The sequence below is a fragment of the Castanea sativa genome, chromosome 3, assembly GCF_040712315.1.
Source record: "Castanea sativa cultivar Marrone di Chiusa Pesio chromosome 3, ASM4071231v1".
Taxonomy (NCBI): Eukaryota; Viridiplantae; Streptophyta; class Magnoliopsida; order Fagales; family Fagaceae; genus Castanea; species Castanea sativa.
The window spans coordinates 52,297,164-52,369,252 of NC_134015.1; the positions used below are offsets into that span (position 1 = coordinate 52,297,164).

At 37.5% G+C, this 72,089-nt stretch overlaps 3 protein-coding genes across 3 annotated transcripts; 1 reads left to right on the plus strand and 2 right to left on the minus strand.

Annotated features, from left to right (window-relative positions):
* Positions 1-9,536: 9,536 nt before the first annotated feature.
* LOC142628331 (uncharacterized) lies at positions 9,537-17,438 on the minus strand. The gene is made up of 13 exons (XM_075802430.1): positions 17,058-17,438; positions 16,901-16,962; positions 16,479-16,550; positions 16,256-16,337; positions 15,998-16,068; positions 15,720-15,821; positions 14,798-14,887; positions 14,328-14,402; positions 13,972-14,004; positions 12,813-12,890; positions 12,283-12,348; positions 11,373-11,482; positions 9,537-9,801 (listed from the first exon to the last, which is right to left on the minus strand). The coding sequence occupies exons 1-13, from the start codon at positions 17,110-17,112 to the stop codon at positions 9,780-9,782; spliced, it is 918 nt and encodes a 305-aa protein (XP_075658545.1). The 5' UTR covers positions 17,113-17,438; the 3' UTR covers positions 9,537-9,779.
* Positions 17,439-18,286: 848 nt separating this feature from the next.
* Positions 18,287-25,392, minus strand: LOC142628329 (uncharacterized). Its single transcript, XM_075802429.1, has 8 exons — positions 25,094-25,392; positions 24,939-24,994; positions 23,914-24,076; positions 22,888-22,976; positions 21,089-21,221; positions 20,392-20,484; positions 19,669-19,771; positions 18,287-19,020 (listed from the first exon to the last, which is right to left on the minus strand). The coding sequence occupies exons 1-8, from the start codon at positions 25,241-25,243 to the stop codon at positions 18,611-18,613; spliced, it is 1,197 nt and encodes a 398-aa protein (XP_075658544.1). The 5' UTR covers positions 25,244-25,392; the 3' UTR covers positions 18,287-18,610.
* Positions 25,393-32,374: 6,982 nt separating this feature from the next.
* LOC142627274 (single-stranded DNA-binding protein WHY1, chloroplastic-like) lies at positions 32,375-37,378 on the plus strand. Its single transcript, XM_075801099.1, has 7 exons — positions 32,375-32,722; positions 33,414-33,514; positions 33,647-33,739; positions 35,374-35,468; positions 35,915-35,988; positions 36,342-36,430; positions 37,040-37,378. Exons 1-7 carry the CDS (start codon positions 32,506-32,508, stop codon positions 37,157-37,159), a joined length of 789 nt encoding a protein of 262 aa, XP_075657214.1. The 5' UTR covers positions 32,375-32,505; the 3' UTR covers positions 37,160-37,378.
* Positions 37,379-72,089: the final 34,711 nt, after the last annotated feature.

The window sequence follows — 72,089 nt, forward strand, 5'->3', positions numbered from 1 at the left end:
TCAAGTTGAGAATGATAAGTTAGAGAGAGAACGGAGAAGTCAAATTCTCTTACCCCCACCTCCCCTAGGCCGTGGGCCTATACCTATTTCCCAATTTCGGAGACATGAAAGGAGTGATAGTACAAATCCGATTGATGGTAAGAGGAGGAAGGTGGCTGTGAATAATACTTTGGAGAAAGCATACCAGAATAATGCTAGACATGTGTTGGATAGTACAATTGCTAGGATGTTCTACACCGCTGGGCTTCTGTTTAATTTTGCAAGGAACCCATATTATCGTAATTCCTATGCATATGCTGCTACTCATAGTATTCCGGGTTATGTTCCTCCTAGATACAATGCTTTGAGAACAACACTTTTGCAAAAAGAAAGAACTCATGTTGAAGGACTTTTGAAACCAATTAAGGACTTTTGGCTTGAAAATGGTGTAAGTATAGTTTCTGATGGATGGTCTGATCCACAAAGGAGGCCTCTTATTAATATTATGGCTGTATCAGATGGGGGTCCAGTGTTTATAAAAGCAATTGATGGGTCAGGTGAGTTCAAAGACAAACATTATATTGCTGGGGTGTTGAAGGATGCTATAAAAGAGATTGGACATGAAAAAGTTGTCCAAGTCATCACTGATAATACTAGTGTGATGAAGGCTGTTAGATCTCTTATTGAAAGTGAGTATCCTAAAATATTTTGGACACCCTGTGTTGTCTACACTCTCAATTTAGCTTTGAAGAATATTTGTGCAACAAAACACTCTGAAAAGAATGAAGTTACATATGAGGAATGTAGTTGGATTACACGTATTGGTGATGATGCATCCTTCATACGTGTTTTTATCATGAACCATTCAATGAGGTTGGCAATGTTTAATGAATTTTATCCATTAAAACTGCTCCAAGTTGCTGATACTAGATTTGCTTCGGTTGTTGTAGTGCTAAAATGGTTGAAGTTAATAAAAAGATGCCTTTAAGCCATGGCTATTAGTGACCAATGGGCTTCTTATAGGGAGGATGATGTTGGAAAAGCTCAAAAAGTGAAAGATCTTATTCTAAGTGCTCTTTGGTAGGATAATGTTGATTATATCCTTGAATTCACAGCACCTATTTATGATATGCTACGAATAGCCAACACAGATAAGCCTTGTCTTCATCTTATGTATGAGATGTGGGATTCAATGATAGAGAAGGTGAAAGGAGTAATATATCGGCACGAAGGCTTGGAAGATGATCAGCATTGCTCATTTTGGAGTGTGGTGTATGATATACTCATTGATCGATAGACTAAAAACTGTACACCACTACATTGCTTGGCTCATTCCTTAAATCCTAAGTAAGTACATTTATTTTCTATTTTCTATTTTCTTTAGTTCCCCCTTCTAGTAAAACACACCTTTCATTTATATTTGTTTTTTAATCTTTAACTCTAGGTATTACTCCATGGAATGGCTTTCGGAGAATCCAAAACGCATTGCTCCATATCGAGATTATGAAATTTCTATGGAAAGGAGCAAGTGTTTAGATCGATACTTTGAAGATGGGAATGAATTAAGTGTGGTGAAGTTTGAGTTTGCAGCATTTTCAGGAGGGAGGTTTCCTTCACCAGCTGCCTTGACAGATAGGTGGGTCTTACAACCTTTGGTTTGGTGGCAATACCATGGCACCGCATTTCTAACTCTTCAAACCCTTGCCCTTAAACTTCTTGGACAACCTTGTTCATCCTCATGTGCTGAGAGGAATTGGAGCACATACAAATTCATTCATTCCTTAAAAAGAAACAAAATGGCTCCTGCACGTGCTGATGATTTGGTATATGTGCATTCTAATCTTCGACTCTTGTCAAGGCGCAATGAGGAGTACATACATACAACAACAAAGATGTGGGATATTGGAGGAGACTCTTGGAATGAGAGCGACATACATGGAGGGAGCTAAATTCTTGAGAGTGCAACCCTTACTCTTGATGAGCCAGAGTTGGAGGCCATAGTTATTGGGAATGCTAGCATTAGTGCTACTACTAGTGAAAGTGAAGTTCGAAGTGAATCTATTGATCTTGATGATGAAGATGTTGGTGTTTGATTGTCTTGTTGATTGTCTTTTATTTAGTTTTAGTTTCAAACTTATGAGTTGTATTCTAATTTCTGAACATCATGGAATGTTTTAGTTTCAATCTTGTGGGTTGTATTTAATTTATGAACATTATGTTTTAGTTATTATCTACTGTTGCTCTTAAATTTGGTATATGTTTATATAATGTGAAAAAGTATGCTTAGTAATATATTAAAAATATAAATAAAAATATTTTTAATAATTTTTTAATCGCCGAGTCCCGCCGCACCCGCACCCGCACCCGCACCCGCATTCGTGCTTCATAGTGCGTAACGCACCATTTAACTTGGCCAAAAAAAAAAAAAAAAAGGTGCAAACGCACCATTTGGAAAAAAACCAAGACCCAGCCCTCTCCCTCTTCATTTTTCTTGCGCCTCTCTCCCACTCTCTGCCTTCACTCTTTAGCTAGGCTCTCTCCAATTCTCTGTATTCTAGTTATTATTTACTATTGCTCTTAAATTTGGTATATGTTTATATAATGTGAAAAAAGTATATTTAGTAATATATTAAAAATATAAATAAAAATATTTTTAATAATTTTTTAATCGCCGCACCCCGCCACACCCACACCCTACTTTTTCAAAAATTGCCGAGTCCCGCACCTGAATCCCGAAACGCACCCGTGCTTCATAGATTTTAAGAGAAAAACCTAAGTAACAATACTTAAGTTCTGTACCTAAGTCTTGCTCATTCGAAATTTCATCTTTGCGAGTGTTGACTTAAGTATTGGATTAACTTTAACCAGCACCACATCCATACCAACTCCGAGGTCCTTTTTATATTTAGTCATAACCACACATTTCACCAAAATAGGTATATAAATATATATAAAAAAAAATATTATTAAATTACTTAAGCGTAAAAAGTCCCAAGGCTAATGTCAAATGGCATTATAAGACCCTGCAAATCTGCAGAACTTCATCACAACTGAAAGTATGTGAGGACTCAAAAGCAAGCATTTGAGAAGAGAAATGGAGGGAGAGAATTTGCCACCAAAGCAACAGGATGAGAAGGACCATCAATACGTAAACATGGGTCAAGTGTGAACTCTAATTGATGAAGAATCGTAGGGATAAGAGTATATATAGTTCGAGAACGGCATATATTTTGTCGCATAACTGCATACGACAGACTTGTGTTTGTCTCTAATCCCAGAAATAATTATAAAAAAAATCTAAAGACAATTTGGATTTGTAAACAAGGAGAACTTGCAAAAAAAGCTATCCATAATCACCTCAGTAATTTACAAGATTTGTATTTGTTAGATTTATAATTTAATTCATCATTTTCTAACACGTTAAGCTTTTGGGATAATCAATAATTTATCTGTATTTGTTGTTGTTTAGGGTTCAAATCTTTCCTCCCATTGTAACTATCAAATTTATCAACAACAAAAAATTTTCATTGATGTTTTGAGCTAAACCTAAACATAGCCCATATGATCTAATCTTGAATTGGATTTCCAAAAACAAAAAAGAAAAAAATTATTATTTTTAATAATTCAATAATTGGGGGTGAGGAATTTAAACCCTAAACATTTCCATTAAAAATATCAAGTGTCAACAAAAAAAAAAAAGACCCTTATATATATATATATATATATATATATATATATATATTTTTTTTTTTTTTTTTTGAGATAGTTACAGCGTATGCTGCTAATTTTGCAATTTGAATTCTTTTTCCCCTTAGACTCCCGAAGCACTTTGTGCATGGGAGGTGCAAATTAAGCCACTAGTGTCTTGGCCTTAATCTTTGAATCTTGGTTTCATGGATATTTAATTTGCTGAGGTGTACTTTGTAAATGTAGCCCGGATACTTTGGGTGGGATTGAGAGTTGGAGACATCCTTATCACAACTTTTTGACTGTAAGTTACTGCTTCTTCGTGTAGTTGAATATTGCAGACACTGGAACTTTGTCTCAAATGATTTAGTTATGATCGCTAACCTTGTCTTTATCACTTGAAACATAGTGTCAGCAACAAAAATTAGCATAAGAGACGACTTATTGTATACATGTATAAATAGACTTGTACTTAGTTTGTCTATATCAAGCAATACATCTAGTAGACTACTATTATTTGCAGTAAGAAACAATATCAGAAATGGAAATTAAGAATGCTGTGAAATCTGAATTGAGCCCAGGAGTGCGGCGCTTGTGCATGATGGAAGGTGATACGTTGGCTAATAATAAGTGTGTTAAACGGCGGCGAAGAGATTATTCCTCTGCAGCTGCTTTAAGCTGCAATATGGAACTCACAACAGAAGCAACCACAGCCTGACCAACCCACTACTGTCACTGGTGTGAAGAGAAGTTCAAGATTTCACGGAGTCAGCAGGTTCAATATAGAATTCTGTTTCTTTACATATGCACGAGCGCACACACATATATATAGTTGTCTATTGGGTAAAACTTAGATACAATTTCCTAGATATTAAGCATTAAGTTTTAAATATAAAAAGTAGAGCAGTCAAGGAATTGTATCTAAGTTTTGTGCTCATCAACATTTGAATTTGTTGATTAGAGAATGGAAGCTAAACATGTGTGCTTATGACACAGACACAGATGGACTGGACGTTATGAAGCTCATTTATGGGAAAAAGGGTCATGGAATCCAACACAGAAGAAGAAGGGAAAGCAAGGTATATCACATAGCTACATCACTTGTTTTCATCCATTGCCATGGACTTCTATTTACATACATATATGTTCTTCTTAATTGCTTACGCCTTCTTTGATATTTGCACGTTGGAATATTTGCTGGCATGGAGCAGTGTATCTAGGTAAATACTTTAATTGCTAATTGTAACCATCTTTTCTGCATGAAAGACTCAATTTAAAGGGCACTGACTGACCCCTTTGCCATTGCTGTTTGATTTATAGGAGCTTATGATGAAGAAGAATCTGCTGCAAGAGCATATGATTTAGCAGCCCTGAAGTATTGGGGAACATCAACATTTACAAATTTCCCAGTAACAATTATTATACAGGAATTTTAAAACCTCCCTTTCTTGCTCTAAAGAAAAAAGGGAAAAAAAAAATCTGGGGGACAATTATGTATTCTTTTCTCAACGCCAGCAGTCTGATATGATACTCTTGCAGGTATCTGACTATGAGAAAGAAATTGTGGTTATGAGGACTATGACTAAAGAAGAATACTTAGCCTCATTGAGAAGGTACCTCATCCCCTTAAGAATCACTTTCCTTAACAAGCTTTCCAATATTATCATAAATGTAATTGGCTTTTATATTTGTTCATATAGGAGAAGCAGCGGTTTTTCAAGAGGTGTATCCAAGTATAGAGGGGTTGCTAGGTAAACCAACTTTCTACAACAATAATATGAGTATACGTTGCTAATATGGAACCAATTCATAACGAGGTTGAACTTTTGGACAAACTATAGGCACCATCACAATGGGAGATGGGAAGCTAGGATAGGGAGGGTGTCTGGAAACAAATATCTCTACCTAGGCACTTACAGTAAGTTTCACCGTGATTATTTTCTCTCTCTCCCTCTCTCTCTCTGGTTTCTACACAAGTAATCAGTAAAACACTCAACCAAAATAAAATAGTAACTAGTAAAAAGCATCTACATGCACAAATCTTACACTGCAGATAAATGGCTTCATATTAGGGACTTGATAGGTTCATATTAGGTGTTGTTAATTGAACTTTGTATTCTTTCAATTTGATGCAAAAAATCTTCTCATTCATCCAAAAAAAAAAAAACAATGAAGTGCAACTGATTTAGAATTGCAAATTTTATCTTTTTGTAGGCACTCAAGAGGAGGCTGCTCATGCTTATGATATTGCTGCAATCGAATATAAAGGCATTAATGCAGTAACCAACTTCGACTTGAGCACATACATCAGATGGCTAAGACCCAGTGCCAGTTCTCTAGTCTCTCAACAACCAAAATCAAGTGTAGCGTCTAGCACCATAGCCAACCAGGAAACAACCGAGCAATCCATCTTTCACTCCAATTCCTTTACAGAAAATCGCTTGGACACCCTAAGACAACAGGAAGTTTTACAAAGTGAAACTTCCATTAGTCCTTGCACCAAGTCGTCAACCCCACGTGCACTTGGCCTTCTCCTAAGATCTTCACTATATAGAGAGCTGACAGAGAAGAATTTGAATACCACAGACAAAGATACTGAGGAGAGTGACACAAAAATTTTACTGCATCCAAGCATCGACAATGGGTTTGGGGGATTTTTTTGCAATGAAATTGGTTATAACTCTTGCATGTGTTCAAACTATGGGAACAAGTTACCTGGTCTGGAATCACCAGAGGAAATCGCATTACCATTTTATCATAGATCAGGACAGTCCTTCTGGAACGATACCTTAGGCTTAAACATCCCTCACTAAGAGAGTACTCTACCAAATTTAACTCAAAGTGACAAAGTTTCTCTTTCAATTAACATAAAGGTAGTATATGTATAGTACTTCCTGGCTGAGTACATATATTGCACTGTTGTATGAAATAAAGCAATTAATAGTAACAGTGGGAAGAAGCAATTAATTGCTCTTTTCTTTCAATCTTCAATGGCAAAAACTCAAGTGAAAATTTTTAAAGAGGTGAACAATGGCTTCCCTATGGCAAATTTATTTGAATTAATTTTGGTTGTCTGTCATGTATGTTCAACATGTAATTCATATTATGCAAAAAAGGGTATATTGGTTATTAGAGTCTAGAAGACTAGCTCGATGATTGGATTAACATCATTAACTGGTAAACAATAGTATGAACCTATAGTATTTGCGCAGCGGAAGCTTGAATCCAAACATGGTCTACCTATGCATTTGTCAATATTTGGCAGAATTTTTTGGCATTCTTCCTCCTTTGCTCGACAAAATAATACACTTTCATCAACAAAGAATAAATGGGAAACCCGTGGTCTGTTCCGACAAATAGAAACCCCTCTGATATCCCCATCTGCTTCAGCTTTTTTCAATAAACCTTGTAATCCGATGGCACAAAGGAGTGTGTGGATCTACAAATGTGTATATCAAGTTTTTCCCTAGTTGATTTAATATATATATATATATACACAAATGTGTATATCAAGTTTTTCCCTAGTTGATTTTATATATATATATAGACACACAAACACACCCTCCAAAAACATTTTATCCCTATTCTCATTTCCTTCATGCAGAAAATGGATCTCCATAGTATATCTCATACATGCATGAATACATATATTTCTCCTAGAAGATAGACCAACATGCGGCCACAAGGGACAAGACATGTAGATCACATGTGTGTTTGGCTTGAGCTTATAAGTTCAATTTTTATTTTTTATGTACGACTTTTTAAAACCTCATTTTTTTTCTCACTTTTTCACAATGCAAATATATTTTAGCACATTTTCAACAAAAAGCTAGACATACATGTGCATTTATTATAGCTTATTTTGGTGAGTGTCGAGTGATAACTTAGATGTAATGACATCCTTCATGATGCTCTATGTTGGTTTAAACCTCAATTCTTTCTCTCTCGTTATCTATCTTAAAAAAACAACAATAATAAATATAAATAAATAAAAGAGAGATTTTGGTGAGATGAAAATAAGTTGGATTTGACAAAACTATATCAAAGGAAAATGAGGCTTTTTAAAATGGATAAAGTTTGGCTACAAATCCACTTAATATCTTTTTATTATATGTGAATTATGACAAATCCACAAGTGGATTACATTTCTTTCTTATATCCTTCATACTTGCAAAATTTTCAGAAGATCAGAGATCATAGCTATGTCATTAATCAAAATTTTAAATTTCAAGTTTTTATAGTCTTAAATTATGCATAAAATATAAGTTTATGGATCAAATAATAAATAACATCTAATTAGCATGAAAATTAACATGCGTATTAAGAAAACATATAACATACAATCCAAGAGTGCTATTTCCAAATATGTAGCCATGTTAGTATTTTAGTGGGACTTGTAGCTAAAATTTGTCTTTTAAAAAACTAACCAAATAAAATAAGTGGACTTAATTTATAAATTATGTTATACCAAATGCACAATATTGATAAAAACGCCAAATGCACTAAAGCATGTGAAACTATATTGTTTGTATTTTTTACCCCAAAATTAAAGAGTTAGACTCAAATAGAATAAAATTTCATACTTTTCAACCTAAAAATTAAGAAAAGAAATGATTTTTTTTAAACCCAAAACTAAAAATGTAACCTACAAAAAGAATCAAATTTAAGGCCCAATTAGTCCTAAATGGTCTGAATGGACCGAAATGGACAAAATTGAACCGAATGGAGTAAAGTGGACCAAAATTCACTAAAGTAGTCTAAAATCACCGAAGTAGACCAAAATGAATCATAGTGAACCGAATAGGACTGAAATTGATAAAAGTGAGTGGAGTGAATGGACTGAGTGGACCGAACAGACAAAAAAGTTACACTAATGTAGCTTAACGACAAAAAAGTTACACTTTTAACACTACAAACACGAATTTAACCCAGATACTGACCACTTCAGATGGTAATGCCAATCTTACTAAAACACTTCAGAAGTAGAGTGCATTTGTTGTATAATATTGGTTTTCAACGACAATGGGTGTATAAGCGGGAGTGGGTGGTTTTCTTCACTCACAATTCACAGGGAACTTTTATTATGCACCAATTATATAAAAATTATGAAAATAAGTGCATTTAAAATAAGCTGAATTTTTCAACTTATCTCCGCTTTCAACTTATTTTTACTACTATTCATAAGTTCCACTATACTTTTTGATACTATTCATAGGTCTCACTATACTATTCAGCTTATTTTATAACCTTTTTTTTTTTCCACATTTTTAGCAAAAAGTTTTCAATTTCAACTAAATAAGTTATTCCAAACAAAGGAATCCGCTTATTTTGCTAAACTGAAAACTTTTTGCTAAAAGTACTGTAGATAAAAGTAAAAGTTAACTGAAATAATACAGTAAAACCCATGAATGGTACCAAAAAGTGCAATAAAGCCTGTGAATAGTAACAAAAATAAGTTAAATAGTAAAATAAACTGACTTTTTAAGCTGAAGCTAAACGCACACTAAGTTGTGAAAATTTTGGTCCCTATACTTACTGCTCTATTGGGCTTCTTACGGATCCTACCTCCTAATCTTCTAGCTTGATACAAAACTGGAGCAGTCCTTCCAGAAACAAATCGCAAACTCTACAATCATTTATTTAAGCAGACAAAAGCTGGCCTAGAAAAAAATCTGAAGCCTAACATAAAAATCTAACAAATTTTAAGGGAAAATGCTAAAACTACTTCCAAATTTATTGCAAAAACCTTACAAAGTATCACATCAATAAATAAAAATTAAATTATTTTTTTGTATTATATTTCAAAACTTGACGGGTTAGTCTGTAAATCCTATGTAATAAAATTTGTAAAAGTATAAAAGAGTGTCATATAGATAATAGATTCAGCTGACCCAAGTCAGCCTTTTAATAGCGTCTGAGATATATAGAAACAAACTTCACAACACTGCTTAGCCTTCATATAAATTTATCCTTGATGTACTGGAAAATATGAAAAATGTTAAAGAAAAAAAAACATATGTGCATATATAACTTGACACAAGAATTTAGTAAACCAAATTGTGTGTCAAATAAGTACTGGACGAAGAACCATCTAATGGTCTAGCATGCTGAAATCAACACTTGGTAGAAAGCGCCCTGCAAAGTTCAAAGCAGTGTAAGCACAATTGAATAAGAAGCTATACAACAAATATGTCGAATTATGCAAAGAATAACATAAGAAGAACAAGAACTGTATGAAGTACATGCATGGTAGCTTTTATGCCATTAGGCTCTGGTCTTCTCAACCAACATAAGCTGTAAAATAAACGCTAATTCATATCTACCCCATCATACCAATGCCTTGTCGGTCCCAAATTCCAAAATATAACCAATGAATCTAACACTAAAAATAGAAGCCTCCAATAATTCAATAAGAAATTAAGGAATGAGCTAGTCTACAATCCAGGAAGACTGGAACCAGAAAGTTATTTGTACCTCTGCTCTCAGTAATGAGCCAGTGTCTAAAACATAGATTTATTATAAGTGGCAGCCACCTTAGCTCAATTAACAAAGGCATACACAAGATTTTTGATAAGTAACAAAGACATTTTAAAGATATCTTTAGCACATACAATGCTCTAAAAGAGGAACCTCAAAGAGATGTAAAGATGGGGAAAATTATATGGGTGTTGCTTGTGAAGCATAATAAAGGCTTCAGACATGGCATAACTAGAATATTAACGTTAGTCAGTTTTTTAGCACTTAGTCAATTTTCACTGGCTAATTACATTAAACTCTTCTCAGAAAGTACATATTTTTTATGTGAAGTGAGGATGTAGCAAGAGCACGAAATGGTGACCACAAAAATATGCCGAGAGCAGAAGAAGTATCAAATCATCAATTTATTTTATTTTTTTTGTTTTATCTTTGACTTTTTTTCATTAGGAATATGATGGCGGAATCATAACATGGTTAAAGAAAGAATATTCTCTTTGATGGCGGAATCATAACATGGTTAAAGAAAGGATATTCTCTTTGGAAGCCTAAGGCTAAGGCAAAACCCAAGAATAAGTGTCCATGGTAGTTAATTAAGTTTTTATATTTTATTTAATTATTCTTGAGTCAGGTATTTCAGTAATTTTACAATTGTTGGGTATGGGCCATAGTTATAGGCCATGGGTTTTATTACTTAGTCTTATTTAATTATGGGTCTTTATGTATGGGCCTTGATTTAATTTATTAGGTTTCAATAGTAGTCCTAGTACTAGTAGGAATCCTAATACTTCTGGTACAAGTAAGAGTCTTTAATAAAATTGAGTGTTTTGAGCATTAGGCATGTTGGCCTTTATTGTTTCTTTCTTCTTCTCTCTTCTCATTATTTTTTCTTCTTTCTTTTTAAGGTTACTGTTCACAGTTACTGTTGGCATAGCCCTAACTTCTCTCTAGTTCTTCTTCTTTCCTAACCCACCACAACTAAACGTTCAACAAATCCCTAATTTGTCCTACATCAGAATATTACACTAAATAAAATCAATAACATTGAAAGTTTAATCACATACCGCATACAAGTCAAACATTTATGACAATTCCTAAAACCCACTCAAACAGGTAGGATACTCAAAAATGGGGTTTACAAGGCACAATTTCCTAGAAAATGATTAAATACATATGAAAGCACATGCTATCCTCTAGAAAAACGCACTTGAGATGAAAATTTAAATTCAAACCTCATCAGGGTTCTTGACTGGTCTTCCAATCTAAGACCACCCTCTTGTACAATAGCATCTGGTGCTGGATCAATGCTTCCAGACAAGGAGTCTGCAATATCCTTAAGACCCTGAAAGCAAAATTAAAACAAATGGAACGCATTTTACCAAAAGTTACATATAAATATATAATCAATTACTTAAGCATAAAAACTCCCAAGTATCCAGTGGCAGTATAAGGCCCTGAAAAGTTTGCAGAACTTCACAACTGAAAATATATGGACTCAAAAGCAGGCATTTGAGAGAGAGAGAGAGAGAGAGAGAGAGAGAGCACTTGCCACCACAGCAAGAGGAAAAGGACCATCAATCGATTACTTAAGCATAAAAAGTCCTAAATATCAAATGGCAGTATATGACCCCGATATATATGAGGACACAAAAGCAGGCATTTGAGAGAGAGAGAGAGAAAGAGAGAGAGGAGGGAGAGCATTTGCCACCACAGTAAGAGGAAAAGGACCATCAATCTTTCTTTTTGAGTTACAACAAAAGTAATTAGTTATGGAAGTGGCCTTCAGAACCACAATAAGGCCTTTGCCAGGTCCATTGACTACAAATGATGGGAAAAGATATGCCACTCTGAAAAACTTATTCAAATGATACACTCATCAGGCCTACCTCATTTAAATGTAGGAAAAGGATAAATCCTTGCCCAACAATATACACATGACGGAAAGTGTCACCATGTGAGAACTTTCCTGACATATGCAAGTTATAGATAATTACATAACACGGACATTGAGGATTTACAGTATAAGCAATACATGACAATCAACTGGATGTTAGTTGGGGGTGTGAATCAATCAATCTTATCGGTTCTATTTTGCCAATTCAGCAACCAGAAGAAAAAGTAAAGGTACATAGGAATAAAAACCTTCAAACTTGGAGGTTCCTGGTATGTGAGTAAAGTACGAGATTTTCCAGTAATTTTAAGTTGCTCCTGCAAAATATTGAACAATTAGTTAAACTAATGATCAGCCATATAAGAAAGCACCAGAAATGAGACTACAATTATGTAATTAAGAAAATAGTAGAGACAGTATGATGCACTCTTTAGCACATTCAATATTGCTGATTATGCCGGTAAATTTTATTTATAAAAAAAAAAAAAAAAGATTATTCCAGAACCACCAAATACTGTTTGTTCTTTCAAATAACAAGGAGATAATATCAGATGCCATCACTGCCACTTCAGTGTGCGGCATGGAATAAAAATCAGTGGCAGGACCATTGTTACCTCCAGATACAATTTGATTAATTACAACTAAGATGGATACATTTGAAGTATTAACTATTTCAAGAGCTCAAACAACCCCTCCCCCCCTACCTCCCCCCTCTTCCAAAGAAAAGAGACATGACATTAAAAGTTAACTGCAAACTATATTTAAAACCACAGGTTCAAACCTTCAGAACTTCAGGCATTATCCCCTTTTTGCCATCAACAAAGTTGCAGAGGTACAGAACACCAAGATTTGCAATATCCTGTCACCAAAAAATTATGTCAGCACCTCCTCAAGAAGATACATACAACTGCAAGATTAACAGCCAACACCATTGCAAGTCATAAATCAGAGGTGATTTATCCTCACAGTAGTAAGTTCAGACAACCAGTCATAATTATAAACATCTCAAGCACCCATGGCAATACACCTGCAACTGACACTCACAAACTAAGACATCACTCAACTTACCTTTAATCAACCTAAATTTTCCCAGCTATTGATAATTTGTTTTAATTTTTTCATGTATGGTGAAACATGTCTAAGTAATAAATGCAATATCAATTTGTCACCAGTCAAATTATCCAAAACACATCTTACTAAAAATAAAAATTAAAAACTAAAAAAAAATTATTAAAAAAAGTCATTGTTGCAACTTCTTTTAATTATTTTTAGCATATAAAAACTTTTATTGCAAGTCATATATCAGAGGTGATTTATCCTCACAACAGTTAGTTCAGACAACCAATCATAATTATAAACATCTCGGGCACCCATGGCAATACACCTACAACTGACACTCATGAACCAAGACATCGCTCAACTTACCTTTAACCAACCTAAATACTCCCAGTTATTGATGTTTTGTTTTTATTTTTTTCACGCATGGAGAAAGACATCAATGTCGAAACTTCTTTTAATTATTTTTAAGCAAAAAAAAATTTTTTATTGCCAAAACTGGACTACCTGGTTTCCTATAAACAAACACCCCCCCTATCCCCAATTCCTCTAGTTACCATCAAACAGAATTTCACCCAACTAAACTACCACTATAGGCATGTACTTATCCAAAAAATAAAATTACCACTATAGGCAGGTATCTTCTCTCCAATTATTGACACAAATCTCACTTTTCAATATAGATTATAATTCCTTATGACCTTTTTATTTTGGCTTGATTCCTTTTGACCTTTTTTCCCCTTTCTAGTTAGGACCTCTTAACTTTTCCAGGCTAGGATACAACTTAAATAAAGAAATTGTGGCTGCTGTCAGAGCATACAATAGAAATTTATTTGTTAAAATATTGCTTCTTGTATTACAAGAGGAGATAAAGAAAGTCTTACCTGCTTATCTTCCAATGTACATATCTTCCCATCCTGAAACAAAGAAAGTTAACATTACAATCAATTCCAAAAGGAAAAAAATTTTCACAAGCACACACACACATGTGAAAGGGACTAAAGGCCCACTTAATATTTTTACAATATCTCCCATTCTGCATTGCATGAAAATGGAAGGTAACAAAAAAACATTCCTCTTTTTTTTTTCTTTAATCAGCAACAAATGGCAAAAGAAGGTATCATAAGAGAGAAAGCTTCAGGGTAAAGGGTTGGAAAGAACAACACACAGTACAAAAGAACCACCACTGCAGACACCACCAATATAATAAAATTAGACTACTTTCATTAAAATAACTCACCAAACCTTCCACCAGTCTCTGCAAGTCATTCAAGTCATAGCCAATGTCAGAAAGAGATTTTTGAACTTCAGCAACCTGTTACACAAGTTTTAAAATGATAATGTAATTAAAACCATAGAATCAAACTGATTATGTTTGAATATTACCTAATATCCATGATATATATGGACACACTAGAAAGTACAGATAACTGATCTGCATGACTTGAATTAATATGGGGCTATTCAAATTGTATAATGTATAAGATACCAGACATCAATACTAACTAAATACCACATATTAAAAGTAAAAAAATTAGATAATACCTAAATAACCCATCATGTCTAATACTTAGCCATAACTACCCATTATTTATGAGAATATCCAGAAAAAAGCACTAAAAGACCCACCATATTATATTGCACTTTCAACGATATGATTTACTCTAGAAACAAAGAATAACAAACTCATGAAAACCTCATAGCACATACATCACTCTTAATTAACTTTGACATCTCATTCTGCTTTTCCATTTTATCATCCAAGTTCGCAATTCGCTGTGTCAAATGCCTCTTTGTTGCCTGCCCAACAGAAGAATTGTATGCAAAATCAGAATTTGTACACAAACATTAGAAGTATTAAGGAAAATCGCAGAATAAACTCATCTAAAAGAGGAACATTACCTTATTAAATTTTTAAATTTACTCAATAATAACTTAGTTTTTCCTCTATATGTACATCACTAACAAGGATGCTCTTTTCTTTCTTTAATAGATAAGTTACACATGCACCAATGAGTTTTGAACCCCGTCCTCACCCTCTACCCGCATTTTTGAGAGGAGGAAGGGCCATTTGAGCCAAAACTCATTGGCCTAACAAGGATGCTCTTGACCCTTTGCTGCCAACATCAGAGGTAAAGCAGCAACTCCATCACCACACATTTTAATTATTTATATACATAAATATATAGCAGAGAGTGAACAAAGTCAACCACAACAAAAGTCAACCACAACATAAATGGTCAATACAAATATCCTTCTTAATATTATTTCAAAAGTACTCAAAACTATTTGGCAAAGATACGTTGGTCTGACAAGGATCCAACAGGTTCATAATTGAACAAAAAAAGAAAAAAAAATTATAGATTAACAGAAATATAAAGATTATTTTTAAAGCCATAGAAATATCACAAACAACTGAAAATTTTTTCATCAACAAAGATCAACGCCTCCTAGCTATCAACTCCATTTCTAATAAAATATGCACCATGAATTCTAACCATTGCTTCTTCTTCTTTTTTTAAATGATCTATGTTGCCAGATCCTCTTCAAAAATCAAATATATATTCAGAGCAATTTGTCTCTAGATTTTATATCAGTCTAAGAAGTTGCAATCAGTGAAACAGAAACTTACAGCAAGAGCCTCTGACACACTCTCCAGATGCTTTGTCAAGTTCGTTACAGCAGTAGCCATATTACGCTTTGTCACGTACATGAGATCCGAGAAGGAAAGACCCTAAACATAAACAAATGCGGGTATAACCAAAAAAAAATTAAGTTCTCTAAATCACATATCCCGGTCTCAAACCATCATTAAAAAAAATTAAACAAAATCAATTAAAAGTAAATAAAAAATAAAAAAAGCAAAATGCTTAATATGCACCTATAAGGTAAGCTAAATAACCAACTTACCTTCCACCACATGTAGCCGTAACCCAATGCCCCCACGGTAGCAGCTGGAACTAAAAGTGATGTCAAGTTACCTGGAAATATACACACAAAAAAGACGGGAACAATTAAACAAAAATTAACCAACCAGAATTCACTTTGCGACTAATAATAACAAAAGAAAATTTATATTTGTACTACACAATCACATGGTTATATGCAAAAAAAAAAAAAAATGTTATAATCCGAGACTACAACACAATAATAAGCAATTATTCGTACTTTGGCCACCATTATTTCCATTCAGAACAGTAATCTGCCTTGCTGAGGCTAGTTGTCGAACCTCAGTTGCCAATCGCCGCACCTACAAAATCCCATTACTACAAATTCAGGTACACTGTATAGGGTCCATTTGATTAGGCGTTTCCCATAATCTCAATTCCTATATAACAGATTGAAATTTTTAAAAACTGCTTCACTGTTTTATTAAAATTTTTAAAATTACCTGCGCGGCAATGGCATCAGAATATTCAGCATCCGATTGCTCCCCAGACTTCTCTAATCCCTTCACCAACGACTGTCAATACAAAGAAATTAAGTTTTTTTTTTTTATATAAGTATTCTCAACTCAGAAAATTATATTATTTTAATTCAAATTTCACAAAAACAATCAAAGCAAAAACATGATTCACTAAAAAAAAATCAATTTACTAAAATAACAAATAAATCATGTAGCTTATTCAACTCAGAAAACTATAATATTTAATTTCCATTCGTTTCACAGGGAAAAAAAAAAATCAAAGCATAAACATAATTCAATGAAAAAAAAAATTAAAATTTTTATATAAAAAAATTGATCAAAATTTTCTGAAAATTTGGTGGAGCTAGATTTGAAATTAGCGAAAAAGTTCCAAAAAAAAAGAGTACCTGAAGTTCGCCAAGCAAATCCGAGAATTTACCATTTTTAACCAGGATTGTGCCAGTGTATCCTGCAAATTCAAAAGCCAAAGAATCGCACACAGGTCGAAATAGCTCACACAGCGAGAGTTTTTTCCAAAAACGAAGAGAGAGAGAGAGAGAGTACCTGCGCCGAGAAGGATGAAAATCCGAGATAATCCCATGCCGGCTTGCATCGCCATGGCTGAGCTTTGATCGAGTCCGAAACCCTAGGATTGTAGAGAGAGAAATAGATAAATAGAGAGAGAGAGAGAGAGAGAGAGAGAGTGTTTGGACTTTGGATTAGGGGAGGCTGAGGTCAGAGCTTCCGGCGGATTATGATGCACGTAGATTTGACATTTTAATTGAGCTAAAATTCCTTTAACGACGCCGTTTTGTTCTAATTAGACAACAACCGCCTCTCTTTTTGACCTTTTTGTTTGCCTGAAGATAGTAATGAGATTTCCAATTTGCCTACACAATTTTTTTTTTGCTTGGGAATTGGGTAAAATCTAAAAAGTAAAGAGATAAACATAGTCAAGTATAACAATATTTTTGCCAAATTAAGAAAAGATAGCTTAGCAATACAAAGGTTTCCAACATTTTTCTCCTAATTTGTTAAATTTATCGTGTTTAATTTGGAGGTTTTTTTTTTTTGACAGGGACTCATTATTAACACCATTAATCATAACATATAATATCAAAATTTTGAATCATTTTGAGCTATTAGATTTTTTTTAATACTAATAAAAGTTGTTTTTTTTTCTTGCTCAATTACATCAAATTGATAAAGATTTTTCACTTTTTTATTATTGAAAATTGCATAAAATAAAATTAAAATTACCAACAATAATTATGATATGGGTTATTAATTATTAACATGCCTAATAAAGTCTTGTTGAAGAAAAAATAATAATGATAATCTACAATAAATTTTCATAAATTTTGAACTAAATAATAGAGAGGTATTTTTTTTTTTTATACAAGATAGAATTCTACTCTAGCCTAATCTAAGTGTATATGTGTTTGAAACTCCCTCCTGAAGACTTGAAGTCCAGTCTTTGCCCCCTACACTCTATAAGCACTTATACTTGTGGAGGCATTTCATGAAGCTATTTAGCATTTACAAAATAATTGACCCATTGAAGGGAAAATTTATATGGTGTAACAGATATATATAACGCTCGTCTCACATAAAAATGGACTCTATGAACAAAAATCCAACCCTATGTCAGAAAGATTTTACATATGCCTATTACACCATACACCCTTTCCATTGGAGGGAAGGGGTTGTGGCGGTTTGGAGTCTTTGGACTCCCATCTCCATCCATTTTCACTTTCTAAGAGATTCCTAGAATGTCCACCTCCTAGGTAAAAAAAGGAAATAATGCAGTACCTTCAATTTGATCTTGTAAATAACAGAAAATCTGATTTCTGTCTGAGAGTTGCAACAGAAATTGGAATAAAAAATTAGAAGAGAGGCTTTAAGAGCTCTGTAATTTTCAAATTGCTACAGAATGATGATCAACCAAACATTTGCACCTCAAATGGCATCAATGAGTTTAATAAAACATACTGGTGGTGGCAACCAGTGACCTGAGTGTAAGAACAAGCTTTTCCCCTTTTATGAGCAACCTTTCCCTATTCTGTCTACTGTTTCCCATACGAATTTATTAAAGATGCTTTGGTCCTTGAAACAGTTCATTGCTTATTTTGCTTTCCTTCTTCAAACTGAGGATTAACAATCAAGGGATTTATATTTCTCTGAGGGCATGTCCTAATATTGTGTCCTTTTTCTTGGCACATAGAGCATGTTCTGCTTCCAGTAGGAAAGTGTCTTTTGGCATGAGAACCACTCAACTTTACCCCAGTCACTTGAGGGCAAGTCCTGCGATTGTGACCACTTTGACGACATATTCTGCAAAGATGGTTCCTCGTAACTGCATTCCCATGATTGCTGGACGTTGAATTTTGGCAGGTTCTTCTGTTGTGGCCCTTTTCTCCACATAACCGACACATAAACTGTCTACCTATCAAACTATCCTTGAGTTCTGGACAGTAGTGTCTCCTGTGTCCCTCACGTCCACAGTTTCTGCAGTAAAATTTTACTCCTGCATCAGACATGAGAATTGATTTATGTCAATACAACAAAGTCAACAATAAACTAGGCCAATCATCCAAAGCCTAGCTGTAATGAAAGGTGCACTTGAAATTATCAGTTATTTTCCAGTCCATAAACTTTTTCCTTTTTTTTTTTCTTTCCTTTATTGATTCGCACATTTTCTCATACTTTTTGAGGGCCGCAGAGGCCTTTATGAAGTGAAGCATTAGTTATATATTTGTATTAGCTCTAACAATAGCCGTAGCCCCCCGGTTGTCTTTTAATGGGTGGCAGAATTGGGGAAAAAAGAGAAGGGGCTGGGGGGGGGGAAGGGGGAGAGGGGAGTTTCAGCTACCAATCGATGAAGGAAAAAAGAAGCATAAGATCTTAAACCAAATTTAGATTGAAACAATTTCCATATTACCATTATTTTATGCAAACTATGTGACTTTTCACCCTATATGGAATAGCATTACATGGAGGAAGGACGAAAACAGAAAATACATGGAAAACCAAGGGATCAGAATTCCAAGTAAATGAGTATTACACCAAATGGTGAGACTATTGCAAAGTTACATCAGTAACAAGTAGTTCATAAAAATGAAGTCAAAATATACAAATTTGGCCCAGCAGGAAACTTCATTGTATAAGAACAGACCTTTCATGGCAATGCTCCTCTTGCGACGGTTTTCTGGATCACTAAAGAAAGCCTTTAAAGCTTCAGAAGCACGCCTTCGTGCTGCAGCAGTTCCTTTGGCTTTCTACATTCATATAAAATTTGATATTATCATAGCAGTGATTTTCCAAAGTCAACCATGTTGGAAATTGAAGGTTCAATGAACTTCCCTTCCTGATCACCAAAAGACTCTAAATAAACCACGTGTCTATGTAGTTGACACATAACCTTTGCTTCATACAGATTATACACTGAATTTGCAAAAGCATGCTTATATAACATATGTATGTACATTGCCCAGCTTAAAGGTCAAATTATTAGGCTCTGGAATGGAATCCAGTGTTTCACAGTTACTACTTTAGATCTAACCTTTAACTTATAAGCCACATGATGATGTTGTAAATCATCCACTTCAACTTAAGTTATCATCCTAAATATAGATACAACAGCACACAATTATCTCGTCCTGGGAAGGCCTCATGGGACAAAGTTATCATGCCCTACTTAAATTATCAAAAGAAGAGGTCTATGGAAAAATTATTTTCCTTTGATGCATTCTTGTAGATCATGAAAGTCCAGTCCTCTATTGGAATGCATTATAAAATTTTCAATTTATAACAAAGCACTACAACATTCATGTTAAACCATCATCTAATACGATATCTGAAACTATGAAAACTCAAAGGATTGTGAATAAAAACATACCTTAATTGCAGCCACTCTTTGTGCTTGAAGTGTAGGATCGCGATGGATAATCCTCATTCTCTTGCTAAATATACCTGTTTTGGCATTGAGACTCTGCAATCATCCAACTAAACCAAGAAGATTAAATTCATGATCTGACCAGAATCTATCACAATTAACTAAAAAAATATATGATGATGATCACATGCAAACAGTACGTGTGCAAGACCTAGCATCATCACAAGAAATGATAGCAGCCCTAGTTTATGAAAATTACGGTAGATGTTATATACATGAAACTTTAATTGCATGGCATGTTAGAATTTCCATCCACTCTGAAAGGGAGATAGCATACAATTTCTCTACAAGTCTCACAAGTCTTAAACTCACAAGGAATTGTAAACTCAAAGATCATTGATTGTTACACAAATATATAATCACCCATAACATTCAAAATGCCCAATTGGATGCTGGCCTAAGTAATCAGGAAGTACTCAAAATCCACAACCATGCAATAATAGCTAAAAACAAGGAGGATAATAAACTTATGGTTTCAGTCATACTTAAAAATTTAAGACATTTCAACATAATTAAGATAACTATGATTCTATGTACTCATGCATAGTATCAGATAACACATCAATATGCAATATATAACATATGCATGTCATGTTTCGTATACACAAGACATCAGATAAGGTTTAAGCATCCAACTAACTTTCAGCGATCGGCTAATTTTAAGTCCAACTTCAGGACGAAGTGATTGGTAAACACGCTTTGATTTCTTCTTCATGCCCAACTTTATATCCAAATTGTCAACTTCATCATCTTCTTTTACCTTGAGTGGAGAACTGGGGAGGAAAAAAGATTAAAAAGCGAAAATTTAGAATCTTTTTGTATCATTAAATAAAAATAAATAAGTAAAACATTTGAGATATACAAGCAAAACCAAGAACACTTCTAAACTATTCTGTATCATCAAAAAGGAGCTTCCATCAATACCAATACTAATTAGCTATGATGTAAAACTTATAACAACAAATTTGGATCAAACTTCTTTTAAAAGGGCATAAACATGATATAGAACCTTCAACAAGTGAATTGTAGGGGAATAAAAATATGCTTAGATTTAGAGCATGGATTGGAGCATATGACCCATTGTTTAATGTAGGGACTCAAAATAGCTGTGAAGCACACCTTGTCATCCAGTATCACAAGCAGGGGCAGAGCCATGTTATACTGTGGCAAAAATGTTCAAATTTTTTTTTATAGCTGGTAAAAATTAGTTCCAAAATAATTTTTGTAAAAGCTGCCCCTCCAAATAAAACTGACTATTTTGACCTTTCGTTAGTCTTTCTCCATATCTCCTCCCCCAACATGTCATCACACAAGCCCAACTTTTATAAGTTTTACTATTGGGCTGTAGCTTCCTTTATAGAAGCTTATTACTTTCACCTCTTCAATTGCATTTTCCAATGTTCTACTTTCCAGCCACCTACCTCATCACAATAGCTCTCTTTAATCTCTCTACTCCTCCATTTCTTCTTCTCATTTTTCATTTCTATTTTACCTCAATTTATATTCATTTCTATCTAACTTCAATTTCTATTTATTTATTCTACGGTTGATTTTTTTTTTCTTCCTTCTATTTATTAATCCAATTGATAGTCTATATTCATTATTTTTATCTATTATTTCATACTAACATACCAAACAACCATATTTAGGTAAGATTTGGTATGACAAACACATCTAATGCTAGATCAGACGCATAAATCATTGTAGTCCAATATATAGTACCACTAATCTTATTTGAAAAATCTCATATACATGCCAAAACTAACAAATTTGCCTTTCTGTTTGACATTTAGAGAAGCAAATCTTGAAATTGAAGTTGAAAATTCATTAGTACATTGACAAGTGGATCACACACACACACACACACACACACATATATCTTGTGAATCATTATAATCATTAAGTCTTGGCTAGTGCCCCCCCTCCCCCCTCAAAGAAAAATTTCTAGCTCCGCCAATGATCACAAGTCCCATCTTTTTATATGTAAATTGCAATAGCTCCTGCTGAATCAAGTACTAAAATGCACATGATGTACAAAAGATTCTTGCAAAATGTCAGAGCCTCAAAGGAATCATATTAGACTACAGTCCATTAATAGATCTACATAAAAACAGCATAAAGCTTGATGAGAAACGAAAGTGGCAGTTAAAAAAGTAAGGTTCAAGTGCCTGCATATGCATGTTTAGATTATTTTTGTTTGCACATAAGTTACATACAAGTATAAAATATCATTTATAATGAAGTAAGTAAAAACAGCTCTTTAGAAACATGTGCGAGTAAGCAATTGGTTCTTCATTAACAGTGAGTGACCAGATTAGAAAGTTAGTGGTAATAGATTAAAATACACATGCTGACAACACGAGACATCAAGATTTGGGGAAATTTGAATTTGATCAAATAAAGGGAGGGTAAAATGAAAACAGGATGTGAAAAAGTTACGTTGAGCGGGCTTTCTCCCATGGTTGCTCATCAATCGACTCTTCCCATATGACACAATCTCCTAAACACTGTTGACATGTCATTATACCCTGTTGCCAATGGAACCAAAGAAATAAGTGGAATGATAAAGAATTATTCTGTCACCATATGACCAATGTCCCACTACTTCATAATCATAACAAATGATTGATACAAACCCAGCAAGAAGCACATAAGCAATTTCATCAAGAACATCAAACAAAAATTCAAAGTAAAATAACACACACACACATTTATTTCATCCCCTTATAAGTTACCTCATAAAAGAGAAGAAAATATTAGACATATTGGAAATTTTTATGTTAAATGAGTGTCTAATATGCAGCATGAGTGTGGAATGTATTAATGACAGGGGAGAACAGTTTTGGGTTGTCTCATGATGATATGCAACAGCATAAAACCATTATGATACCCAAATAAATTAGTAAAACTTTAAGGCTGTCCAGCCCTTACACTCAAAACCCAAAACAGGGTTGTAAATTTGTAATTCCCTTGATCAACCAGAAGTAAGCAAGTTTGATTTTATGAAAAAACTGATAATAGTTTTTAATTTCCCTAAGTTTTTGTTAGAGCTGGAAAAAATTTAGTAATAATGTTCTACAAATGAGGTCTTTTGTAAGGTGAATGTTAGTGAGTTGGTATGAAGGAAAGATGCTTAGAGGTGTGAATCAGCATTGCTAATTTTTCATTAGAAAAAAAGAAACAGTATTGTACAATTGCAACTTATATTTACCAGGTTCAATTATTGAGAATAGCCACATTCATGCAGAGATGTTGAACGTTAGCAGCATATTCATACCTCTCTGAGGACCCTTAAAGAAACATCATATACAAGAAATACTCACACACAATGATTCAGTTTTATCATTAAATTTCAAGAAGTACTCTGTTCACATTCATCAATGAGTATTAATAGTGTGCGTGCAAGTCACTATCCCATTTTCATATCCAATTTGACTTATCATATATGGCTGCAAGAGCGTATACCTTCCCATTACATTGTAAACAGTCTAATCTAGCTCTCTCTATTCCACATTCTGTACAGGAAGTATAACCTCTGCCCCGGCAACTTGGGCAGGGTAGCTCTCTGATGTACAGCCCATTTGGACCAAACCAGGACCGTGGCTTGCGAGCACCAGAACTATCATTCCTGAAATTAAATTTGAGAAATTAGTTGTCAATCATCCAAAAGCCAACGGAGATAGATACGGCTGAAACAAAAGGAAAAACCATGGCAAATTACACCAAATTAATAAAAACCCTTTTCGCTTCTCAGCATGCTATGAAAGGCTAAAAGCTGCAACTTAAGACAAATGTACAGTTTATACTGTGTAGAAATGCCTAGAACAATGTTAATCAGTTATGCAATAGTTGCTCCATTTTCTTGTCTAAGAAAACATACAAACAAAGTTTTAGTCCCCCTCCCCTCCCTCCTCTCGGGATAAATGAATTTCGACTTTGGCTTCACGAGGAGTGGCCTTCATTTGATTTTTCTACCCTTAGGATTAAAAGTAAAATTTATAAATAAAAAAACTATGCACAACACCATTATTTGACTGAATTTAGAAGTTTTTTGGTCAGAATCTAACAATTTTCATATATCGTTTTTCTTTTTTACAAAATTATTATTATAAAAAAATTATAAACTTCCTCAACCATTAATTACAACAACACCTAAGTCTTGGTTTCAAATTTTTGAGACTGGATATGAATCCTCAACAGATTAGTCAATGTTGGCCGCGTGTACTCTTTTCCTCGGTCCTATTCTATCCGAAGTCATGAACTATGTTACTTCCTTAATTAACATGTCATTTTTTTACTACTTCTACTTATATTATTTTTGTTCTTCCTTTAACAATTAATTAAGTATTTTTAAATGCAGATTATTGTTCCTTCTTCTTCTTCTTTTAATCTCTTTTTTTAATTATTAAGCTCTATTATAAAATAAAAAATAAAAACAAAGCAAAGTAAGCTCTAAACAACACAATGCAGTTTATGAAAGCTTTCTAAACCTCTGCTTTGGCGCGACATCGAGTCCGTATAGATCTTCCGATGGATCATAACGTAACTGTACCACAATTACATAAAACAACATTAAAAAAAAAAAGAACAAAATACCTTATTCTAAAATATAAATTGAAACAAGTATTTGCATATGACTATGTACCTGAGTTTGTTTGGTAATAGGAACAGAATCGTCGCTGGTAGAGGAGGACATGGCTGTTGTTGTAACGAAGCTAATGCTTCTCTTGCAATGGAGTAAGTTGTGGGACCAAAGAGGTGCCAGAATTCGAAACGAGGAACACAGGGACGACATTTCGTACTACGTAGGTACAATTTCATATGGGAAATCCGAAGATTGAAATGGAAATAAAAAAATGTTTGTTTAGTTTAGCTTGAAAGAAATACTATGAACAATTTCCGATTTCAGCAAAAAAAAAAAAAAATCCAAATTGTGTGTGTGTGGATGACAAGAAGGCGCGCCTTTTCTACTTGTATTTATGATTTATCTGCGCGTGCTTGTGGCTTAGGATGAAGCCCATGGGTCCACCACCTCTCATGAGTTCAATTCGTATTTTAATTGGCAAAATCACCATTTTAGTCCTTACAGTTTAGGCTCATAGTCAATTTAGTCCTTATATTTTGGTAATAGTTAATTTGGCCCTTACTATTTTCAACTTGCGGTCAATTTAGTCCCTACCATTAACTTAGTAACGAAAAATGCATACGTGGCTAATAGTGTGCACAGTTGGCACATTTGATATTAACGTTGCAAATAAATTAATAAAAATAATATTGAATAAATATTTTAAAATTCCACGTTGGCATTTTCCCCCAATTTTAATTTTAATTTCACAGTTTTATAGATGAAAAATAAAAATAGAAATCTCAGATTTTCTTTGCATCTTCATGTACTTTCTTGGCAACCAAACACAAAAATACAAATATTAGATTAGTACATCAACACAAACCCATTTCATTTGAGACCACCTTTAAACCCATAGTTTACCCCTCACAATCTCAATTACAAATGTAAACAACCAAGACTACAACCAACAAACCCACTCTCTGATATCACCAAATCAATTTTGAAACCAGAAAAACCCACACGCCAACTAGAGCCAAGGTTACCAAATTAAAGAGAGATATAGTAAGAACTTAGGGATGCGGGTTTAGGGTTTTAGGTTTATGCCGAGCCGCCACCAGCTACGCTGTGACACCAACTGAAGCTCCACGTGTGCTCCAACCTGAGATGATTCGATCATTCTTGCCTTGCGCTGTCACCAGCCACCAAACCCCATCGCTGAACGGAGATCTCATCGCAGCCACCCAATGATCAAGTTTGTTTCCTTTGTAATGGATTTTTTTTTGGTTGTTACGATTTGGAAAATGGGGTTTTGAGGTTGATTTTAGATTCCCTGGGTTTAGTGTTTTGATTTGGTTTTTTGAGGTTCCAAGGGGATATTTAGCCACCAGATTATCTGGATTTTTTGTAAACAAATTTAGCTAGACTTATCCCCATCAAAGCCACAAGATTGGACTCAACACAAAGATACCAACTTGAAATGAGAGGGTTTCCATTTGGGTTTGTTCTTTTTTTTTTTTCTTTTTCTTTTTTAGTTTCTATTTGGTTACCGAGAAAGTTTGTTGGGAATAATTTGTTGAAATTTTTTGTATTCTAAAATTCCAATTTCTTATTGGCTATTTCTAATCAGGATGTTTCTCAATTGTATAGATGTGAGATGTTGTGGAATATATTCATGAATTCAAGGGTTTAAGATAGAAAAATAAAGAGGGTGATTTTGTGTTTGGGAGCCATGAAAATCAAAGAAAATCTGAGATTCTTAATTTTGTTTTCTACTACGAAATTAAAATTAAAATTATTTTTATTTCTATTAAAATTGGGAAAATGCCAATTTTTGGATTTAAAATATGTATTAAACATTATTTTATTAATTTATTTGCCACGTCAGTATCAAATGTGCCAACTGTGCAAACCGTTAGCCACGTATCCATTTTCCGTTACTAAGTTAACGGTAAAGACTAAATTAACCACAAGTTGAAAATAGCAAGAACTAAATTGACTGTGACCACAAAATGTAGGGACCAAAATGGTGTTTTTGCCTATTTTAATAGTGCAAAATGGGATATGAGTCTAATCTTTTGGGCCCAATGTATTTTGTTCAAAGTTTACTTTCCACTTGAGAAGAGCCCAACCTGAATAATTAGTAATTTGCAACAAAATTATAAATTAAAAAAAAACTAAAAAATATTTTTGTTCATTTTTATTTTATCATTTATATTTCAATATTTTTCATTTTGGTTCTTCACATTTGATTTCATTTTTATATTGGTTTTGTTTTGTGGGTACAAGAATTTTAGTAAAGTAATTGCACCACGTGTCATACCATGGCCGAGAAGGACTATTATTCTGCCGAGGAGGTCATGCCTTCAGATTGTAAGGTCACATCAATAGCACGTCATTAGAGGAGGTCGCATTATATAGAAAGAGTTTCGGGGAAGGAGCTAGTACTGATATGACTGAAAAGTTGGTGGTTGCCACCACATTTAATGCATCCCACCAAACCTACTGGCTGCATTTATGTGGAGAAGACCTCTGAACAATGCTGCCTTAGCTGTCGCAACTCACAAGAGGATTGGGAAAGTATCTGATGGGATAGACACTCAAGTAGTGGCCTAGATAGTCAACAAATGGAGGGTCAAGATCATCTAAGGGGAGCTATATAATGTAAGGAACCCTCTAGGGACAAAGGGATAGGGAGATAGGGAGAGAAATATTGTAACACCAAGAATTGGACTTATAACCAAAATGAAAAGATAAATATACGAGATCTAGTCTCCTCGGACTATGCCGATGACAATTTACTCTGAGCAAAACCTTTTTATTCTTGTTTTCTTTTCATTTGGGCTCACTATAATTGTAATCTGATTCATTAGAGTCTAATTTTTCAGCTCACTCTTTATAAATTTATTTTATTGGGCTCTTTAAGCCTAGATTCTTTTCCCCTTTAGACTTAGACTCCAAATTAGGTCCTTACATGCTTGTTCCTGTTAATAATCTTACCGTTGAGTGTCAGATAAGTGACGTCCATTAAAACATGTCACTAATATAATTCTAAGTGTCACCATAATACTAACATAAATGAATGATGGAATCAATATGAAAATGAAATCAAACATAACGGACCGAGAGTGTACTTTAATCAGATTATAAGATATCATATCCTATTTTGATGTTATAAAAGAACAACATGTTTTAGTTATCGGTTATAAACTCAACGTACTTACTTCCATCCAACTCATTACTATGTTAATAAATAAAAATTCATCAAAAAAAATATTAATAAATAAAAAAGTTCCTCCAAAACACTTGTTTTTGAGAAATAGCGATGCTCTCAATTTCAAATAAAATGTAGAGAGAACATTTCACAAGTTAGATTTTATTGTATCATCTAAAATATTAAGTGACTATTCACTATCTCCTTCATTGTATTGGATTGTTAAATAAAAATTATACATACATACATGTATGTATATGTGTGTGTGTGTATTGCTTGAAGGTATAATCAATCTTATGCAATTAGGGACAGACCCAAGATTTTAAGTTAGAGAGGGTCAAAGTATAAGAGAAAAAAAAAAAACTTTAAATAGGCATTCATATAGTATTAACAAATTAACAAATTATAAATATACAAAATCATTGTTTCTTAATACATTAAGATGCAATCATCTACCTACAAAGACAAAACAAAAAACAAAAAAATAATTTTTTTTTTTTAAATATTAGGTTAGATAGGATTTTTTTTAAAGCTACTTTATCTATTTTTATTACCTCACTTTACAATACACCCAACATCAAATGTTCTATTTTTTTATCACTTCATTTAAAATAATATAAATAGCTCATTAAAATAATAAGGAAGATAGTGAATTTGATTTTTTAATTGAAGGAAGAGAGATAATCTTAATAATATTGTATTTTATTTTTAACAACTTGCTATAGTCAACTGGAATTTATACCAGTATACTGTAGTTGCAAAAAATTTAGCTTTATCTCCTCCAATAACACATGGTTTTTTGGTTCTTTGGTGGTAAAATATATATTTTTTTTTGTTGCTAAAATACAATCATTATTGTGAATGGTTTTATTGTTTTGTTAAGTTTTTGAGTTAGATAATTGCTAGTTGTGCTAAGTTGGCTAAGCTGATTGGGGAGGAAGGGGGCCTAAAGTTTTGGAAGATGGGGCCAACTACAAAAATGAAAAATATCATAAGTAAAAAAAAATTGGGCAGGGGGGCCCGAGCCCCTACTTAGGTCTGTCCCTGCATGCAATTCATTTAAAACTAATGATATCAAAACAAATGAGTAGCTGCTATTATATTTGTATATTCATAACCTTCATGTTTAGAAAAACTTTTACTTAAATTTAGCCGAATCAAAGTGGACCGAAATGTTACATTAATGTGGCTCATTAGAAGCATAGCAACTATAAATTCTATACCTAAAATTTTAGATATTACAAATTTGAGATCTGCATTTTTTTGTAATAAATTTGGATTTAGAAGATGTGCTCTTAACCCAAACTTGTCTTTTATCATTATATAAGTGCACAAAAATGTATATTATGCACCTAATGGACCAAAGTGTACTTACAAACCAAAATAGACCAAATAATTGAAGTAGACAATATAGGACCGAATAGGATAAAAGTAGGGGTGTCAATTCGGGTTAGCGTGTCGGGTTCGTGTCATGTCGAGGTAGAGGTATTCGACTAAATGGCTTAACCCTAACCCGATCCATTTAATAATCGTGTCATTTCCTTCAACCCTAACCCAACTTGTTAATAAGGCAGGTTGACCTGACTTAACCCATTTGATACGCTTAACAAACGAGTCGTGTTAAGTTGACACGTATGTAACACAATCCATTTCAACCAGCATAATATTTAATATAACATCCATCTAGATATATATTTACATCCCAAAAGCAGTGCATACACTTCAAGTCTTCAACCCACATTTAAAATAATATAGTTCAACAAAAATATAACATTCATCTAGAAATAAGTTCTTTACACTCCAAAAGAAGTGCATACACTTCAACTTAAATTCAAAATAACATAGTTTAACAAAAATAACATAGTTTAACAAAAATATAATATCCTTGAAACTCGCTAAATGCTAAGTATCAATATTGAAAGAATTGGAGCAAACAATAGACTAATCCTGACTATAACTACGATTATCATCCTGAGAGAGAGAGAGAGAGAGAGCAAGAACTGGTTTGAGACTTTGAGTTTGAGAATTGCACATGAGACTATAAGATAGTAGAGTGAATAGTACGACTGAAAAAGAAGAAGAAGATATTTATAAGAAGGTTTAGAGATTTAGGGTTTGTAGGGTTTAGAGATCTAGGTTTGTAAAGTTTCAATTTTCAATTATATCCCTTGTAAGTTTTTGTAATTATTCACTTTTCTTTTTAAATTTAAAATATATGTTGGATATAAAAGGTTTTTTTTTTTTTTGTTGGTAAACAGAGGATTTTATTAAGAACTAGAAAGCAAAAACAAGATATAAAAAGGTATTTGACAAATCTAAAATAAAATAAATATTTATTTGTTATACGAGTTAAACATGTTGTGTTAAGTGGGTCATTTCGAGTTGACACAAATAATTGGTGTGTCAAATGTGTCTATTGCGGGTTGACCCGCTTATGACACATTTGTTATTGTGTCACTTTCAGGTCGACCCGTTTATGACCTAAACCCATTACGGCACAACCCTAACCTGCAAAAACCCGTGTCGGGTTTATGTCGTGTTTGCGGGTTGGGTCGAACATTGACACCCCTAAATCAAAGTCGACCAAAATGGACGGAAGAAAACAAAATGGATTGAATGAGACCAAAGTTGACAGAATGGACTGAATAGGACCGAATAAGACCAAAGTAGACATAATGAACCGAATAGGACCGAAGGGGACGAATAAGATCTAATAGGACAAAATGGACTGAATAGAACCAAGTGGACCAAATAGGACAAAAGTGGACTAAGTAGGACGAAATTAGACCGAATAAGATTAAAGTGGATAGAATGGACCGAAATGGACTAAGTAGAACCAAAGTGGGCCAAATAAGACCGAATTGGAACAAATAGGACCGAGTGGACTGAATATGACCAAACTAGACCGATAAGTAGTAAATGGACAAAATAAGACCAAAGTGGACAGAATAATATCTAATGGACCGAAGTAGATCAAATAGACTGAAATGCTAGGTTGATTTGGCTTAATAGGAGTTTAGCAAAAATAAATGATACACTTAAGCTTTTAGATATATTAGCTTTTGCTTCGTCTTCTAAAACAAAAGGTCATTGCCCCATAATTTTTAAAATTTTTTTAAAGTTATAAATATAATTACAAAACTCATTCAAAATCACAATTACAAAACCTATTCGAAAGCCAATCTCATCTCCACCCATTGGACCACGCTGATCTCTATCTCCATGGTGAGGTCTGAGAGAGGGGCAAAAGAGAGAGTGAGAAAGAAGAAAGAGGAAAGGGAGAACTAAGGACTAAGATTGAGAGAGAAGCAAGAGGCTAGGTGAGAGAGAAATGAGATCTGAGTTTGAAACTGAAACAGAGAGAAGAAAGAAAGTCAGGAGAGAGAAATTAAATAAAAATGAAATTTTCTTTTAGCATTTGAGACATTTGATGCAGTAGTGTTTTCGACTAGTGTACTAAATGCTAAAAACTAGCATTTTAATTAGTTGTTGTAGTGCTTTTAATATTTGATTTTAATCATAAATTGTATTAAAAAAAACACAAATTGAAACACAATTCTAAGCATTATCCCTCCCAATGAATTATTTAATTTCTCCATTTTTATTTGTAAGACATATGGCATTTAAAAATCAAATAAACATCACATATCACATATTCAATTAAAGATTAAAGGGATTTGGATGATTAAATGTGAAGGGATCTGTTAAGACCATTTTATGAAGAGATTAAATTCAATAAGAACGCGATGTAAAACCTAATTTTTATCCCCTCTAATCTCAACATGCCACATCTTCATATTATATATTAAAGAATATTCACAATCACACTCAATCAATTCTAATACCCATTTGAAAATCAAACTTAACTATAAGTTTATTGTGATGTTATTATATGTGGTAGAAGTTTTAAATAAAAAAATGACATGACAATCTTTTATTGAACGATATAAAATATAAGTTTTACATTCAACTCTTACCAAAATTCGGACTCGTTTGAGAATGCTTCTACCTCAAATGATATTTCCTTATACAAAAGGAGGCATATCTATTGGACCGTTCCATTAAACGCATGTCGTTTCAACCTTTCACCACCTTCCTACAATATGCACCGTACGATTTAAACTTCCTCTAGCCCAAACCCATTCCATTTCTATTTCCAAACCCCTCTCTCTCTCTCTCTCTCACCAAAACCCAAATTGAAAAAACAAAAAAAGAAAGCATAGCCGGGAAGAGTCAAGAGAGTAGAGAGTAGAGAGTAGAGTAGAAGAAAGAAGAAGAAATGTTGCGTCTACAGTCTCTATCTTCTCCACTCACAACCCAAAACCCAAAACTCCACCTAAACCTTAGCCCCACTAAACGCTCCGCTTTGAAGTTAAACCCCAACACCAACATCAACTCCAAAACCTCACTCTTCGTCGTCAAGTGCCAACAGAGGTTCACCACCAACACCTCCTCTCCAAACAACTCCTCTTATGCTTCACAAACCCCCCCAGCAGGTAATATACAACACTTCCACTATTCCCATTTCCTATTATCTGTTTGGTTGCCCAGAAAGAATGTTGGGATATGAAAGAAAATGAAAATAAGAATGTGGGTTCTAGTTAGTTTAACTAGTTAAAGTGTATTCTTGTCTAATGAGAGATATGGGTTCGAACCCGCCTACACCGAAAACCAATTGGTGGCGGCTTTGTCTTTGATGTTAAAGAGTAATCATTGAGCAGACCCGATAAGTTGAAATAGTATTGTATCTAAAAAATAAAAAGAATTTGGGTCAGTTAGGCTGCTATCAGAATACTATAATAATTAAATAAGAAAAATGCTAAAGCTAATACCAAGTGTACTAAAAAAGGCTTATAAACTGACTTGGCAATTTTAAGTATGTGATTTGTATCATTTTAGCAACATAATGAATAAAAATATCTGAATATACTTTTTAGTGATTGGTGACATATCAGTTTGGAAGGCTTATGCAGTAAAATTTGTAATATCCCTAGCGTTTTTCAATTAAATAATTAAATTCGCTAATTTTTATTTGATTAAGGGTTTATCATGGTGTTAGAGCATGTGTTATACTGTTATGCAGTCCAACCTTGTTTGAATTCAACATGTTGGCCCCAGTTATTGTGGATGAGTTTGGCCCCATGTAATATAAAGTGTTGGAATTACTGGTTTGGTTTGTGTGTGTAGCTGGAACATTCCCGACTAGATTTTTTGTGGGTCACTCAATATACAAAGGGAAAGCAGCTCTTACAGTAGAGCCCAGAGCTCCGGAGTTCACACCTTTGGATGTATGTTTTGTTGAGTTTCCTGTTAGAAACATGGCTTTTGACTTATTAGCGATTGTAGTAATTTGTCTATTTTTTATGGTATTAGGGTTATGTTTAGGTTGCTTGGTTTGTGATGGTTTGTGTTATGTGCAGTCAGGGGCATTCAAAATATCCAAGGACGGTTTTGTGTTGCTTCAGTTCGCTCCTGCTTCAGGCATTCGTCAATATGATTGGAGCAGAAAGCAGGTGATCTACACTTGGTTATTTCATATAATAAAATGTGAAACTTATGGGATATGCTTTCTTATATTCTAAAATTTGTAGATTTGTGGATTTATGAGGACAATAATGGAAGGGAATCATTGAGTGAATGTCAGGATTGCAGATGATATTTTGTTATAACTCAATTCCCTCATTTGCACTTTTGACAATGATTGATTACATGCTTCTGCAGCAATGCTTTAAAACTCTTATGCTTATCAAAAGGAAATGTTTTAATACTCTTATGCTTATCAAAAAGCAATGTTGTAATCTTTCGATTGTACCATTCTACGCTCTGTTGATTTCAATCAGATTCCCATTTGAAAAATCAAGTTGGTGAGTTGAATGCCTTCATTGGGCTACTACAATCTAGTCATGGCAACTGTATATTGTCAGTGTACTTTTATCTTCAATAAGTAGCCCATTGTTCAATGTGGGTCGAAGCATATGGTTGCCTGGTTGTCTAAATGCTATCAATGAGAATAGTAATTCACAAATTTTAACAATAGCGCTTGGAGACTTCTTAGTTCATCATGTTATTGCTCTAAGTTTACATACAACTACATTGATCTTAGTAAAAGGTATAGGTATTCCTTACGGTGAAACATGAGAAAGATGGATTGCTTAGAACTGGATGAAATTGTGTCCACCCTCACAACGACTGACGTGCTACAGCATTGGGAACTTACATTCAAATAATAATAATAAAAATTTTCACTCTAGACTGGATGGGCTGTCGAACCAAGGGAATCTCCTAATTGTCTTTTTCTGGGATTTCTTACCTTCCTAATTGTAGCAACTAGCAACAGTATGGTGACCTATTAAATTAAAAGAAAAGGAAATTCGTTTGAGCCAGTACAGGAATTTTTTTTATTTCTTTGAAGTGGCTTACATTTCTTATTCTTTTCCTAAACTAATGATAATATTTTATCAGTTTATTTATTTATTTATGAGTTATTTATTAGTTATTTTGTATATGCACCCACAGTCCCATACGTATATAACTCAGTCCCACACACATTTTATATGTGTATGTCATGAAAACTCAGTGGCACTGATTGCTCAAATTATTTAGCCTGTTATTTGATTCTGATTTCTCTGCTTGTATGGCTCCATTTGGTATGAGTGAATTCATTTTTAATCATTGTTTTTTCATAGGGTTAATGTACAAGTTGATATTTCATTAAAAGAAAGAGATCTTTTCTCTGTATTTTTAATTGTAACGTGCACCTAAACAACAGATATCCTGCTCCACCATTCTGCTATGACAAAAGTCTTGAAGAATGAGTTGAGCTTCAAGCTTGTTTATCCTAGAAGTTGTAAAATGGTTGCTGGCTTAACAGAACCCTTTTGGTCAATGCTAGTTACAATATTTTAAGTTCTTATTCTAAAAAAAATGTGATAATCAAATAATGTCATTAACTTCTAGATACTAATACCAGATATCAATTTATTACTTTTTCTCACTTATCCATACAAAATAGTGATGTCTAGTAACTTATCCAAAAAAGAAGAAGTAATGTCTAGTATTAGTATACAGAAGTTGATGAAATGTGAACTCTTTGGAGATGTCTTAGAGTTTCAAGTGCATGATGATACTTTGATTTGTTTGTATGCAGGTATTCTCACTATCAGTGACGGAAATTGGAAGTCTAGTTTGCCTTGGCGCAAAGGAATCGTGTGAATTTTTTCATGATCCTTATAAGGGAAAGAGGTACTGTCTACTCTATACCTCAATTGCAACATGGACATTATGAAGGGTTAGAAGCAGCTGTTTAGGCTGCAAACTCTTCCTATATGTTGTCTTATTTTTAATTTCATTGTTCTTTATGATTACATGAACTATATATTTTGATCATGTTGTCTGTCCTGTATGTAAATCTATTTTTACCTTACTATACTATACATCCATCTCTGTGTTCTGTAATGATACAGATGTACAATGGCAATAATATTGGTACTCTTTTAAATGTGGCTGTAACAATATATGTGCCATATCCATGCATATCAATACATTAAGGCCGGTCAGGCTATTTTTGTGTTCATTGATTCATGTTGCATTGCTTCTTGTTAATAACATTAGGTAGTGCTAGTACCCAAAAGCTTTAGCTGTTGTGTTTCATCACAATAAAATGTATTTAAAGTCGTTCTGTTTTGCAGTGAGGAGGGAAAGGTCAGGAAGGTTTTGAAGGTGGAGCCTCTTCCAGATGGTTCTGGCCACTTCTTTAACCTCAGTAATCCTCTTTCTTCATCAAGTCTTGGCAGGGGACTTTCAAATATTGTTTGTTTTATGAGACAATAATTTTTGAATGTGATGCAGTAGTTGTCAACTGTTTAATCACTTGAAGTTGTTAAATTTTATATTCTCAAGCCCAATAGCATAACTGTGGACATATACTTGCCTATTTTAAACTTTTTTCATGTTTATTGCCATAATGAATATATAAATATCTCAACTTTGACAATAATGACAATAATGTTAAGTCACCAAATGATGTATTTTTCTTGGATAAGAAGCTAAGATCAAGTTTAATTTATTCATCTATAATGTGCTCTGTATCTGATCTTGTTATATCATTTTTTGAAGGTGTTCAGAACAAGCTTCTAAATGTGGATGACAGCATTTATATTCCTGTCACCAGAGCAGAGTACACTGTACTCATCTCAGCTTTTAATGTATGATACACCTCTCTCTCTCTCTCTCTCTCTCTTTGAGTGAGCGCATGTGCGGGTGCATTATTTGTGTTTGGGTTCTATGTGGGTGATTGCAAGGAAGGGCATGGTAGGGGCTTCTTGCCTTTGATGGCAAGAGGGCATAGAAAATTGCCAGATCTTTTAAGAACATGTTAATGAAAATTCCTCAGATGATCCTAATAAGAAAAGGAATTTGGATTTAATGTCACCCAGTTACATCCTTCGAAAAGCCAGAAATCTTAGTTCATAAATAGCACAAGTCTTTGCCAGTTTATGTTAATTGCCATATTTCATTTGTTGAATGAATTATCATTCGAATCTTCTTTTGCTAGAGATTATGCTTCATTTGGAAATTATGTCAGAAACATAATTTTTGCTTTCCTTTGATGAATGACAAGGTTACCAATTTGCTAAACAAATAGGCTGGTATCAGTTAATTATTTGCCACATAAATCTACTGTGTTTTAGCTTGTTTTCTGGCATTTTGTTGTTGCTCCTTTTCTTAATGTTGAAAACTTGAATTATCCATGTATGCATGCCTGTGTTTCAAGTTTCTTGCCATTTCTGACTTATTGGCTTGTTATGGTGCAGTTTATCGTGCCGTACCTTATAGGTTGGCATGCTTTTGCTAATTCCATAAAGCCAGAAGAGACAAGCCTTGTGAATAGTGCTAACCCTAGATATGGGGGAGACTTTGAGTGGAGCAGATAGTGAACATTGCAGTGTCTCAGAACATGGTATAGAGGACTGGGCTTAATTTCTGAACCTTCTTGTTGTTGTTGTTGTAACCACTCTCTTTTTAGAGGGGTTGGTCCCAAATATTGGCATCACTTTATTCTCTTGTTGGAAGGAGGATTGAAATGACAATGAATGGACAAAGAATGCAACTATATTATGCCAAATGAAAGAGTGTAGGGCATTTGATGAGCACAACAGACCAAAATCCACAAAATTTTAACGTAAAGAGGTCTCAAGAAATTCATAGATTTTTTTTTAGTAGGTAATGATTCCTTAAAAATGAATTTAAGGAATAGAATAAAGCTATGTATGCAACATGTTAACACCAAAATCTATATGACAAGTGTTAATGGTACGTAAAAAAGTGATTTTAGATGAGAACCAATAAGAGCTTGACAATAAAATTTAGTTGTGAAATTGTTGAAAACTGTTGTGGCTGTAGTACTAAATAAAAAGAAAGAAATATATCCCCATAATAAATATTGGATTAAACAAGAACTATATAGAACTATATGTATATAAAAGATTAAACAAGAACCTCGACTCGGGGAGGTGCTTTTGCTTTGAGTTGGTGTACAGTAGATCTTATTCTGCTCAAGTACAATAAATTATTTGGTCTATCTTAAGAGCATCCACAAAAGTCATTTTATCTATTTTACCTTCTCACATCTAACAGCAGTGATTTTATTTTAGCTTTTAACATAATAAAATAATATAAATACTAAAATAAAATAATATTTCATTCAACCACCAAAATACAACCAAAATCGAAAGTAGTGTGAACACATGGTGGACATTAGGAGAGACATGGAGAGGTAGTGAGGAGAGAGACAAAAGTAGTAGTTGTGCCTGTAATTATAGAGCCAAAAAAATATAGTTTTGGCTCCACTTTTGCAGGGTACATTTTGAAATTTAATGATGCTAAAAATAGCTATATAATTATTTAGCACCACTGTTGCTAGTACTCTAGGCACTTCTTTTCCCTCCCCAGATTGAGGAGTCTGTCTGACTGACCTAATTGTTTCTCATAAATTACATCAGACTTCAAAGCTCAAAGGACTATTAAATTTTAACTGGACTACCAGAAATCACAAAACCAAGTCATAACCATGTACTAGTGCATCAGAAAGCCAAACCATGTCAACTCGTCCTCATTTCCCTCAACAAAAAAAAAAAAAATAAAAATAAAAGTGCAAGAATTTCTGTAAAGAAAAGAGGTGAAATAGAAAAATTCTAAGGCCAAATAAAATGACACAACAACTTGAGCCACCACTATTCACGTGACAGACTCTGAATGGTGAAAAAAAGTTATGAGTTCATATAAAAGTGATAGACAGTCAGTTACAGTCTAACATTTAAGATAGTTATGGCAAAAATTATGGCAATTTAACTAAAACTACTCAGTGAAATAACATACAATGAGACAAACACCAAGAATTTTAACTCAAAGATTTTATGCCCGTAGAAATCCCATAAATGCTATTCTTAACAGAAGTGAAGTGACAACAAACATACTATGCCCACAGAAATTTCATGCGGATGATTCAATGCATTTCATACAAACTGATGTTATACATACTAACAGACATTAAAAAAAAAAAAAAGGAAATTTATACAAGTGCTTAACTTAGGTACAGTTAGTCTTTTTAGGTATTGTATTTTGGATTTTTTAATTAAATTCAAACAAACAACTGTATTAATCAATGCAACACAAATGGAATTATATTTGTTTAAGAATAATTAAATCCGATGCAGTCAACCTAAGAAATTGTATTTAAATTTTGCCCTCCGCATAATGCTACCACGCTGTATATCTTCATCATTCTAACTAATGTTCTCAAACTTTTGGGTGTTTTTTAAGTTGTACATATCCTTTCTCTCAAAAATTTTAAAAAAAAAGTTGTACATTATCCTCTTAACATTAATAAAAATCTGGACATTGATCTTGTGTATAACATCACATCTCCCATTGATTTCATCTTTTTAATGTTAAGATTAAATGATTATAAGAATTTCTAATATCTAATTTGCAAACTTTAAAAAAAATTGTATTCTAAATTTACAACCACAGAATCAATTCTATAAAACCAAATAACTACAAGTTAATGATGCTCAAGCTATGTTTATAAGCATTCAGACTATTCAACAAGGCCATTAAAATTTCTTGTATAACATTGTTAACTATGTGACATAATGAAGCTTTCTTAGAACTCTAGATAATGTTACTGTATGGGCTCTTGTGTTTTGGACTCATGATGCATACTTTTAAAATGACAAATTCAAATCACAAATGCTTATATCATATATATCTAAAAACTGATTAGATTTATTAAGCCTCATTAAGCAATGTGACAAATTATTAATTTAAATATTCCAAAAAAGACAAGGCGTCTCATTTTCAAAATACAATTTTTTTTTAATTGTCAAGAAGTTTTCTATTTGATTATATTGTGTAATAAATTGGGATTGAAGCAAAGTATTTAAGAGTGATTTATATATAATATTTAATTTATGGACAACAAGGCTAAGAGTAAATTGGCTTTGCTTACTAGTTAAGATTCAAATCAATGCCTAATCAATTACTTAATTGGATTTATTCTTAAGCATGATTTTACTCATTGACTTATCTACTTTTTTAAAATGTAGCCTTGGGTTAAACGTCATGAGAATGAGATTGTGATGAAAAATATATATATATGATAACTTGGATAATTAAACCTCAATATTGATTTCTATTAATTAATAGGTGATGGCTAAGCTACTTTAGTTTAATATATTTTGTACTATATATACAAAAAGGTTATGTAGTATATCCTTTATCGATAGCATCGTGTCATCACCATGATTTAGTCCTCCACCGTAAACAATGGAGCAGGAAAGAAATCTTTCAGACAGGCTCACCTTATCCTCGCTTTCTTAGGATCAAGGGGCGTAAAACATGAGAATGAGATCCGGTACAACAACTGGGTTAGGTTCAACCTTTGGATTAAAAGTTTTTAATGTTCTATCTTTTACCTTTTTATATTTTTACTTTTTAAACTTCTCTCTCACATAAAATGTGGTATTGCACAGTGCAATAATCTATCCGTGTAATACCACTTTCAATGGTGATGCTATACTTAATGCCGCGTCTACAATATTTTTAAAACAATTTTATAATTATCGATCACAAGTTGTTATTGGTTTTAAGCTCGTCATTGACGTCTTTGTTGAATCCACTAATAATAGTTTGTCACATGAAATTTGTTGTGAAATTGTAATATAAATATTGTAGACATAACATTATTTATGCTTAAACTTTAAATTTTAAATATCTCATCATATAATATTGTAGTATAAATATTGTAGACATAACATTATTTATGCTTAAACTTTAAATTGTAGTATAAATATATTCTCAAAAAAAGAAAAAAAATTGTAGTATAAATATTGTAGACATAACATTATATATATATATAGTGAAACAAGTGAAGCGCGCAAGTAATGCGTTGACGGATTATAAATATGAAAAAATTTGATCATACTGGTACAAAACCTGTGAATTATTTAAGCAATTTGTAAGAAGCATGCATGACAGATAAAAATAAATAGATTGTTTTCATCGTACTTTTATTTTAAACTCATAAAGTGGACTTATGGAAGGTAGCTATACATAAAGAGTTAGCAGCTAATTAAAGTGTGAGTGGATGATGATATTTTCAATGTTGGTGTGATGTGTATTTTAATTTATAAATATAGCATTGCAAGCAAATAGAGCAATTAAAGAGCTTATTGTTGTAGTCAATCCTAAAGGGAAACCTTATTACTTACTTGCTAAATAGTAAACAGTAAATACCCCTCAATCTCTCCATTCCATCGTCCAAAACAAGACCTTAGAGCATTCACATTAGTGGATGCAAATTTTTTGTAAATTTACACACCTAAAACCTGCCTTTTCTATTTTATACATCCATTTATCCAAAACATCCACATCAGTTTATTTATTATATACACTATTTTCTTTAAATAATCATTTTATATTCTTATTTCAATTATTTCCACAACTTTCTAGTCAAACCCACTTTCTCACTTTTCTTTTCTGAACACTATTCTCTCTCTCTCTCTCTCTCTCTCTCTCTCTCTCTCTCTCTTACGGTGAGTTTCCTTTCTTTTTCTTCTTCTCTCATCTTTCTTCATTGGTCAAGTTTTCTTCTTTTGCCCATTTCTTCACCGGAAAACTCCATTAACAAACCAAAAATCTTCACTTCAACACAAACCCATGTCAATCTAAGTCCATTCGGGTTGGATTTGGCGATGGCAGCAAGGCAGATGCGGCAGTGGTAGCAACAAGGTAGATCCGGCGGCAGATCTGTCTGATTTCCGTTGGGTTTTTCATGTGGGTTTCTGTTAGATTTTTCTTATGGGTTTTCCGTTTGATTTAGTTTTTATTGATTTTGGTTTGGATTTGGAATGGGTTTTTCGGCAGGTTTGGGTTGCGGTGGTGACAGTTGGGTTGTGCTGAGTTGGTGCTTGGAAAATTGTCTTCTTCTTCTTTGCTGAGTTGTTGTGATCGTTGGGAAAGAGAGGGACCCGAATGAGGTGGAGAGTTAGACCAAAGAGAAAAAGAGAGAGAGGCGGAGAGAGAAAAAAAAAATATATATATCAAATACATGAGCTACAGTGACCGTGCATATATACATGGTTATTGTAGTATTTGTATATTTATGCACAATTATACACAATTTTACACCCACTAATGTGGGTGTTTTTTCGGTCAAAATGTGTAAAATGAAGGAATTTTTGTATTTTAGAAGATTATACACCCACTGATGTGGATGCTCTTATATGGAGTATAGCTAATTAAGTAAGTAGAGGCATTGGTTTTTGGTCCTGGCATGCAAAGGTTTGAATCCTTGTACTCTAGATTATTATCAACTAATCAAATCTGTCAAACAGTTGATGAATAAATGAGATATTAATCATGATAATGATTTGGTTGATTATATAAGAAAAAAAATTGGATTTCTGGGGATGAGTGACCTTAATGAGAAAGGCTAGTCCTATATGGTTTATTGGGATAGATCAGCATTGGTACAATAATGGTTCACTTAGGATGTTGGTCCTTACTATTTGGGGATGGCAAAAACACCCACGTTTCGCTCAATTCACCTTGCCTTGTTCTGGAGCATGAGTTTTTTTTTTTCCCCTCTCTCTCTCTCTCTCGACACTCTTTCACTTGTTCCTCCCTTTTCTCTCTCATCTCTATTTTCATTAGTGTTGGAACTACCTTATTAAAGATAATAAAATATGCCCAACCCACCATATCCCTTGTGTAGTGTGAGATTTTCTCTCTTATTATTTTTCATGATTTGACCCTGTCTCACCCAATTGCTGTCTTTATAATAGGTAGCCTAAACTCCCGTAATTGACTATTATCCTTTACCCTTTTACATATAAAAAATTAAAAAAAAAGTTTTTTTCTTTTGTAAAAAAAGGATTGAGTTTTTTCTCCCTCTCTATCTCTCTCTCCCTCTCAACACTCTTTCGCTTGTTCCTCCCTTTTTTCTCTCTTCTTTAGTTTCATTAGTGTTGGAACTACCTCATTAAAGACAGTAAAATATGTCCAACCCACTATTTCCCTTGTGTAGTGTGAGTTTTTCTCTCTTATTATTATTATTTTTCATGATTTGACCCCGCCTCGCCCAATTGCTGTATTTATAATAGGTAACCTAGATTCCCATAATTGACTATTACCCTTTACCCTTTTACATATAAAAAAGGAAAAAAATGAGTTTTTTTTTTTCTTTTGTAAAAAAGGGATGAGTCTCTCTCTCTCTCTCTCTCTCTTAACACTCTTTCGCTTGTTCCTCCATTTTCTCTCTCATCTTTATTTTCATTAGTGTTGGAACTACCTCATTAGAGAGTAAAATATGCCCAACCCACCATGTCCCTTGTGTAGTGTGAGTTTTTCTCTCTTATTATTATTATTATTATTATTATTATTTTTCATGATTTGACCCTGCCTTGCCTAATTGTTGTCTTTATAATAGGTAGCCTAGACTCCCATAATTGACTATTACCCTTTATCCTTTTATGTATAAAAAAGAAAAAAAAAAGAGTTTTTTTCTTTTTTTTTTTTGTAAAAAAGAGATGAGTTTCTCTCTCTCTCTCTCTCTCTCTCTCTCTCTCTCAAAACTCTTTCGCTTGTTCCTCCCTTTTCTCTCTCATCTTTATTTTCATTAGTGTTAGAACTACCTCATTTGAGAGTAAAATATGCCCAACCCACCATGTCCCTTGGTAGTGTGAGTTTTTTATTATTATTATTATTTTTTATGATTTGACCTTGCCTTGCCCAATTGTTGTCTTTATAATAGGTAGCCTAGACTCCCATAATTGACTATTACCCTTTATCCTTTTATGTATAAAAAAGAAAAAAAAAAGAGTTTTTTTCTTTTGTAAAAAAGTGTTGAGTTTCTCTCTCTCTCAACACTCTTTCGCTTGTTCCTCCATTTTCTCTCTCATCTTTATTTTCATTAGTGTTAGAATTACCTCATTAGAGACAGTAAAATATGCCTAACCCACCATGCCCCTTATGTAGTGTGAGTTTTTCTCTCTTATTATTATTATTTTTCATGATTTGACCCCGCCTCGCCCAATTGTTGTATTTATAACAGGTGGCCTAGACTCCCATAATTGACTATTACCCTTTACCCTTTTACGTATAAAAAAGGAAAAAAAAGAGTTTTTTTCTTTTGTAAAAAAGGGATGAGTCTCTCTCTCTCTCTCTCTCTCTTAACACTCTTTCGCTTGTTCCTCTATTTTCTTTCTCATCTTTATTTTTATTAGTGTTGGAACTACCTTATTAGAGATAGTAAAATATGTCCAACCCACCATGCCCCTTGTGTAGTGTGAGTTTTTCTCTCTTATTATTATTATTATTATTATTATTATTATTATTATTATTATTTTTCATGATTTGACTCCTCCTCGCTCAATTTCTGTCTGTATAATAGGTAGCCTAGATTCCCATAATTGACTATTACTCTTTACCCTTTTACGTATAAAAAAGAAAAAAAATGAGTTCCATATGGATGAATAGCGTTAGTATTTACAATTGTAAAAATCATATGCCAAGAAATGTCAAATAGATAATCAAGTTCAAATAGTATTTTTAGGTAATTTCAAGATAGTTTTTAGCTGAATACCTAATCGACATCCATTGACCAGGACTAATATATTAATTACCACTTGGTTTAGTTTATTAAGAATTACATAAATTTTCTAGGTTTTGAGTTTTATTGAGTGAACAACGTCCTAATCAAATGCCTGTGTTTCATCATACCATTGAGCTGTCAACAGCATCCTACATCATAATATATAGCTAGTTGATCACTTAGATTTTGTGAGTTTAAAATCTTCTTTGGAATACTAAAGTCGGACTAAAATAATTCTTTATTGTATAAGATGTTGTAATCAAGTACGCATCATTGACCTAATTAGGATATTAAACCTAAACTTAGTTAATTTCTTCTTTTGTTTATAACTATTGGAACCTAATTAAAATGAATAGTTAAGTAGAGGTGGACCTGTTTTTTTTTAGTGCCTTAATTATTTTACTCGTGGGATCATGTGCTAAGTCAACAAGAAATGATAAGGTCTTTCACATTAATAGAAGAGGTAACCATAAAATATAATATTTACACAAATTATTTTATTGTATATATGTTTGTGGAATCAAATTAACAAACAAGTAAATAAAGAAACATGCATGCTAATAAGACCTGCTGATAACCTTTCATCATTTTTTGGTTGATTTGCAACTTTGTATTTTACTATTAAAGCTTCAGTTGTTGAATTATTCATAATTAAAACATTTTTTTTTTGCATAATTATAATACACTTCCACTAAATTAATAGTAAACCAGTAAACTCATTTCCCTTTATTGCCGACCGCATTTATATATCGTAAACCAGTAAACCCATTTCCCTTCTTACCAAATGAATTTGATACATGCTTACGTTTTATTTATTTTAAGTAGTGTGGGAAAGATATTAGATGGTGATTGTTAGATTAAGGTACGTAGTATAAGTGTAAAAAAATATTTAGACAACTTTAATTAGGTCAAGGTTCTTTGTCTATAACCTTATAATATGTACTAATTTCTTATCTTTTTTTTTTTTTTTGATGGGATGATTTCTTTTCTTGGATTGGGATTTTAATCAAGTTAATCATTTTCATTTTCAATGAAGTTTTTCAGACACAGAAAGTTCCATGTATTGAAAACAATGGTGAGAGTTGTGCGCATATTCCTTTAAACGAGAGCATTACTAAGGATGTTTATTCCATTTTCTCTAGCTTTCTTAAATCTTAAGGGCTTGAGTTTTTTTTTTTTTAATAAACAAATACACACAAAGGATAGGGAAATAGGTTGAGGGCTTGAGGTTGGTCCACTTAGTACTGTGAGTTATATACTTAATTACTACTGTGGTATATGGTTTACTGTAAGAAAAACAAAAACTTGGAGAATGTTTGGAAGAAAAGAAAAAGAAAAAGAAAAAAAAAGGAGATAGAGGGAGGTGAAATGGCTAGTGAAATATAAAACCCTAAAAAACACTTTGAATCCAAAAGAATAATTAATTATGAAATTCATTAGTTTGTATGAATGAAAATAAAGAAACAGAAATTTATTGCTAATTCATTTTAATTTGTTTAAAAAACCTAATATCTTAAAAGCACTAAAAACACCTACCAACAAGGAAATAATTACTCTAAACCTAAAATAAAAAATACTTGTGGGGAGTAAAAAGATCCTGATGGGAACGTGGGCCTTTTGGGCCGTGTTAAGGAAGGCCGACTTGACCCTGGGTTTAGAAGTTGTTAGTACTATGGGTCGGCCCATACGCCGAGGATCCGAGGATACAGCCGAGGGTGAACTTACCCTCGGATGAGCACCGAAGAACTCGGGATTTCATAGTAAAGGTTAGGGGATGACACAGTTAAGGCCAATGGTTAAAAGGGGTGAATCCTAGAACGCCCCAGAAGCACCGGTGTTGAAGAAATGTCAAAGATAAAGGCTGCTACCTCCACATTAAAAACCCTGCACCTACCACCCTGGCCGCATTTATGGGGAAGTGACACCTGAACAGTGGAAGAGAAACTTCTGGTTACTATTCAAAGGCACTGAGAAAAGAAATATCTAGTCTAAGGGGGACGTGAGGCAACACGTGTACAAAGCATTCAAAAGAGTAATATATAAAGAGCAATTTAAGACAGAAAGAGGGGACGGACTTTTGTAACCTAAAAAGAAAAGAAACAAGGAGAGAGATAATATAAGAACAACTCGTGGCTTATGTCCGAGGAGGCTGATTGACTATACTCCTTGTTGTTTCCAAGCATTTGCAATCTTTAGTTTGTCATTTAATCCTCATACGCTTCTAACCTGGGTTTCAAGCCCACACTCTACAAATTCATATTGTTTAAGGCTCATTGGGCCTGAGCCCATAATCGTTCTTGGGATCGCATGCGGTGCGCTTACAATTGGCGCCGTCTGTGGGAATCTAGTCTAGAAGAAGTAGGGATATTATGGCAGGCTTAGGCTCTCACCATGCAGAGTCACAAGGATCACAACCGGAAGATCACTTTGAACGTCTTGAACATCGTAGGGATCGTGAGGGAAGCGTCCATACGGAATACCCAGGGGCTAGCCATACTCATGGAGGAGGTAGCACTACTTACGATGAGGGTTCTAAATCCATGCAGAAGGAAATCAATCGTTTGAAGAGGAAGTTGCGCCGTGCTAAACGTAAGGTTTCCCCGTCCTCGTCTAGTTCTTCCTCAGAGAAAGATAGGGGGGTTGTCTACAGTTCAAGGTCACGTTCCCCCACTCGCCGCAACATCCTCCGGTGAAGAGGACGATCAACCAACAAGCGAGACGTAAGAAGTTTCGTTCTAGGGGCTTAGGCAACGATACCATGAGTAGGGCGTTGCACCAACTTTAAATCTCCGTTTTCACGGAGGATTGAGAGGGGAGGCTTCCCGTGAGGTTCACCCAGCCCACGTTTACCATCTATAATGGCCGGACTGATCCGGTGGAGCACGTGAGTCACTTCAACCAAAGGATGGCAAGGCACTCTCACAACGAGCCTTTGATGTGTAAAGTCTTCTCCTCCAGCCTTGGGACTCGTGGCTATGAGATGGTTTAACGGTCTCAAATCAGGATCCGTAGGCTCATTTGGGGAGCTAACTGGGCATTTGCTTCGCGGTTCATTACGTGTAGCGAGAGTCCCTCGGCCATTGGACTCGTTACTATCCATGGCCATGAAGGAAGGGGAGACAATCGAAAGCATACTCCGACCGATACTGGGAGATGTTTAATGAAATAGATGGCGACTTTGATGAGGTGGCGCTTAATACCTTTAAGGTAGGTCTCCCTACTGATCACGACCTAAGAAAGTCTTTGACGAAAAAGCCCGTCCGTAGCGTACGCCGTCTTATGGATCGTATTGATGAATACAAGAGGGTGAGGAAGACCGCCAAGAATGGAAAAGGAAAGGAGAAGGTTATCCCACAGAGAGAAGGGATTTCGTGCCGGACGGTATATCACAACAACAAACCGAGGAGGGATTACTTCGGACAATACGGCTAGAGCGGCAAAGACCTCGGCCGTAAATACTATCTTCCGGAACCAAGGTACCCGCTTATTAGAAAAAGTTCGTAAAGAGCCCTTCTTCGATGGCCCGGCAAGATGGCGGTGGGACCCTGCGAGAAGAAATCAAAACCCGTTTTGTCGCATCATCGGGATGTGGGTCACACTACCGAGAAATGTCGGACTGTGGAACCATCTGTGAGCGACTCGTCGCTGAGGGAAAGTTGAAGCAAAGACTTGTGTCACCACCGGGCGGCAGTCGGTCAAGTTGGGTCAAACAACCGAGGAATACCATCTCGGCCAGCATTGGGAACAATTAATGTTATCTTCGCCGCACTGGTAGGACCGGCTCGGGTCCCACCAAGGTGATGGCGGTTTCCCATTCGCAGCCGAGGATGTAGGTAGCGGTGTGCCGAAGAGATTAAAGTGTACTTTACTGTCTTGGGTTTCTCTCCGAGGAGGATAAGGTAGGGACTATCCAGCCACGATGATGCTCTTGTGGTTACCCTCGTGATAGGAACTATGATGTGAGGAGGGTGATGATAGATCGTGGCAATGCGGTGCGTATATCATGTACCCCGATCTATTTAAAGGGCCGAGATTGGAGTTAGAAGATTTAACCCCTTACGACTCCCCACTTATAAGCTTCGAAGGGAGGGCCGTTGTGCCGAAGGATGGCATCCGTTTACCCGTCCAATCCGGCACGAAACGGTTGAGGTGGATTTCATTGTGGTTGATGCGTACTCTCCATATACAGCCATCCTCGCCGGGCCATGGCTGCACGCTCCGGAGCCGTCTCCTCTACCTTACATGTTAAAGTGAAATTCCCCTCGGGGAGCATGTTGAGGAAATCCTCGGCGGCAAATAGTGGCTAGGCAATGCATATCGGCCGCGGTGCTTCGTCACCGGAAATTGAGTCATCAACCTTGCCCATCCGGGAGTCATAGCACCAACGCTCCGGAGGCACCCGGAGCGATGACGGAGATGAGGCCGTTTGTGAGGAGTTAGAGAAGTTTATAATAACAGACGATCCTGCAGAGGTTCTTCCAAGTCGGCATACTTTTGCCACACCAAGAGAAGATGGAGTTGTTGAAGTTTCGAAGGATAATTTGGATGTCTTTGCGTGGGACCCCTATGAGGCTCCCGGGCGTAGATCCGAACTTTATTTGTCATCGCTTAAACGTCAATCCCGCCATTGTTCCAAGGAGGCAGCCACCTCGGCGATCTTCCCGAGAGCATTCGAGGCCGTGAAGGAAGAGGTTCTTAAACTCAAAAGGGCGGGGGCTATCAAAGAAGTTTTCTACCCCCGAATGGTTGGCTCATACCGTTGTTGTTAAAAAGAAGAGCGGTAATTGGAGAGTATGTGTGGACTTACCGATCCGAACAAGGCCTCGTCCTAAAGATTCGTTCCCAATGCCACGGATTGATCAACTCGGTAGATGCTACCGTTGGACATCCTCGGATGAGTTTCTTGGACGCCTTCCGGTGGTTACCACCAAATTCCTTGGCGTTGGAGGATCAGAGAAGATCGCTTTCATTACTCCAACCGGGAACTATCATTATAAGGTCATGCCGTTTGGATTAAAAAACGCCGGGGCTACTTATCAAAGAATGATGACCCGAATGTTTGAACAAGAATCGGGGAAAACCATCGAAGTATACGTGGATGATATGGTGGTGAAGAGTAAGGCAAGACCATCGCACATGACGGATTCGGCCGACACCTTCCAGATGCTAAGGAAGTATAAGTTGCGCCTTAACGCCTCCAAGTGTTCTTTTTTGGCGTGGGATCTGGAAAGTTCTTGGGATATATGATTACTCATAGGCATAGAGGTAAACCGGTGCGGCAAAGTTAAGGCTATTCAGAATTTGCGACCGCCTAGGAACCCAAAAGAGATTCGAAATTGATCGGAATGGTGGCTGCGTTGAATAGATTTATTTCTCGGCCAGCCGACCGGTGCCGTCCTTTCTTTCATTGTTGCACAAGTGGAAAGGGTTTCAATGGACCGAGGATCGCGATTTAGCTTTCCAACGGCAGCAATATCTTTCTCGGCCACCTATTTTATCTCGCCCGAGGTGGACGAGGTTTTATTCGCTTATCCGGCCGTTGCTATTCACGCGGTGAGCTTAGTCCTTATAAGGAATGAAAGCGGAGTACGAGAGACCGATCTACTACGTTAGTAAGTCCTTGAATGAGGCCGAGGTGCGCTATACGCCGCCCTTGGAAAAAGCACTTCGGCCTGTAGTCCACGCCACGCGCAAACTTCCCCATTATTTCCAATCTCATACCGTGGTTGTTTTGACCCGCCAGTTGCCTCTTAAGGCCGTGCCGCGTAGCGCCGATTACTCCGCATAGGTGGCAAAATGGGGAACCATTTTGGGAGCCTTCGATGTTAAATACAAGCCTCGCACTTCGGAGAAGGGACAGGTCCTCGCTGATTTGGTGGCAGAGTTTACTGAACCATTGCTAGAAGAAGCTTCAAAAGAAGCACACATGGGTGAAAAATTAGTTGGTGTGATTACAGCTGGTGTTGGACTTGTTCTAATGTCCCCTGAAGGAATTGTCTTCGAAAAATCTTTGAGATTGGCTTTCTCGGCTACTAACAATGAGGCCGAGTATGAAGCAGTCTTAGTAGGCATGAAAATGGTACATAAGATGGGTGGCAAGGAAATCCATGTGTTCTCGTACTCTCGGCCTGGTGGTTGGCCGTGTCATGGGAACCATGGAGGCTAGAGACCCCACGTGCAGAATATTTGGCCCTGTGTCAAATGCCGCAGGCGAATTCGACTCCTTTTCCTTAGCTCACGTTTCTAGGAGTGGAAACACTCATGCGTATTCCTTGGCTACGTTGGCAACGTCCTCGGCTCGGTGGTTACCAAGGGTTATCCTCGTTCAGGATTTGGTAGAACCTTCTCTTGTAACTGCTAACGCACCTCGCATCCATCTAATAAGGCCTGGTCCTAGTTGGATGGATTCGATCATATCTTTTCTTAAAAATGACATTCTTCCCGAAGCCAAGGTTGAAGCAGAAAAAATACGTCGAAAGGCGCCGCGTTTCTCGGTTGTCCGAGGACCGAGAGCTATACAAACGATCCTTCTCGGGACCGTATTTGTTATGTGTGCACCCGAATCAACAGAGGCATTACCGGAGGAATTGCATGAGGGAATTTGTGGGAGCCACACTCGGGGAAGGTCTTTAGCCCATAGAGCCCCGACTCGGTGGTTATTGGTGGCCTAATATGCGAGAGGGAAGCTCGTGACTATGCCAGAAAATGTGATCAATGTCGCAGGTTCGCCCCTAATATCCACCAACCCCGAGGGTTCTTAACCCTCTCTCCAGCCCTTGGCCTTTCGCACGATGGGGCTTGGACATTGTAGGGCCATTTTCGAGGGGCCGTTGGCAACAAAAGATGGCCGCCGGTGGGAACAGACTACTTCACTAAATGGGTTGAAGCTGAACCCCTTAGCCAATATTCGAGATGTCGATTCAAAGAAATTTATATGGAAAAACATCGTTACTAGATTTGGTGTACCACACACACTCATCTCTCGACAATGGTGTCCATTCGATAGTAAGGCTTTTAGGAAGTATTGTGGTGACATGGGTATCATAAACGATATTCCACCCCCGTTTATCCTCGTGGAAATGGACAAGCCGAGGCCGTTAACAAGGTCATAGTTAACGGGCTCAAGAAGAGGTTGGACGATGCGAAAGGTAGATGGGTAGAGGAGCTCCCTCATGTCCTCGTGGACGTATCGGACCACACCGCGCATCCACCGGAGAAACGCCATTCTCTATGACTTATGGAGCCGAGGCGGTGATACCTTTGGAATCTGGTTTTCCTACTCTAAAGACAAGTTCTTTTAGCCCCAGAATAACAAGGGACTTCTAGAGAAAGATCTTGATTTACTTGAGGAACGGCGTGAGGTCACGCTATGGTCCAAATGGCCTATTATCGCCGTAAGCTAAAACGAGGATATGATGCCCATGTGAAGCTAAGACCACTTGCACTGGTGATCTTGTGTTAAGGAAAGTTGTAGGCACTTCTAAGAACCCGGCTTGGGGTAGGCGGGACCTAGAATCGGGAAGGCCCCTATCGCATTGTTTCGGTAAAGTGCATAGGGTCATATAGGCTAGTTGGATCTAGACGAACGGATTGTACCACGTCCATGGAATGTAAATAATCTTAGAAGGTATTATTATTAATAAAATGAGCTTTTGTCGGTTGTATTTCAAAGTTATGAGTAGCTCGACGCTCGCAAATTACAATTTTAAGAATCAAACGAAACTTGGTTAAGTGCAGTCCTCGGACCACAAACCTTGTGGAAATTGATGTCTTGTCATTTGTTAAACAGAACCTTAGTTATGTCGGGTCTTCGGACCTCCTACTTTGAGAAAATTAACAGTTGACGTTACAATTTTAAGAATCAAACGAAACTTGGTTAAGTGCAGTCCTCGGACCACAAACCTTGTGGAAATTGATGTCTTGTCATTTGTTAAACAACCTTAGTTATGTCGGGTCTTCGGACCTCCTACTTTGGGAAAATTAACATTTGAAGTTACAATTTTAAGAATCAAACGAAACTTGGTTAAGTGCGGTCCTCGGACCACAAACCTTGTGGAAATTGATGTCTTGTCATTTGTTAAACAACCTTAGTTATGTCGGGTCTTCTACCTCCTACTTTGGGAAAATTAACATTTGAAGTTACAATTTTAAGAATCAAACGTAAAACTTGGTTAAGTGCAGTCCTCGGACCACAAACCTTGTGGAAATTGATGTCTTGTCATTTGTTAAACAGAACCTTAGTTATGTCGGGTCTTCGGACCTCCTACTTTGGGAAAATTAACATTTGAAGTTATCATTTTTAAGAATCAAAAAGAAACTTGGTTAAGTGAAGTCCTCAGACAACAAACCTTGTGGAAATTGATTTCTTGTCATTTGTTAAATGTACACCTTAGTTATGTCGGGTCTTCGAACCTCATACTTTGGGAAAATTAACATTTGAAGTTACAATTTTAAGAATCAAACAGAAACTTGGTTAAGTGCAGTCCTCGGACCACAAACCTTGTGGAAATTGATGTCTTGTCATTTGTTAAACAGAACCTTAGTTATGTCGGGTCTTCGGACCTCCTACTTTGGGAAAATTAACATTTGAAGTTACAATTTTAAGAATCAAACAGAAACTTGGTTAAGTGCAGTCCTCGGACCACAAACCTTGTGGAAATTGATGTCTTGTCATTTGTTAAACAGAACCTTAGTTATGTCGGGTCTTCGGACCTCCTACTTTGGGAAAATTAACATTTGAAGTTATCATTTTTAAGAATCAAACAGAAACTTGGTTAAGTGCAGTCCTCAGACCACAAACCTTGTGGAAATTGATGTCTTGTCATTTGTTAAACAGAACCTTAGTTATGTCGGGTCTTCGAACCTCATACTTTGGGAAAATTAACATTTGAAGTTACAATTTTAAGAATCAAACAGAAACTTGGTTAAGTGCAGTCCTCGGACCACAAACCTTGTGCAAATTGATGTCTTGTCATTTGTTAAACAGAACCTTAGTTATGTCGGGTCTTCGGACCTCCTACTTTGGGAAAATTAACATTTGAAATTATCATTTTTAAGAATCAAACAGAAACTTGGTTAAGTGCAGTCCTCAGACCACAAACCTTGGCAAATCTGATGTGATGTCATTTGTTAAACAGAACCTTAGTTATGTCGGGTCTTCGGACCTCCTACTTTGGGAAAATTAACATTTGAAGTTACAATTTTAAGAATCAAACAGAAACTTGGTTAAGTGCAGTCCTCGGACCACAAACCTTGTGGAAATTGATGTCTTGTCATTTGTTAAACAGAACCTTAGTTATGTCGGGTCTTCGGACCTCCTACTTTGGGAAAATTAACATTTGAAGTTATCATTTTTAAGAATCAAACAGAAACTTGGTTAAGTGCAGTCCTCGGATCACAAACCTTGTGGAAATTGATGTCTTGTCACTTGTTAAACAGAACCTTAGTTATGCCGGGTCTTCGGACCTCCTACTTTGGAAAAATTAACATTTGAAGTTATAATTTTTAAGAATTAAACGTAAAATTGGTTAAGTCTTATCTTCGGACCACAATTTTGATCAAGGTTATCTCCTTATTATGTCTGGATGTTAATGCGTTGCTGTTTATTAAACTCGGACCTTAAGTTTCATATCTTTAAATGTTAAGCAATTTTGTGTAAGGAATGGTCCTCGGATCTTACATCCTACTAGAAACAGTGTTATGCATTATAAGGGTTTAATCGTTATATGAATTCTTCTTTTCTTTTAAATCAAGGCGTTGTTTAAATATATTAACCATGTCACCTTTTATTAAATCTTTAATGGTGTGCATAAGATTATGTGAAAGTTATGATTGTGCAATCCTTGGAGTTAGATTTGTTTACTCTGAGAAATTTTGGTTATGTGCTAATGGCAATCTTTATAACAAATACAAAAAAAGTAAGGTAAAGTATAATAGATACAACCCAAGTGAAAAGCAAATGAAATTGTTCTTCATTAATCAGTTAAATATGCATTACATAGATAGTTCAAAAATGGAAAAAGAAAAGTCCTAAGCTAAGTCCTAAGCTTTTGGAGGAGGCTCTTGCTGAGAGGTACTAGTGCCCTCGGTCTTTCTCAACTCCAGCTCAAAGGGAGTCAAGATCTGCTTTCCCTTATCTGCTGTCTTCGTTGGAGGGACGTTGGGTTCAACTGTTTGGCTTAAATCCTTCTCTGCATCCCCTCCTCCTTCCTTCTCTTTGTCGGAACCAGAAGGTTCTGTAGGATCAGGAATTTGCTGTGGGACCACTAGAGGTAAAGCAGGAAGAGTTGTCTCAGGGGTGGGAGTAGCAGCAGGAGCCTCTTCAATCTCCTGTATTTCTAGGGGAAGCCAAACGTTCTCGGACTTCCTCAAATCCGAAGATTGGGGAACTCCTGCTACGTTTAAAGCTTCCCCCCATACTTTTTGACAGTATTCGCGGCATAAAGCCGCGAACTCCTCGCCTCATTGCTCCTCCGATGGTTGCTACCCCTTCATCGAAACTTGCACGCTTGGCGCCTTGAGAGAAAGTTGGAAGGAGCCGGCTTCTTTCTTCATTAACTCCGGTTCCTTCTTCAGATCCGAGCACTCCCTTTGAGCTTGGGAGAGCTCTTCATCTCTTTCACGAAGGAGCTTGCGCCGTCCCTTTGACGGGTCTTCATGGTCTTCAAATTTGACTCACCCCATTCTCTCTCCTCGGATCGGCCACCTCTAAGGTCAACTTCTCATTCTCGCGGCAGGGCTGTGCCCAAGGACTTCTCAGTTTCCATCCTGATTTCGAGCTCAGTCCTGGCTATAAACTTCTCAGCTACGAAGACCTCCTGAATAGCCTGTAGTAAAGTACGATGGAGTTAGGAACAGTAAAAAAAAAAAAAACAACAAACTTACTTATAAATATTGTTAAAAGGAGAAACACTTACCAGCGCTAAGTCTCTTTTTAGGGAGAGGAATAGTTGTGGCTGGCCCATTTTTTCCAAGGTCTCCATGTCCTTGGGCAGCAGGAGAGGGCGTTCCAGGACCTCGGCCAGGTGGTGGGCATGGCCTTGTTGAACCGCCCTTATACTGGACTGGCAGGAGATGGGAGCGCCGTCCAGTCTTAAATCGGGGGACCAGGTGGTCGGTGCTCGGCGCACTTCAGCCTCGTCCCTGATTTCCCCGATTTCAACCTAGCGGGCCCTACCCTTGCCCTTATCCACCTTCTGCTGCTGGGCCGGTGGGAGTTGTTGTCGTGATTTCTTGGGGTCTTTATTAATCGTCCCCTCGTTGTCCCCCTTCCTCTTCTTCTTTGGATCCTCGGTTGGAAGTTTTGGCTCAGCTGGAGGAGGGGGAGGTGGTAAGGATGGGGGAACTTGGGATGTCCCCCTCTTTTTCTCGGCAACCTTAGCAGCCCTATTGGTAAGGAGACCCTCCATTCTTCCCATGTCTTCTTCAAGTTCGTCCTCCGGAAGGGCAACCACAAACCCTGCAATTCCAGAGGCCTCGGTGGCTTCTTCCTCCTCGTCGGAAAGTACCACAAACTGGTTCCCGCGAGGTCTCTCGGTGTCTTCGAGATGGAATTGGTCTATCTCGTCGTCAAGTGTGTGTGAAGAAGACACCTGCTCTTCTGGAACGACAGTTGCTTGTGAGTGCACGGCGAGAGGGACTGCTGCTATCGGACGGTTGTACAAAATGGTGTTAGGAGCGTCCGGGAGGTCACGGTCGTCCAAAAAGTGGGGCCGAGCTACGTTTATCCTCTTTCGTCTTCGGTCGCCCGCAATTATGGCGTTCTCTATCTCCTGGAAGTCTTTGGAAAGGGGGGTGTACCCAAGAATAAGGTGAGCAGCCCGGAGTTGTAGGTCTTCACTAACGAACACCTCGGAGCGAAGTACCCGGTTTAGATCGGCGATGTTACAGTGACTCAGACGAGGACGCACGCGTTGCTTATCTGCAAAAAAGACGTCAAAACAAACAAACTTGGTCAGATTTACATAGATGTTTAACAAATTTAAGTAAGTACGAATACGCATTTCTGTGTGTGTGTTAGGGGAAGTTGTGTCGTGGGGAGATTAATCCTACGGTGTCGCACCTGGATCCCCCCACTCAATTGGGCAGTGGAAGCCGTCGTGCCAGTTCCCAGACACGATCAAGTAGTCGTCCTTCATGCCTTTGTTTGACTTGGGCAGACAGGAGATTAGCCTAACGGTGCTGGACCGAGACTTAATGTAATAACCTACCTTAGAAAGTTTATGGGACTCATATAGGAACACGACATCGTGCCATGTGAGGTTTAAACCCATTTGCTCGTTTAGAGCATCTACACTACCCAACACTCTAAAAACGTTTGGGAGGCATTGATCGGGACACAACCGGTGGTTGCGAAGGTACTCCCTTGTTACAGGTTTCATTGGAAGGGTCATCCCACCCTCTATAAAGGCTATCATAGGAATGATAACCTCTCCCTCCTTCTTTGAACCGGCCACGGCTGTTGCCGGGCAATACTCTAACCCTACGTCGGAGAATACGGTATTTGGCTCTAAAGCCTTCCATCCCAGCGGCGGTATCAACTAGACACTTGAATTTTCCCATTACAGAGGAACGATAGACTAAGCTCTAAAAGGGATAGTGTTTGTAGTGATAGCCGAGGACAAATATCAGGGAGAAAAAGGTTAAGAATAGGAGCAAGAACTTACAAGGTTGAAGGAGTGCAAATTTCCACGGTTTTCTGCAAGTAAGGAATGATGGTTGATGTCTTGATGGGATTACCCCCAGAGGAATTAAATGAAGGCGCAGGTTCCCGAAGCGTCACGACGTGCGAAAAGGCGGCCTCGAAATTATATTTGTCCCGCCTAAAATTTCGTGGAGTGATGGGGGCCGTTGGATGTCCATCTCATCGTTGAACGTGAGGGACAAAATGTAACTGGCAGTAATAAATGCGCGCGTTGTTCAAAATAAAACCGCCAAATGGCATACTCTGGGACGCGAAACGATTTCCACACGTGCCATTACTCGCAAAGTGAGTAAAGTAGGTTCTCGTCGGATCAAAACCCTATTTTTCTCCTCGGACGTTGAAAATTAGAGTTTTGAGGGGCTATTGTGGGGAGTAAAAAGATCCTGATGGGAACGTGGGCCTTTTGGGCCGTGTTAGGAAAAGGCCGACTTGACCACTGGGTTTAGAAGTTGTTAGTACTATGGTCGGCCCATACGCCGAGGATCCGAGGATACAGCTGAGGGTGAACTTACCCTCGGATTGAGCACGAAGAACTCGGGATTTCATAGTAAAGGTTAGGGATGACACGAGTTAAGGCCAATGGTTAAAAGGGGTGAACCCTAGAACGCCCTCAAGCACCGGTGTTGAAGAAATGTCAAAGATAAAGGCTGCGACCTCCACATTTAAAAACCCCTGACCTACCACCCTGGCCGCATTTATGGGAAGTGACACCTCGAACAGAAAGAGAAACTTTGGTTACTATTCAAAGGCACGAGAAAAGAAATATCTAGTCTAAGGAGGTGAGGCAACACGTGTACAAAGCATTCAAAAGAGTAATATATAAAGAGCAATTTAAGACAGAAAGGGGGGACGGACTTTTTGTAACCTAAAAAGAAAAGAAACAAAGAGAGAGATAATATAAGAACAACTCGTGGCTTATGTCTGAGGAGGCTAATTGACTATACTCCTTGTTGTTTCCAAGTATTTGCAATCTTTAGTTTGTCATTTAATCCTCATACGCTTCTAACCTGGGTTTCAAGCCCACACTCTACAAATTCATATTGTTTAAGGCTCATTGGGCCTGAGCCCATAACTGTTCTTGGGATCAGGTACAGTGTGCGCTTACAATACTAAAATTAATAAATTTCAAAAATTAATTATAAATTTTGTCCCACGTCACTTGTCCTATGTGAAAAGGAAAATGGCATGAGACAAAATCACAAATATAGAAGACATGTAATGACGTATGGTCAACAAATTTGGTTGTTAATTAAGTTGAATATTTTTTAGGCACAATTTAGGGCAGTATCGAGTCATAAAAGTGACAGAGAGGATTACATAATAAAAGCTGAAACTTGCTTAAGATATTTTAAGATTAATTGTTAAGTAGTAATGCCAAAAATACAAATTTTTTACAAAAAAAAAATTACAAACTGGTGATAAAGTAAGTGATTATTGGTAAAAGAAAAAGTGATATTATTAATCACATCACTAGTTTGTAAAAAATAGTTTGTAACTATAACATTACTTTTTGTTAATCATTGATTCTCTTAAAATTTAAACTATTAGGAGATGTTAAGTTTAATTATTTATTCACATAATTCTAATAATCTCATTCACATGTGGATTTAAACTCCCTTTTAATAAGTAAAGTTTAACACATGAGATTTTTTTATATTTTACTTATGGAAAAGTTAGAAATTATATTGAATAATAATAGTAACCAAACGTATATAAGGTAAACTACTAAAACAAAGGCAAGGGAAACCTACCTAAGAAAACAAACCCAGAAGGAAGTAAAAAAAAAGAAAAAAACTAAGAGAAACAGTCTGTATGATTAAGAGTTTCGTTGAGCCACCATCAGCCTTTGATACTCTTCTAGAAAACCGACAGCACCATGCAGCCGTGATTTCAGTAATATTTTTCAGTGTGATTATTAAAAAAATTTAAATTATATAAGATTTAATAAAAAAAGAACTTCATATATATATATATTGTGGGGGGTAAAAAGATCCTGATGGGAACATGGGCCTTTTGGGCCGTGTTAAGGAAGGCCGACCTGACCCTGGGTTTGGAAATTGTTAATACTATGGGTCGGCCCATGCGCCGAGGGTCCGAGGACCCAGCCGAGGGTGAACTTACCCTCGGACTGACACCAGAGAACCCGGGACTTCATGGTACAGGTTAGGGAATGACACGGTCAAGACCAATGGTTAAAAGGGGTGAACCCTTGAATGCCCCAGAAGCACCAGTGTTGAAGAAATGTCAAAGACAAAGGCTGCTACCTCCACATTAAAGACCCTGCACCTACCACCCTGGCCGCATTAATGGGGAGGTGACACTTAAACAGTGGAAGGGAAACTTCTAGTTACTGTTCAAAGGTACTAAGAAAAGAAATATCTATACTAAGGGAGGAGTTGGGGGCAACACGTGTATAAAGTATTAAGAAGAAGAGTATTTAAGAAAGACCTGGAACAGAAATGAGAACGGAACTTTTTGTAACCTAAAAAGAAAAAAGACAAAGAGAGAGATAATATAAGAACAGCTCTCGGCTTACGTCCGAGGAGACCTATTTACGTTACTCTTTGCTGTTTCCTAATACTGGCAATCTTTAGTTTGTCATTTAATCTTCACTCACTTCTAACCTGGGTTTCAAGCCCACTCTCTACGAGTTTTCATTGTTTAAGGCTCATTGGGCCTGAGCCCATAACTGTTCTTGGGTCCAGGTGCAATTGTGCACTTACATATATATTAACAAATAAAAAAAAAAATCATAAAGTCTTATAATTTTTTTTACAAGTTTTTTTATTTTTATTTTGAAATCATTATATGATAGTCTTATTATCAATACGGCAAGCTATATTTGTTTCAAAAATTTAGTTAAATAAAAATTTTCTTGGACTTTTTCTTTTTGTTGTAAGAGCCTAATATATTGTTAAGGAGATCAAAATTTAAGAACAAAGTTTGGTTACAAAGTTGTAGCTTAAAGCAACAACTTTCACTAAACAAATTAACATGACTACATATTTTGAAATTCTAACTATTGAATTATATATTCTTTATATTCTTAAAACACATGTCAAATTTTATGCTAATCGGATGTTATTTATTATTCAATTCATAAATTTTTTATGTATATAAATTATAAAAACTTGAAATTTAAACATTTGATTGATGTCATTGCTATTAATTTTTAATGTTCTTGAAATTTTGCAATTATGAAGGATATAAGGAAAAAAAAAAGTGTAATTTAATGGTGTATTTGTCAAAATTCAAATCCAATAAAAAAATACTAAGTAGAGTTGTAGCCTTAGTCTACAACTAAGTTTGTTGTCAAATTTTATTCAAAGTTTAATTATGTTAGGTGTGGGGGGTAAAAAGATCCTGATGGGAACATGGGCCTTTTGGGCCGTGTTAAGGAGGGCCGACCTGACCCTGGGTTTGGAAATTGTTAATACTATGGGTCGGCCCATGCGCCGAGGGTCCGAGGACCCAGCCGAGGGTGAACTTACCCTCGGACTGACACCAGAGAACCCGGGACTTCATGGTACAGGTTAGGGAATGACACGGTCAAGACCAATGGTTAAAAGGGGTGAACCCTTGAATGCCCCAGAAGCACCAGTGTTGAAGAAATGTCAAAGACAAAGGCTGCTACCTCCACATTAAAGACCCTGCACCTACCACCCTGGCCGCATTAATGGGGAGGTGACACTTAAACAGTGGAAGGGAAACTTCTAGTTACCGTTCAAAGGCACTAAGAAAAGAAATATCTATACTAAGGGAGGAGTTGGGGGCAACACGTGTATAAAGTATTAAGAAGAAGAGTATTTAAGAAAAAGATCTAGAACAGAAATGGGGACGGAACTTTTTGTAACCTAAAAAGAAAAAAGACAAAGAGAGAGATAATATAAGAATAGCTCTCGGCTTACGTCCGAGGAGACCTATTTACGTTACTCTTTGCTGTTTCCTAATACTGGCAATCTTTAGTTTGTCATTTAATCTTCACTCACTTCTAACCTGGGTTTCAAGCCCACTCTCTACAAGTTTTCATTGTTTAAGGCTCATTGGGCCTGAGTCCATAACTGTTCTTGGGTCCAGGTGCAATTGTGCACTTACAATTGGCGCCGTCTGTGGGAAATCTAGTCTGGAAGTAGTAGAGATATTATGGCAGGCTTAGGCTCTCACCATGCAGAGTCACAAGGATCACAACCGGAAGATCATTTCGAACGTCTTGAACGTCATAGGGATCGTGAGGGAAGCGTCCATACAGAATACCCAGAGGATAGCCATACTCAAGGAGGGGGTAGCACTACCCACGATGAGGGCTCTAAATCCATGCAGAAGGAAATTAATCGTTTGAAGAGGAAGTTACGCCGTGCTAAACGTAAGGTTTCTCCGTCCTCATCTAGTTCTTCCTCAGAGAAGGATAAGGGAGTTAGCTACGGTTCAAGGTCATATTCCCCCATTAGCGCAACATCCTCCGGCGAGGAGGACGACCAATCAACTCGTAGACGTAAGAAGCTTCGTTCTAGGGGCTTAGGCAACGATACCATGAGTAGGGCGTTGCACCAACTCTCTAAATCTCCGTTTTCACGTAGGATTGAGAGGGGGAGGCTTCCCAGGAGGTTCACCCAGCCCACGTTTACCATCTATAATGGCCGTACTGATCCGGTGGAGCACGTGAGTCACTTCAGCCAAAGGATGGCAGTGCACTCACACAACGAGACTTTGATGTGTAAAGTCTTCCCCTCCAGCTTGGGACCTGTGGCTATGAGATGGTTCAACGGTCTCAAATCGGGGTCTGTAGGCTCGTTTGGGGAACTAACTAGAGCATTTGCTTCGCGGTTCATCACGTGTAGCAGAGTCCCTCGGCCATTGGACTCGTTGCTATCCATGGTTATGAAGGAAGGGGAGACACTGAAAGCATACTCCGACAGATACTGGGAGATGATTAATGAAATAGACGGCGACTTTGATGAGGTGGCGCTTAATACCTTTAAGGTGGGCCTCCCTACTGATCACGACCTACGAAAATCTTTGACGAAAAAGCCCGTCCGCAGCGTACGCCGTCTTATGGATCGTATTGATGAATATAAAAGGGTAGAGGAAGACCAGCAGCAGGGAAAAGGGAAGGAGAAGGTTATCCCGCAGGAGAGAAGGGATTTCGGGTCGGGACGGATATCACAACAACAAGCCGAGGAGGGATTACATTGGACAAACCGGCTTGGCAGCACCCCAGGCTGTAAATACTGTGTTCCGAGAACCAGTGCATCAGTTATTAGAAAAAGTTCGCAAGGAGCCCTTCTTCAGATGGCCCGGCAAGATGGCAGGGGACCCTGCGAGAAGAAATCAAAACCTTTTCTGTCAGTACCATCAAGATGTGGGCCACACTACTGAGAACTGTCGGACCCTGTGGAACCATCTGAGCAGGCTCGTCGGTGAGGGAAAGTTAAAAGCGAGGCATTTGTGTCGGCCACCACCGGGCAAAGGTCGGTCAAGTTGGTTCAAACAACAGGAGGAACGTCATCTCGGCCAAGCATTGGGAACCATTAACGTTATCTTCGCCGCACATAGCGGGGCCAGCTCTGGGTCCCACTCGGGTCATGGCGGTTTCCCGTCCGCAGGCCGAGGAGGTCGGTGGTAGGCCGAAGAGATTAAAGAGCACCTTACATGTCTTGGGTTTCTCCGAGGATAAAATAGGGACTATCCGGCCCATGACGATGCTCTTGTGGTTACCCTCAGAATAGGGAATTATGACGTGAAGAGGGTGATGATAGATCGAGGCGCACGGTGCAGATATCATGTACCCTCGATCTATTTAAGGGGTTAAGGTTGGAGTTGGAAGATTTAACTCCTTATGACTCACCTCTTATCGGCTTTGAAGGAGAGCCGTTGTGCCAAAAGGACAGATCCGTTTACCCGTTCAATGCGGCACAGAAACGGTTGAAGTAGATTTCATTGTGGTTGACGCGTACTCTCCATATACAGCCATCCTCGCCAGGCCATGGCTGCACGCTCTGGGAGCCGTCTCCTCTACCTTGCACGTTAAGGTTAAATTCCCCTCGGGTGAACACGTTGAGGAGATCCTCGGCAGCCAGGTGGTGGCCAGGCAATGCATATCGACGGCAATACTTCGTCAGTCAGAAGTCGAGTTATCAACCTTGCCCATCCAGGAGTCATAGCAATTAACAGCTCCGGAGGCACCTGGAGCGATGACAGAAGATGAGGCTGTTTGCGAGGAGTTAGAGAAGTTTGTAATAGCAGATGATCCAGAGAGATTCTTCCAAGTTGGCATACTTCTGCCATACCAAGAGAAGATGGAGTTGTTGGAATTCCTAAAGGACAATATAGATGTCTTTGCGTGGGACCCTTATGAGGCTCCAGGTGTGGATCCGAGCTTTATTTGTCATCGTTTAAACGTCAATCCAGCCATTGTTCCGAGGAGGCAACCACCTCGGCGATCTTCCGAGAACATTCTCGACGTGAAGGAAGAGGTTCTTAAACTCAAAAGGGCGGGGGCGATCAAAGAAGTTTTCTACCCCTGAATGGTTGGCTCATCCTTGTTGTCGTTAAGAAGAAGAACGGCAGGTGGAGAGTGTGTGTAGATTTTACTGATCTGAACAAGGCCTGTCCTACAGATTCGTTCCCAATGCCACGGATTGATCAGGCGGTAGATGCTACCCTGGACATCCTCGGATGAGTTTCTTGGACGCCTTCCAGGGTTACCACCAAATTCCCTTGGCGTTAGAGGATCAGGAGAAAACTGCTTTCATTACTCCAACTGGGAACTATCATTATAAGGTCATGCCATTTGGGTTAAAAAATGCTGGGGCTACTTACCAAAGAATGATGACCCGAATGTTTGAACAGCAATTGGGGAAAAACATAGAAGTATACGTGGATGATATGGTGGTGAAGAGTAAGACAGTACCTTCGCACATGACAGATTTGGCCGACACCTTCAAAATGTTGAGGAAGTATAAGCTGCGCCTTAACGCCTCCAAGTGTTCTTTTGGCGTGGGATCCGGAAAGTTCCTAGGGTATATGATCACTCATAGGGGCATAGAGGTGAACCCAGTGCAGGTTAAGGCTATTCAAAATTTGCAGCCGCCTCGGAACCCAAAAGATATTCAAAAATTGACCGGAATGATTGCGCTTGCTCGAATAGATTTATTTCTCGGTCTGGCCAGTGCCGTCCTTTCTTTCAGTTGTTGAACAAGTGGAAAGGGTTTCAATGGACCGAGGATTGCGAGGTGGCTTTCCAACGCTTAAGCAATATCTTTCTCGGCCACCCATTTTATCTCGCCCGAGGTGGACGAGGTTTATTCGCTTATGCTCTGGCCGTAGCCACTCACGCGGTGAGCCTAGTCTTCATAAGGAATGAAAATGGATTACGAGACCGATCTACTACGTTAGTAAGTCTTTGAATGAGGCCGAGATGCGCTACTGCCTTTGGAAAAAGCACTTCCTGGCTGTAGTCCACGCCACTCGCAAACTCCCTCATTATTTTCAATCTCATCTTGTGGTTGTTTTGACCCGAGTTGCCTCTCAAGGCTGTGTTGCGTAGTCTTGATTATTCGGCAAGGTGGCAAAATGGGGAACCATTTTGGGAGCCTTTGATGTTAAATACGAGGCCTCGCACATCGGTGAAGGGACAGGGTCCTCGCGGGATTTGGTGGCGAGTTTCCGAACCATTGACAGAAGAAACTTCAAAAGAAGCACACTTGGATGGAAAATCGGTTGGTGTGATCACAGATGTATCACCCGCTATTCGGAGAGTTCACGTGGATGGGGCTGCTAATCAAAGAGGGTCTGGTGTTGGGCTTGTTCTAGTGTCCCCTGAAGGGATTGTCTTTGAAAAATCTTTGAGATTGGCCTTCTCGGCTACCAATAATGAGGCCGAGTATGAAGCAGTCTTGGTAGGCATGCAAATGGTACATAAAATGGGTGGCAAAGAAATCCATGTGTTCTCGGACTCTCAATTAGTGGTCGGCCAAGTCATGGGGACCATGGAGGCTAGAGACCCCAGAATGCAAGAATATTTGGCCCAGGTTAAACGTCGGCAAAGCCTGAATTCGACTCATTTGCCTTAGCTCATGTCTCTAGGAGTGGAAACACTCATGCAGATTCTTTGGCTACATTGGCCACATCCTCGGCTCAAGGTCTACCTAGGGTGATTCTCGTTGAGGATTTGATAGAACCTTCTCTTATAGCTGCTAACGCACCTCGCATCCATTTAATAAGGCCTGGTCCTAGTTGGATGGATTCAATCATATCTTTTCTCAAAAATGACATCCTTCCCGAAGACAAAGTTGAAGCAGAGGTACGTCGAAAGGCGCCGCGTTTTGTTGTCCGAGGACCGAAGCTATACAAACGATCCTTTTCGGGACCGTATTTGTTGTGTGTACACCCTGAATCAACGAATCATTGGAGGAATTGCATGAAGGGATTTGTGGGAGTCACACTGGGGGAAGGTCCTTAGCCCATAGAGCCCTGACTCAGGGTTATTGGTGGCCTAATATGCAGAGGGAGGCTCAGGATTATGCCAGAAAGTGTGATCAGTGTCAGAGGTTCGCCCCTAATATCCACCAACAGGAGGGGTTCTTAATCCTCTATCTAGCCCTTGGCCTTTCGCACAATGGGGCTTGGACATTGTAGGGCCATTCCCAGCCGCGGAAACAAAAGATGGCTGCTCGTAGGGACAGACTACTTCACTAAATGGGTCGAAGCTGAGCCCTTAGCCAATATCCGAGATGTTGATTCCAAGAGGTTTATTTGGAAGAATATTGTTACTAGATTTGGTATACCACATACACTTATCTCGGACAATGGCGTTCAATTTGACAGCAACGCCTTTAGGCGATCTTGTAGTGACATGGGCATCACAAACAGATACTCTACCCCAGCTTATCCTCGAGGAAATGGACGAGGCCGAGGCCGTTAACAAGGTCATAGTCAACGGGCTCAAGAAGAGGTTGGATGATGCGAAAGGCGAGATGGGTAGAAGAGCTCCCTCATGTCCTGTGGACGTATCGGACCACTCCTAGCAGTCACTGGAGAAACGCCATTCTCTATGGCTTATGGAGCCGAGGCGGTGATACCATTGGAGTCTGGATTTCCTACTCTAAAGACAAGTTCTTTTAGTCAGAGAATAACAAGGAACTTCTAGAGAGGGATCTTGATTTACTTGAAGAACGGCGTGGCGCTCTATGGTCCAAATGGCTTATTATCAGCAGAAGCTAAAACAAGGACATGATGCCCACGTGAAACTAAGGCCACTTGCGCCTGGTGATCTTGTATTAAGGAAAGTTGTAGGCACTTCCAAGAACCCAGCATGGGGTAAGCTAGGACCTAACTGGGAAGGCCCCTACCGCATTGTTTCAATAGCAGGCGTAGGGTCGTATAGGTTAGTTGACCTGGATGAACGAGTTGTACCACGTCCATGGAATGTAAATAATCTTAGAAGGTATTATTATTAATCAAATAAGCTTTTGGCAATTAATGTTTCAAAGTTATAGCTGGCTCTCATATTTGAAGTTACTGTTCTAAAGAATCAAACAGAAACTTGGTTAAGTGTAGTCCTCGGACCACAAACCTTGTGGAAATTGATGTCTTATCATTTGTTAAACAGAACCTTAGTTATGCCGGGTCTTCGGACCTCCTACTTTGGGAAAATTAACATTTGAAGTTACTATTCTTAAGAGTCAAGCAGAAACTTGGTTAAGTGTAGTCCTCGGACCACAAACCTTGTGGAAGTTGATGTCTTATCATTTGTTAAACAGAACCTTAGTTATGCCGGGTCTTCGGACCTCCTACTTTGGGAAAATTAACATTTGAAGTTACTATTCTTAAGAGTCAAACAGAAACTTGGTTAGGTGTAGTCCTCGGACCACAAACCTTGTGGAAGTTGATGTCTTATCATTTGTTAAACAGAACCTTAGTTATGCCGGGTCTTCGGACCTCCTACTTTGGGAAAATTAACATTTGAAGTTACTATTCTTAAAAGTCAAGCAGAAACTTGGTTAAGTGTAGTCCTCGGACCACAAACCTTGTGGAAGTTGATGTCTTATCATTTGTTAAACAGAACCTTAGTTATGCCGGGTCTTCGGACCTCCTACTTTGGGAAAATTAACATTTGAAGTTACTATTCTTAAGAGTCAAACAGAAACTTGGTTAGGTGTAGTCCTCGGACCACAAACCTTGTGGAAATTGATGTCTTATCATTTGTTAAACAGAACCTTAGTTATGCCGGGTCTTCGGACCTCCTACTTTGGGAAAATTAACATTTGAAGTTATTGTTTTAAAGAATCAAACAGAACCTTAGTTATGCCGGGTCCTCGGACCTCCTACTTTGGGGAAAACTAGCATTTGCAGTTAAACGAAAGATTGCTTAAAGATTCGTCTTCGGACTATGACTTTGCTTAAAGTTAACTTCTGATTGTGTCTGGATGTTAATACCTTACTGTTTATTAACTCGGATCTTAAGTTTTATATCTTTAAGTATTGGGTGAATTTGTGTAAGGAATGGTCCTCGGATCTTACATCCTACTAGAAACAGTGTTATGCATTATAGGGGCTTAATCGTTATATGAAGTCCTCTTTCCTTTTTTATCAAGGCATTGTTCAAACGTGTTAACTATGTCACCTCGTATTAAATCTTTAGTAATATACGCATGATTATGTGGAAGTTACAATTGTGCAATCCTTGGAGTTAGATTTTTATACTCTGAGAAACTCTTGATATGACTTAATGGGAAAACTTTTGTAATAAGTACACAAAGAATAAAGAAAAAGCAGACACAATCCAAGTGAAAAGCAAACGAAATTGTCTTTCATTAATCAAGTTGAATATACATTACAATATATAATTCAAAAACAAAAAGAATGGAAAAAGAGAAGCCCTAAGCTAAGTCCTAAGCTGTTGGAGGAGGATCTTGCTGAGAGGTACTAGTGCCCTCGGTCTTTCTCAACTCCAGCTCAAAAGGAGTCATAACTTGCTTTCCTTTATCCGCTGTCTTTGTTGGAAGGACGTTGGGCTCCACTTTATCCCGGTTCAAGTCCCTTCTCCGCATCTACTCCTTCCTTTTTCTTTATTGGAACCAAAAGGTTCTGTAGGATCGAGGAATACTCCTGTGGGACCATCGGAGGTAGAACGGGAAGAGTTGTCTCAGGGGTAGGAGTAGCGCAGGAGCTTCTTTAATCTCCTGTATTTCTAGGGGAAGCCAAACGTTCTCGGACTTCCTCAAATCCGAAGACCGGGAACTCCTGCTACGTTTAAAGCTTCCCCCATACTTTTTGACGGTATTCGCGGCATAAAGCCGCGGATTCCTCTATCGCTGTTCCTCGGTGGTCGCTACCCCTTCGTCAAAACTTGCCTGCTTGCGCAGCCTGAAGAGAGTTGGAAGGAGCTGGCTTCTTCCTTCATCAAAGCCAGGTTGTTTCTTCAGATCCAGCACTCCCTTTGAGCTTGGGAGAGCTCTTCATTTCTTTCCTTAAGGAGTTTGCGCTGTCCTTCTATCTTGGGTCTCCATGGTCTTCAAGTTTGACTCGACCCCATTCTTCTCTCTCCTCAGCTCTTACCTCCAAGGTCGGCTTCTCGTTCTCGGCAAGGGCTGTACCTAAGGTCTTCTCGGTCTCCACCCTAACTTCGAGCTTCAGCCCGGCTTCTTTCCGAGCGTCTTCAATAAACTTTTCAGCTACAAACACAACCTGAATAGCCTGTAAAAAATAATGATAGAGTTATGAATAACAAAAACCAATATAATTATAAATATTGTTGAAGGGAGAAACACTTACAGCCGCTAAGTCTCTTTTTAGAGAGAGGAATAGTTGTGGTTGGCCCATCTTTTTCCAAGGTCTCCATGTCCTTGGGCGGCGAAGAAGGGCGTTCTAGGGCCTCGGCCAGGTGGTGGGCGTGGCCTTGTTGAACCGCCCTTATCCTTCGCGGCAGGAGATAGGAGCGCCGTCCGGCCTTAGATCGGGGGACCAGGTGGCCGGTGCTCGGTGCACTACAGCCTCATCCCTGATTTCCCGAGTTCAGAATGAACGGGATCTACCCTTGCCCTTATCCAGCTTCTGCTGATGGGCCGGGGGAAGTTGTTGGCGTGGCTTCTTGGGCTCTTTATTAGTCGTCCCCTCATCATCCCCCTTCCTCTTCTTCTTGGGATCCTCGGCTAGCAGTTTGGGCTCAGCTGGAGGAGGAGGAGGAGGTAAAACTGGGAGAACTTGGGACGTCACCTTTTTCTTCTTCTCTGCAACTTTGGCAGCCTTATTAGTGAGAAGACCCTCCATTCGTCCCATGTCTTCTACAGATTCGTCCTCGGGAAGGGCAACTACAAACCCTGCAATTCCAGAGGCCTCGGTGGCTTCTTCTTCCTCGTCGGAAAGCACTACAACCGGTTCCCGCGAGGTCTCTCTGTCTTCGAGATGGAATTGATCTATCTCGTCGTCAAGGGTGTGTGAAGAAGACACCCGCTCTTCCTGGAATGACGCTGTTTGTGCGTGCACGGCAAGGGGGGACTAGGCTATAGCCCGGTTGTAGAACGGTGTTAGGAGTGTCCGGGAGGTCAAGGTCGTACAAAATATGGCGCCGAGCTACGTTGATCCTCTTCGTCTTCGGTCGCCTGCAATAATGGCGTCCTCTATCTCTTGGAAGTCTTTGGAAAGGGGAGTGTATCCGAGAATGAGGTGAGCCGCCCGGAGTTGTAAGTCTTCGCTAACGAACACCTCGGAGCGAAGTACCCGGTTTAAATCGGCAACGTTACAGTGACTCAGGCGAGGACGCACGTGCCGCTCTCCAAAAGACGTCAAAACAAACAAACAGTTAGATTCACACAAATATTTAACAAGTCTAAGTAAATACAAATACGCATTTTTGTGTGTGTGTTAGGAGAAGTTGTGTTGTGGGGAGATTAATCCTACGGCGTCGCACCCTGGATCCCCCCACCGAACCCGGGCGAATGAAAGCCATCGTGCCAGTTCCCGGACACGATCAAGTAGTCGTCCTTCATGCCTTTGTTTGATTTGGGCAGACAGGAGATTAGCCTAACGATGCTAGACCGAGATTTCATATAATAACCTACTTTAGAAAGTTTGTGGGACTCATATAGGAACACGACATCGTGCCATGTGAGGTTTAAACCCATCTGCTCGTTTAGAGCATCTACACTACCTAGAACTCTAAAACGTTTGGAAGGCATTGGTCGGGACACAACCTGTGGTTGCGAAGGTACTCCCTCATTACGGGTTTCATTGGAAGGGTCATCCCACCCTCTATGAAGGCTATCATAGGGATGATAACCTCTCCCTCTTTCCTAGAACCGGCCACGGCTGTTGCGGCGGATTCTAACCCTACGTCGCTGGGAATATGGTATTTGGCTCTAAAGCCTTCCATCCTGCGGCGGTATCAACTAGACACTTGAATTTTCCCATTACAGAGAGACGATAGACTAAACTTTAAAAGGGAGAGTGTTTGTATTGGTAGCCGAGGACAAATATTGAGGAGAAAAGGTTTAGAATAGGAGCAAGAACTTACAAGGTTCAAGATGTGCAAATTTCCACGGTTTTTTTGAGTAAGGTATGATGGCTGATGTCTTGATGGGATTACCCCTGAGGAATTAAATGAAGGTGCGGGTTCCCGAAGCGTCACGACGTGCGAAAAGGCGGCCTCGAAATTATGCTGTCCCGCCTAAAATTTCGTGGAGTAATGAGAACCGTTGGATGCCCATCTCACCGTTGAACGTGGGAGATAAAGAGTAACTTACAGTAATAAATGCGCGTTTTCGAAAATAAAACCGCCAAGTGTCATCTTCGGGACGCAAAACGACTTCCACACGTGCCATCACTTATAAAAGTGTGTAAGAACGAGGTTCTCGTCGGATCAAAACCCTATTTTTCTCCTCGGATGTGGAAAATTAGAGTTTTGAGGGGCTATTGTGGGGGGTAAAAGATCCCTGATGGGAACATGGGCCTTTTGGGCCGTGTTAAGGAGGGCCGACCTAACCTAGGTTTGGAAATTGTTAATACTATGGGTCGGCCCATGCGCCGAGGGTCCGAGGACCCGGCCGAGGGTGAACTTACCCTCGGTGACACCGACACCGCAACCGGGACTTCATGGTACGGGTTAGGGAATGACACGGTCAAGACCAATGGTTAAAAGGGGTGAACCCTTGAATGCCCCGAAGAAGCACCAAGTGTTGAAGAAATGTCAAAGACAAAGGCTGCTACCTCCACATTAAAGACCACTGCACCTACCACCCTGGCCGCATTAATGGGGAGGTGACACTTAAACGTGGAAGGAAAACTTCTAGTTACCGTTCAAAGGCACTAAGAAAAGAAATATCTATACTAAGGGAGGAGTTGGGGGCAACACGTGTATAAAGTATTAAGAAGAAGAGTATTTAAGAAAAAGATCTAGAACAGAAATGGGGACGGAACTTTTTGTAACCTAAAAAGAAAAAAGACAAAGAGAGAGATAATATAAGAATAGCTCTCGGCTTACGTCCGAGGAGACCTATTTACGTTACTCTTTGCTGTTTCCTAATACTGGCAATCTTTAGTTTGTCATTTAATCTTCACTCACTTCTAACCTGGGTTTCAAGCCCACTCTCTACAAGTTTTCATTGTTTAAGGCTCATTGGGCCTGAGCCCATAACTGTTCTTGGGTCCAGGTGCAATTGTGCACTTACATTAGGCTTAAAAAAATTTAGGATTGTCACAAATTTTTTTAAAGGATAAAAAATCAATTTTTTTTTAAAATTTATATATAATAATAATTTTTTTCTAAGTCAGGGTGGTCACAAGACCACCTTGGCTTCAATGTAGAGCCGCCCCTACTCAATTGTACTTGAGTTTTCTCGTAATAAACTTATTATGAGCATTCCAAATGGCCCAAGAAGTCATCGCCCATCGTTCAAGCTCTTAGAAAAAATCCTAGACATCAATATTTTTGCATTTCTATAACCTGCCTCCACACAAACCAACTATTGTAGACAGTGGCAAAGCCAAGATTTTAGTGTAGGGGGGGCAA

Bases quoted from the DNA above. Each gene is read 5' to 3' on its own strand.
- LOC142628331 (XM_075802430.1), bottom strand. From the start codon at position 17,112: ATGGCGATGCAAGCCGGCATGGGATTATCTCGGATTTTCATCCTTCTC. The intron at 16,069-16,255 runs GTACGAATAATT...GTATATTTCCAG, and splicing joins TGGAAATAATGGTGGCCAAA to GTAACTTGACATCACTTTTA. The intron at 14,403-14,797 runs GTATGTGCTATG...CTTGTGTAACAG, and splicing joins CAAAGTTAATTAAGAGTGAT to GTTGCTGAAGTTCAAAAATC.
- LOC142627274 (XM_075801099.1), top strand. From the start codon at position 32,506: ATGTTGCGTCTACAGTCTCTATCTTCTCCACTCACAACCCAAAACCCA. The intron at 33,515-33,646 runs GTATGTTTTGTT...TGTTATGTGCAG, and splicing joins CGGAGTTCACACCTTTGGAT to TCAGGGGCATTCAAAATATC. The intron at 35,469-35,914 runs GTACTGTCTACT...TCTGTTTTGCAG, and splicing joins GATCCTTATAAGGGAAAGAG to TGAGGAGGGAAAGGTCAGGA.
- LOC142628329 (XM_075802429.1), bottom strand. From the start codon at position 25,243: ATGTCGTCCCTGTGTTCCTCGTTTCGAATTCTGGCACCTCTTTGGTCC. The intron at 24,995-25,093 runs GTACATAGTCAT...ATTGTGGTACAG, and splicing joins CTATTACCAAACAAACTCAG to TTACGTTATGATCCATCGGA. The intron at 22,977-23,913 runs GTATACGCTCTT...CATTGGCAACAG, and splicing joins GTTTACAATGTAATGGGAAG to GGTATAATGACATGTCAACA.